The following is a 71,796-nucleotide window of genomic DNA, read 5'->3' on the forward strand; positions in this document are numbered from 1 at the left end:
AAAAAATAGTGCGACATGAGATGTTTCAGAAGTGTAATAAAGAGAGACAAATGTCTCCTTTTATTCGAGTTAAGAACAACGGTGGCCTGTAAGCGCCAGAATTAATCTCCCTTTCTACTGCTGGTTGTAAACAAAAGTTAGTCACAATGGGCCATCGTATTTGAAAAATGATCACATTTTACTTATCAATTTTTGCTGTTAAAATAAATTCCACTGGATCGATTTTCGATTTTTTTATATTTTTTTATTCTATTTTTTTCTTCTTTATGGAGTGATATTTTTTTTAATCTAAAAAAAAAAAAAAAAATGAATTGTGGTGTTTTATCGTAGAACGGAAGACAGACCAAAACCTCTTTACTATGTATTAAAATGTATTTTATTTATAAGTCCAGTCACTGGACTAGTTTACGGATTCAACTAGACCAGCGTGGAAGCAGTTCAATATTCAAAGGACTGGCCGGTCTCTGCGAATTCTCTATATTTTCTGCATTAGGTGTATTGTCAACTGGATTTGTTTCAATCAAATGGGGCGGGTCTGCATTTGCAAGGTCGGGTCAAGTATTCTCAGCAGGAACCATCAGAGCGCGGAAAACGAGCCAAATGTCTTAGCGCCACTGAATCCTCCCAGCCATCATTATGCCATATTCTCGCATACGTAGGGTTGGTCTCGAGGAGTTCCACTACCTCGACGATCGGGTTGTACTTGCTCCTGTTGCCAAATCATTTCAATAGTACCTCCCTAGGTTCGCAAAGCCAAACAGGTAAGACAGTACCAGTAGAAGAGCGCCTTTCAAATTTGAACAATCGTTCATGGGGAGTTGCATTCGTACTAGTGCATAGTAAGGAGAGAATAGAATTTAAAACATCAGGCAGAACGTCCTGCCAAGCACTAAGGAGTAGCTGTTTAGATTCCAGGGCCAATAATATTGAGTGCCAAATAACGCCATTATAGCGCTCGCACTGATGGTTTCCTCTTGGGTTGTATACAGTAATGTTACTGCACCCAACCCCAAGTTGCGTCAGGAAATTTCTGAACTCCTCCGACACGAATGATGCTTCTCTACCAGAATGGATGAAAGCGGGGAGTCCAAAAATAGAAAAATTATATGTCAGGCATTTGATTGTGGTCTGCGAAGAACAATCACGACAAGGGAACGCAAAGGGAAATCGACTGTACTCATCCACAATAGTAATAGGTAACGACATCCTTTTGAAGATGCCGAGACAGGCCCCTTGAAGTCTATAGAGAGGCACTGGAAGGGAGCAGTAGCGCGGATCAGTGTATTGTTAGTAGGGCTGAAGAACTGAGGCTTTATTTTTGCGCACGTTGTACACTCGGATGTCACGCGCCGAACTTCATCAATTGAGTATGGCATATTTTGTGATCATATAAAGTGCCAAAAATGCTGTACACGAGGGTGTATTAATGAACTGTGTATGGCCCTTAGCTCCTCCAAGGAGGAAGTAGCAGAACCACACACTCTCGATAAAGCATCGGCAACGAAGTTTTCACTTCCGGGACGGTGTTTTATATCGTACGAGAATGGGAGAAGCTCCATTTTCCACCGAATGATTTTATTGTTTTTAATTTTTCCTCGGTTAGCTAAAAAGATACAGCTTTTTTCTTTTTTTTTTTACATGGAGTTCACCACTTATCAAGTACCAATGTCCACTCAGGGATAAGGGTTATTGTGTGTACAGTAATCAAAGGGATAGTGTAGCAATAGTATTGGAGAATTGGTAAGGTGTCATTACTTAGGGGGGGTCGGTTCAGCAGGAATTTGTTTGTGTTGGACTTGAAGACATCCAGGTTGAAGTCGTGAGGGAAACAGGCAAGTGGAATAGAGTTCCACAGGTGTGCAGTTCTAAAAAAGAAGCTTTGTTCATGGAATCTACGTTTTGATTTAGGCACAGATAGGGAGTGGGGAAAATTGTTGACGGTGGTTTCAGCTAGTCGGGTGTTTTTTGAAAAAGATTGGCGAGGGGGGACCAGAGAATGGAGCTCAGACGAGCACTTGCCATGGAAATAATGATAGAACAACGACAGGCTCGCTACGTCTCTTCTGTGGGAAAGAGGTTGCAGGGTAGAGAAAAGGGCATCCCCCACCAAGCCACAAAGTCTATTTTGTACTCTGTCAAGGCAGGATAGGCTGTTTTTAGCAGCTCCAGTCCAGATGTGGCAGCAGTACTCCATCTTTGGACGTACTTGGCTCTTATATAGATAGAGAATTGCATCATTAGTGAGATATCATCTGCAGCGGTAGAAGGATCCTACCATTTTTCCACAGACTTGATGTATGTGTTCCATTTAAGATCAGGAGTAAAGGTCAAACCCAGGAGCTTATCAAAACCTGAGGCCTCCCCTAGATGAGAGCCATCCATTTCAATTGATGCTAGATGGGGATCAGAGCGTTTAATTGTAGAGATAGGAGCTTGGTCTTAGATGTATTAAAGGTAACCAGCCACCTCTTTCCCCACTGTACCACGTGCTCAAGATCAGAGGAGAGAGAATCAGAGAGAACATCATCATTTACGGCCTTTGATGTGTTGCCATAGATGGTCGGGTCATCAGCATAGATGTCAACGAAAGATTTTAGTATGTGTTTTGGGAGATCATTGATGTAGATCAGGTAGAGAGTTGGGCCCAGTACGGACCCCTGAGGGACTCCAGCATTAATACTGTGGGCCTCTGATTTCTGCCCATCAACCACTACTCTTATGAGCCTATCTGAGAGAAATGATTTAATGATCGAGAAAACATTTCCAATTATACCGTAGCTGGTCTGTTACGATAGTGAAGTGCTTCCCAGAAAGGAGGTCCCTCCATTTTCGGACACATTCAACTATCGCGTAAGCCTCTTTTTCAACTATGCATAGTGGTATTTCCGATGGGTTTAGTGAGTGGGAAAAGAACGCTATCAGCCTGTAAAAGGGTGCCTCCGATAGCCTTTTCTGAGGCATCGGTTTCGATAGTAATTGGTAGTTCGTCGTCGATAACCTTTACAGATGATTCGGCAACGTCCTTCTTAAGTTTCTCGAAAGAATTCACAACTATAGGCGGCATGGGAAATTGTTTATTTTTAACCGGGGGACGAATTTTGTGTGAATACTTAGGTATCCATTTCGCGTAGTAAGAAAACATACCAAGGCACTTTTTTAATGAATTTGAATCTGAAGGAGGGGGCATTTGCAAAGGGGTTTCAAGATCAGGTTGAATAGTTCCATCACAGATTTGGAATCCATGCAAATTGATAGAGCGAAGCGAAAACTTTGATTTTACTTGGTTTATTTCGAGGTTGTATGTTGAGGCAGCTTTTAAGAAACGTTCCAAGTTAGCGTCATGCTCCTCTTGAGTTTTACCGCAAATGGTAATATCATCAATGTAAGAAAAAGTTCTGAATAACTTATTTTCAGAAATAAAGGAATTCATAAATCGTTGAAAGGCAGAAACCCCATTAGTGAAACCCATGGGTATTCGTTTGAATTGATACAAATGATTTCCAGCTTGAAAAGCCATGTAGGGCCGATCTTCGGGACAAATTTCAATTTGGTAGTAAGCCTTAGACAAATCAATCCTACTAAAAATATGATACTGGGCAATTTGGTTTACGAGATCCTCAATCCGAGGCAATGGGTACGCGTCAAGTAGGGTGAAATGATTAATAGTTTGGGAAAAATCAACCACTAATCGTTTCTTTCTATTAGGCGACGAAGTTACAACAATTTGAGCACACCACGGTGAATAGCTGGTTTCAATGATGTCGTCCTTAAGCAGTTGAAGAATTTCCTTTTCAATAAATCAGGCATCCTCCGCACGGTAGTTTCGGGATTTTGTAGCAATAGGTCTGCAATCAGGAGTCAGGTTTCGGAACAATTTTACAGGGGCACAACTGATCTTGGTTAGCGCGCAGATTTTTAAGGCATTCTGAGATCCACCAAAAGAAATAGTAATGCCCCGGTGTAGTTTCAAAAACGGCACCCCGAGTATAATGTCCATACAGGAGTCAGAAAGTACAGTAAGGTTAATCTCTACATATTCGCAACCATTCAAGAAAATGTTCTCGGTGTAATATTCAGACAGTTTAAGGGAAACGGCAGATGATGCCATAGAAATTACGGAGTTCCGTTTTAAAGTGGGCAGTCTCATTGTTTTGACAATGCGGGCACTGATAAAATTATCAGAACTGCCAGTGTCTATAAGGGCAGTTAACCTTTTTCCTTTTAACTCCACAGTTTCGGTGATAGGAGGGCAACTATCACCACCTTTAGCGCGGGCCCCTATGATAGCAGAAGAAGAATGTGAAGGTGTCATTAGAGTAGAACGGCAAACATTAGAAAAATGCCCGAGTTTACTACAGCTTCGACATACCTTATCGCGGGCAGGGCAAAGGCGGCGATCATCCTTAAGGCGACGTCGTCCTCCACAGTTGCAGCACTTGCCACGAACAGGAAGGGCAGCAGAGAACTGTACAGAGCCAAACTCCATTCGAGAATCAGTTGGAACAGAATTTTTAGAAATACAAGTGGCCTCCTCAGCAAAATCGGCCAGCGTATTTTTAGTTCCCTAGTAGAAGTAATAGCGACTGCCCCAATCTGAGAGGCATACGATTCCACGCGAAAGTGAGCTTGTTCTAAAGCCCTAGCACATTGAGTAGCTTCTGTGAGGGTTAGAGTGTCTGTTTCAAGGAGCCTAGCACGTATCACTGAGGACCGGAGACCACGAATGAATGCATCACGGACAGATTCATCCCTGTAAATGGTGGGCGTTACATCTTTAAAACAACAGTCAGCGGCAAGTCGATTCAAGGCCTGAAGGTATTGGTCGACAGACTCGCTTTCTTGTTGCAAACGCGTGGAAAGCAGATGCCTAGCGTGAATAACGCTCGAAGACTTGTCGTAAACGCCTTTCAATAATTCCACGGCATGTTCAAAACCAGAGCAACCTTCGATAACGTCAGCAACAGAGGGATCGATGTTTAAATAGAGAACTTCTAGCTTATCAGGGTTTAACGAAGCGATAGTTGATAAGTAGTAATTAAAGTTGCGGAACCATAATTTCCAAAGCTTGTTGGCCTGAGGGTCTGCCGAGGAAACATCAAATTTATCCAGGAGAATTATCTTCTCCATGAGGAAAATAAAAAAATTAGTTCGATAAATTGTGGTGTTTTATCGTAGAATGGAAGACAGAGCAAAACCTCTTTACTAGGCTTTACCGAACTAATTTCACAGCCAATAATAAACGTAAGAGCAAATAGCAGGTAGCAGCAATAAACGCAAGAACAGTTAGTAACGAAATGTTGAAGAAGGAAAAAAACTCAGCCCTTTTAAAAAGGAAAAGGAACGTGTGCAAAATCACGTGCCATAGAAACTTTTACTTTAACGGAAATATAACATGAATGAAGCAGAAAAAATTGTTGTTGGTATTCAATCTTTTCAGGACAAAATTTTAAAAATGTGAGGTTTCACTTAAAAAAAAATCAATGTGTTTTTGTTTTTTTTTAAAGGTTTTAAACTTTTGACTTTACAGGTAAATTTGCACAAAACTATTCTCTTTTTGTTGTTTTAAATTAGATTATTTTATTTATTGATCTTTTATCTTCAATTTGTGATATATAAATCTGAGGTGAGAAAATTAATTGTTTTCATTTTAATAGACATTTCAAAATGAGGGGGCTAATTTAAGAAAAACGCTTATCTAGAATATTATTTTCGGTTTATTGGAAATAGCATAAAATTTCGCATTAAACTTGCAAATATTGTAAAAATTGAACCAATAGAAAAATTTGGATAGATTTTTAAATTGAAAAAAAATTTAACTCGTAAAATTCAATTCATTTTATTACGTAAAAAAAATGGCTGCGTGGAGCGCGCGTAAGCACTTTGTAAACACTGTGTTTTTTTTGTTTTTTTTAATAAAAAAAATAATATTTCTATTATTTTTCAAAAATCTTTAATAGTTTATTATTGAAGTATATCCATAAAGAAATTAAACAAACCACTTTATAAAGAGAAATTACGAGTTTTATATATTTTATTCGCAGTTTTGCGTAAAGAAGGGTGTCAAAAATTCCCAAAAAATTCCGACACACCTAAAAGAAGCGCCTTTTTTTCTTTTTTTTTACCAGACCCTAAATCTAACCAACTTTTACTGGTAGCAGTTATTTGTTGAACTTTTTTTTTTTAAATCATTTCCAAGCTTTTTTTTTTTTTTTTTTTTTTCCTCAACTGGAAATTCTTGGCAATCGCTAATTTACGACCAAAGCAATTTTCAATTAAACTTGTCGTATGTTTTTCTCGGCATCTTCCGACTGTTTACGTAAAAAGCCGAACGAAAATTCGGTTTTGCTTGGTTCTTAACAAATCTCGGCCACCGGCGGTGCAGTTTCTCTAATACGGACCAGCAACAAATATTGAAATATTTTTTAAAACTATCACGAGACAGGATTTAAAATTAAAATGCATTTTTTCTTTTCTGTATAATTTTTCTTTTCTATTGTCAACGATGAATTACCTTTGAAATAATATTTGATTTATGAAATTTTAAATCTGGACGTTTTATGAAAGAGAGACATTTTTGTCTTACACCGTTTAATTAAGGCGTTTTTCAATATTTAACTTCATCTGATGACAAACAAAGCGGAATCGTAACTTTCATGTTTTTAATTTCTTTTTATACACGAGTTTTATGTGGATATAATCTTTCGTTTAGGTACGTATGTTTTTAAAATTCAAATGAAGCTTTTATTAAGTTTTATTTTTAAAAACTGTAGAAGTTTTTTCCCAATAATAGACACCCTAGTTATAATGCGCTAATGTTACCGTGCTTTTTTTTTTAATAATATTTTTAAGTTAAATTCTAGTTTTATGGTATCTTTTGTTTACTAAATTGTTAGGTGAAAGTACAGAATAATTACGAAACAATCTCCCCATGTTAAGAATAGCTTTCTAAATAATAACGTTATTTCAGCATGGTAACATAAGTGCAGGGCAGGAGAACCGAACCAACGCCCTTATTAATGTTACTTTTTTTTTTTTAAAGATTTTTTTTAAAGATTCACAGGTTATATTGAAGTGGTTTGCTTCCAAAAATACTTGCCAATTTTTATCAATTACTTGTCTGAATTTGTAAACAGCTGAGAGGGCAAATTAATTCATCATTTTAATTTGTTGTGGATTATTTTTAAACGCTTATTCCGCAAATGTTTGTTTTCTTAATTTTGCGAATTATGTTGTTCTGGATTATGTAAATAATTTATTTTCCGATTTTTTTTATGTAGGTTTTTTAAATTATCAAATATAAACAAATAAAATAAAACTGTGGGTTTGTATTACTGTACACATAGATTCGAAAAAGTTGTCAAAAAACGAATATATAACCAATAAATGTTATCAAAGGCAAGATAAGTTACTTTTCTGCCAAACTGGATATATTTTTCGTGTTTTTATTCAATGTAACATGTTTATTCAGCTCGAAAACCATACAGTGTTTACCGATGTATTGGAACATTCAAGATGGCGTCTGATTCTCTCTTTAACACGGTAAGTGTGGGAAAAGATGTTATAAATAAAAAACCGGATAAAATACTGTTAAAAACTCGCTCAATATATGTTACCGTGACATAGGTTGACATATATTCGGCGGGTTTTTAATAGTATTTTGTATAGTTTTTTCATTTATAACACCTTTTTCCAAACTTACGGTGTTAAAGAGGGTGTGAGACGCCATCTTGAATTTTCGAATACATCGGTAAACACTGTATGTTTTTCGAGCTGAATAAATATGTTACATTGAATGAAAACACAAAAAATATATCCAGTTTGGCAGAAAAGTAACTTATCTTGCCTTTGATAACATTTATTTGTTATATATTTGTTTTTTTGACAACTTTTTCGAATCTATGTGTACAGTAATACAAACCCAAAGTCGTGTTTACATTATCGACGTTTTAAAAACAACATTCCTATGTAGTGACGTTTTTGAAGCCGTAGAATACTCATGTTTTAAAACTAGCAAAAATCAAATAATAGTCATATTTTCCTGAAATTTTCGATATTTATTTATTATTAAATAAACTTACATAATAAAAGTAGGTTTTGTTAAATGTATTAGAGGAAATATTTTTTTAGTTGTTCTATATCATATTTCATGTTACGAAAACTAAACAAAATAAATGTAGGTTGATAAAAATTTCAACATTTTTTAAAGCTGAAAAGATCAAATGATTATATATATAACATCCCGTTATTTATATCACTTATCTCAAAGTTGTAAATAAAATTAGGCATAAACTCAATATTATGTTGAAAAAAAAAAAAAAAAAAAAAAACACTTTCTTGATAATTTTTTTCTCAGTAATATGATTATTTTAATTACAACAATAAAACAGAATTCTAAAAAATAATTCTTTTTAAAAAGCTTTGAATGATATTAAATTTAAATATTACACAATATGAAATTTAAACAAAGATTTTTTTATAACAGGTTTCCAATAATAAAAAAAATATATTTATATATTTTAATATATAACTCTTGAGATAATAAAAATGGCAACCCCAAATCGACCTAAAAAAAATTCGTTTTGATTTTATTATTTCAATTGATAGATCTTTATTTTTTTTGCGCCTTTTTGCAAAAACAGTATGATGGTCTGTAAGCAACATTATCTTTAGATACATAAATGTCAACAGAAGACGTTGAAATTAACTTTATTTTCTTATCTCTCGTGTGTGTAGTTCGTTTATAAAAATTTATTTGTTTTACAAAAGGTAAGTCTTATATTGTTTTTTATCCATAGCAAAAAAAAAAAGTTACTTCCATTAACCAAACACACAAAATGATGACGTTGCTGTTAATGTGTATAATGCTGGCATTTTACACAACGCTGTGGAGATGCCTAGTGTTTTATTATTATTATTATTATTAAGAAACCAATAAAATCAGTGTTTATTTAAAATGTAATTACAAATTAAACATAAGGACTATCCTAAGTACAAAATAAAAGAAATAATTGCATGAAATCCGGGGTTTTTTTTTTGGGGGGGGGGTATACAATGTAAAGAAAAGGAGAAATCTGCAAAAAAATTTCCCCATCGACAAGTGGTAAAGCAGACAAAACTAATCGATATGATTTTTTGGGTACTAGTGTACTGATTGATCTGTGCTGAAATAATGTTATTTAGAAAGTTATTCTTAACATGGAGAGGGGAGGGTGTTTTGTACCTATTCTGTATTTTAATCTTACAATTTAATAAAAACAGATATCGTAAAACTTTAATTAAAATTGAAAATACTATTAAAAAAATAGTGTGGATCAATAAGTGCATTAGCGCCATTTTGGGGATATTTTAGAGGAAGTCAATCGCTTCAAGATAATCAATTTGGTCTTTGCATCTTAATTTAATATACTGATGTTAGATCCATCGTGTTTGGGCTATAAAAGTCAACAAAAGGTGCCCCTCAAATGGTATCTACCTCTCACCCATCATAAGAAAATATGGCACAAGGTCAGAAGGTGGGGATAGTAAGTTAACACATAAGAAGTAGCATACATTCATCCCGCAAAAATACCTGAGTGGCCCCATCAGGTGTTTATGATGAATCGCTTGTGGTGCCCTTATCAGAGAGTAAGGGCACCACAAGTGATTCGTCAAACTAACCCCTTGTTAAAGGGGAGGTAACGCTTGAGAGAATGGGCTTCTGAGGACTACCCAGAATGAATACATTGGCTCAACCACTACCACCAGTTGTGGTGACTCAACAGACCAGGGTAGCTGATGCCACAAGTGGTCACCTGTCAGTATACTTCTTTCTCACTGTTGGGAGGTGTGAAAAAACAAGCCAACACCCCTAAAGAAGGGGCACTCTGGCCTATTAAAAATTACCTGGGATGCTCTGCCAGCTGCAGTTAAATGGGCTGGTAAACAGCAAAACAAAATAAAATAAATACAATCAGCAAAAGTTCAGCTAGAATTCGTCACTGTCAACTTCCAGCGCGTCTTCTTCCCACTACCTCTACCAACGGCATTTTATTAGAAAACTGACCCCATTCCATTTGCATACGTGTGCAGTCGAAGATGAGATCTCGTGAGATCTACATCAGCATTCATTGTTGGTATGCCTCAGGTAGTTAGCAATAAGCTAATTCTACCCCAAAAAGGTGAAGAAAGGCCTGAGAGGGTAGACCTCCTAGGATTAGCTAAGATTAATACCCAACAGATAAAAGGTCTCCGAAATAGCCTAGTCTGTACTGGACTGATTGTCCATAATGGATCATTGACGCCTATGTACACTTAGAAAGATGAGAATGAATCCTGTCAAACTGTTTGTTAATTTCCCCCTAAATATTGCTTACTTTAGACCAGTGGTTGGTTGTGACACCAGTGCCATGGGGTCACCAATTGGAGCCGAATATGAAAAACATATTGATAATAAACTGCAACTATAAGAATTCTGTGCAAAATGTTTTTAAAATTTTCCAGTAATGTCAGGAATTGCAATAATGAATTTATTGCCGTTTTTAACAACTTATGTGAAGCAGCATTCTCACAACTTTTCATCTTTAAAAGCAAGTATCGAAATCAATTAAATGTGAAAGACGACTTGAGGTGTGTCATATCAACAGCAGAGCCCAGGATAGAATTTCTAGCTAAAAAACTGCAAGATCAATCGTTTCATTAAGGTCAGTTTATAAACATACTTTTCATAACGGTGGAAATCTGTGGATTTAAATAATTTTGAATTGATTTGTAATTAATTAATTTTGTAGCAGTTTTGGAATTTTTATGAATAAATTTAAAATTAATCATGAATTTATGGAATGTATAGTTCACAAATAAATAACTTTTTTTGGTGTCCAAAGTTTCTAAGCTGATTTAGATTAATATGAGGGTGTTGATTCTGAAAATCATATTAATTTTTTCTTATCAGGTCAAGATGTTGAGATATTTGCCTTTTTTACCTTAAAATTAGGTGTTCTGCCTCCCTATTTTGAACCCATTGTCTCTCTTTAAATTACTCTTAACTAAAAAATTACTTTCTTCCTAATTTCCTCTTCTGGTTGGACATCAACAATATGTTTTACTCATTTCTTCTTCTAGACAAGGCTCATTCCATGGAAAGTGGTCCAAAATCAGAGAATTTTAAAGCCAATATTTTCTAGCATTGTTATGTTTTTTCTGAAAGACAACACCCTAAATTACAAAAGGATGTAAAATTTCAATTCTGATCTTTTCCATGTTGTCTGTGCTGAGGCTATAAATATCGGCTATTTATTGGAGTCAGAAAATGAAAGAATTGCCTATTTTTCAGGCATTCATTTTTACTAATAACATAGAATTATGTTTAATTATATTTTTCATGATTGAGATTTAATAATAATAGATTTCAAAATAATTGAGGCCCGGAGTTTCTGTTAATCATTTTTACATTAAATTTTCATAAAATTAGCCTGGTGACACTTAATTAACATTTTTTTTCTTATTCTTCAATAAAACGCCCGAGGAAAAAATCTGGTTATAAGCTAGTATATTACTGCAAACAAAATAATAGCAAAAAAAAAATCTAGCTCTTTTTTCTTCTTGAAAGAACACTTTGAATTTGTGTAACACACATGACGTCACATGCTAAAATATCACTTCAAAAATCTTCAATAATCAATGGATTTAAACATAATAAATAACATATTAATACAATGTTATAAAATAGATTTATTTATTGAGAAATTTCAGATTGAAAATAATAAAGCACATCCTGATTTCTTCCAATATCTACTATTCCTACTGGAACTGGTGGACTCGGTTTTCTAATCACATTCTCAGGCCGGTATGCAATTATATCAGCTTTATCTGGCCAGTACCATCAGCCTTTTCTGGAATACTTCATGGCTGATACTTCTATATCAGTCTCTATAATTGATAAAACTTCACCTAGAAAATTTTCCCCTTCATAGGAAACTAAGGTCCAATCACCTACATTGATTTTCTTACTGTTATCCACATCTTCATATTCAATAGTTGATGATGGATCCTTACTTAAATTTGTCTTAAACATTTCTATAGTCAAACCATCACATTTTCAAGCATGTATCATGATAGCAAGCGTGACATTTGATTTTCTTTGAGTGCACGAGATATGCTACTGTCATGTAAATTCATAACAAAATGTCTGTTTACAAACTGGTTTACAGCAATGAATTATACATTTTCTATTTCTTTTTATAATCACACACTTGTAATGTTTTCTAAATAATTAAAAATAAAAGTTAAAAAATGTATAATTCATTGCTGTAGACCACTTTGTAAACAGAAATATTGTTATGAATTTACATGATGGTAGTGCATGTCATACTAAAAAAAAGTCAAATGTTGCACTAGCTATCATGATACATGCATGAAATGTACTTAACCAATTCATTTCAAATTTTATAACAAAAGAAATAAATTGTTTTATTTGCTGATAATTTCAAACAGTAAACAGCAGCATTTGGCAATCGGTTGTTTGCAGCTTTGTTGATATGAAATGTTTTTATTTTAAATAGTTTTCCTGCTTTCCAGCTGACTACATTATGGTTGTCTTCAAGTCCAATGTAAACAAGTTCTTGATAAGCCGTTCCCCTTAAGTTAACAAATTTACTGAATTTCCATTACTGACAATTACTATATTGTCCAATTGACTACTGTACACATTTTAACCCTTATCCCCGAGGGTTGAGAAAATAAATTTCTTTATCAACCGTATGGAAACCTAAGTTGGCCTTGCCAATTTTTTACACTAAGTCATTACCGTGGCTTATTGCTGCTAGCTGCTGCTTGAAAAATGAACACTGTCCAAAAAATTCCTGCCTTAAAATTCTTATATATATGTGTGTGTGTGTGTTCAAAAAAACTATTTTTTTTTTTTTTTTTTTTTTACAAGGTGGTCACCACTTATCAAGGCCCGGAAGCCACTCAGGGATAAGGGTTATTGTAAGTACAGTACGTTAGTGTGGATATTTAAAGTGTCTACTTAAGGGGGTGGTTAATCAGGAATTTGTTTACGTTGGACTTGAAGAAATCCAAGTTGTAGTCAGGAGGGAAGCAGGCAAATGGAACAGAGTTCCACAGGCGTGCAGTTCTAAGAAAGAAGCTTTGTTCATGGAATCTACATTTTGATTTAGGTATAGATAAAGAGTGGGGAAAGTTTTTGACAGTGGATTCAGTTAAAAAAGATTTTTTAAAAGATTGGCAGAGATTGGAGTTCAGACAAGCACCTGTCATGGAAATAACGATAAAACACAGATAGGCTTGCAACGCCTCTTCTGTGGGAGAGAGGTTGCAGGGAAGAGAAAAGGGCATCCCCCACTAAGCCACAAAGTCTATTTTGTACTCTGTCAAGGCAGGATTGGCTGTTTTTAGCAGCTCCTGACCAGATATGGCAGCAGTATTCCATCCTTGGACGTACTTGGCTTTTATATAGATAGAGAATTGCATCAGTAGTGCGATATCTTCTGGAGTGGTAGAAGGATCCCAACATCTTTCCAGCGACCTTGGCAACAGACTTGATGTACGTGTTCCATTTCAGATCAGGAGTGAAGGTCAAGTCCAGAAGCTTGTCAAAACATGGGGCTTCTCCTAGACGAGAGCCATCCATTTCAATTGATGCCAGATAGGGATTAGAGTGTTGATGATGTAAAGATAGGAGTTTGGTTTTAGATGCATTAAAGGTAACCAGCCATGTCTTCCCCCCACTGAACCACTTGTTCGAGATCAGAGGAGAGAGAATCAGAGAGAACTCTGTCATTTACAACCTTTGATGTGTTGCTGTAGATAGTCGTGTCATCACCATAGATGTCAACGAATGATATATTTTTATGATATATACATGAAAAAATAGGTAACGGTTTTTACACTAACCTGTGTAGGTTTGGAATCTTTTCAATGAAAATTGTTTATGCTATAGAGCCTTTAAAGGACGATGCAGTCCAAATCAAATGATCAATTCACTTAGGACAAAGACTTAGATTAATAAAATCCTTTATTCTGGTTGGTTGCTAAATTTGAGTATTTTCCCATTTCACAGAGCTTTGGAAATCGATGAGATTTCGCATAAGTAATACACGTAACAACAAATACCTTAATTCTCGGGTTCAATAAATAAAAATTTACTAAAACACTATTGTAATAATTAGAAGACTCCATAAAAACTTAGAAAAATACATTTTTATAAAAATAAAAAAATAAAGGCAGAATTTGCAGAGTTTATACATTGTTTAACAATGTTTAAAATATCTTTCCCGTCTGAATGTGATGCCCGTGATGCTAGAAACAAGACTATTATAAAAAAACTGGTCATAGATATGTTTTTTTTTTTATATGTATTACATGAAAGCGTAATAATGCCTTAAGACTAAACAAGCCAAAAAGAAAAGAGGTTAAAGTATTATAAGGACGATTTTAAATAAATGTTATCGCTGAAAACCCTTCTGAACTATAACACACGTGACATGGAATGACCCACAATGTGTTTGTTTACTTTGTCATGCAACGTGACATTTTATGTTCGATTTCTTTGTATTTTCTTAGCCTCGTTTATTATTATTGTTTTTACTTTCTCATGCCTGTCATTTTTTTCTCTTTCAGTTTTTACTTCTCTTTAAATAAATATACCTGTGGATTATGTACTAGTTTTCAGAGTCGTTATTTTTTAGAATAGTTTATTTGACTGTGAAGCATAGGTGCATGTGACGACAGTATATTAGGTGCATTTTAGCTTCATAATTACAATTTTAGGTTGTTATTGTGATGTATGTTAATTGATTATGACATCACAAACCTTAAAATAAAAGTCAAATTTGCTATACAATAAGGTATGTAGTTGGTAAAAAGTGGACAATGAGTAGTAAATAGGCCTACTGATTGTGTTTTTTTGTTGATTTCTGAGTCAAAGTAAGTTTTATTCAAAATGTGTTTTGCTATATTTGCGTTGCAATTTAACAGGAAATGGATCAGTGAATTAGTGAAGTGTGCTTATCTTGCTTACTTGAAAGTAATGTTGGTTGATCAAGATAATGCATGGGCACCCTATATTGTATGCAAGCAATATGTTGAGCATCTTCGACAGTAGACAAAAAAGGATAGAAAGTCAATTCGCTGTGGTATTCCGATGGTTTGGTGTGAACCGAAAAACCATTTTGATGGTTGCTATTTCTGTGCAGTCAAAACGAAAGGAATCAACAGAAATTCACTAGTTTATCCAAACTTCAAGTCTGCAATTAGGTCAATTCCACACTGCAATGAAATTCCTGTTGCAATGTTTAAAGGCCTGCCCGAATTGAAATTGTCTGGTCCTGGAGAAGACCAAGCCACTGTTTCACATGTCAGTTTCCTTCCTCCTTTACTTTTTTTTTTTTTTTTTTTTTTTTTTTACAAAGGCATCACCACATTATCAAGGCCCAGAGGCCACTCAAGGATAAGGGTTAAAGAGTGTACAGTAGAAGTTGGTCAATATAGTAATCATTAGTAATGAAAATTTGGTAAATTTAATAACTTATATGGAACGGCTCATCAAGAACTTATTTACTTTAGACTTGAACAAAACCATATTGTAGTCAGCCGGAAAGCAGGAAAACGGAAGACAATTCCACAGGCGTGCAGTTCTAAGAAAGAAGCTTTGTTCATGGAATCTACGTTTAGGTTTAGGCACAGATAAAGAGTGGGGGAAATTATTGATAGTGTTTACAGCTAGACGAGTGTTTCTTGTGAAAGTTTGGCGAGGGGGGACCATAGATTGAAGCTCAGTTGAACACTTTCCATGAAAATAACGATACATCAGAGACAAACTCGCAACATCTCTTCTGTGAGATAGAGGTTGCAAGGAGGAGAAAAGGACATCTCCTACGAGGCTACGAAGTCTATTTTGAACTCTATCAAGGCAGGACAAGTTCTTTCTAGCAGCTCCTGCCCAGATGTGGCAACAGTATTCCATCCTTGGACGTACCTGGCTCTTATATAGATAGAGAATAGCATCAGCAGTGAGATATCTACTGGATCGATAGAAAGATCCCACCATTTTTCCAGCGGCCTTGGCAACAGATTTGATATACGTGTTCCATTTAAGATCAGGAGTAATGGTCAAGCCCAGAAGCTTGTCAAAACTTGAGGCCTCCTGAAGACGACAGCCATTCATTTCAATTGATGACAAATGTGGATTAGAATGTTGATGATGTAAAGAGAGAAGCTTGGTTTTAGATGCATTAAAAGTAACCAGCCACTCCTTTCCCCATTGTACTACGTGCTCAAGACTACTGCAGCTTCTTTCTCAAAGAGATCTTAATGATCTAACTAGAGAACTCAATCTTTCCAAAGAATCTTCTGAACTTTTAGCTTCAAGACTAAAAGAAAAAATCTACTTCAGTCTAGAATTCTGATAACCTTCTACAGAAAACGCCATATTGAATTCTTGCCATATGTCATTCAAGAAAACGATATAGTATATTGCAACATTGCCTGCCTGCTGCGGCAGCTTGGTGTTGAACAGTATTATTCTCAACATTGACACCTTTTTATAGACAGTTTCAAAAGAAGTTTAAAATGTGTCTTTCACAATTGCAACTTATATGGATCAGCTCCTCTAGGCCATTCAACAAGAAAAATATGATGAAATCAAATTTGTTCTGGAGAAGAGCATCATCATACATCGATGATGTCTTTGTAAATGAGAGCCTCATGTCTGCCTAATTGGTCAAAGAGCACTTTGAGAACTTTGGACTGACATGCTAGGAACCAAAGTGTCTGCAAGATGGAGCAAATGTGATTGGCCTGCGTGTGAGCAAGGAGGGACTCTGCTGAAGGAGAGGTGGTGATGTCTGGCGGTCCCGTTCAACATTTCTCTTTGGAGCGGTTTTTCTGTTTGTGGAAAGCTGGTGCGCCACTTCTTGGTGTGTCATTGGCTCAGGATGGCAGTAGCAGCCATAAATCAACGTGCAACATCCGTATCATTGAGATGGGACAATAGTGCACAATGCCACCCTACGGAGCATACTGATGGAGACTGTGGCTAGGATGACTCGTAACAACCCTGTGTAAGGGAACTGGTGCATCAACAGAAACGAGTTCATGGTCTGGGTCGACGCCAATTCACTAGCCCTTGAAGTTGCTCTTGCAGTTAATGATTTCATTATCGAAGACACCTACTGGCTTTGGCCAAAGAATGATTCTAGACACATAAATCTGGCTGAACTTGATGCCATGTAGAAAGGAGTTAACCTGGCACTTCAGTGGCAACCCAGGGTACTACATATTATCATGAACTCTGCATGCACTCATCGGTGGATAACCAATGCATTGACTGGAAGAGATGGTTGACCACATGGGCAGCGAGTGAGATGTTACAAAGAGTATGACCTGACCGTAGATGTAATGTTGATCAGGTCTGCGATCAACAGAACAGATGTGCTGACACAAGTACCTCAACTGTGGCTGTTGGCTGATACCTGTAGAGGTTCTGAAACTCTGCAACAATCGTGTGCAGCTATCGCGTGTAATGTGGATCGTATCATGGAGATTCATCAGCAGTGCGGGCACCCTGGGATCAAGCAGACCCTATATTTTGCCAAGATGATTGACCCAGAAGTAGGAAAGACAGATGTTAGGAGAGCAGTGAAAAGTTGTGAGGCATGCCGGTCAATCGACCCAGCTCCACTATAGTGGAGGAGGGGGCAGTTGGGAGTGAATAGCACGTGGCAAAGGGTGGGCATGGATATCACACCTTATAGTGCCAATCACTTCCTCACTCCATCGATTGTGGACCTACGTGTTTCGCAGCCTGGAGACCACTTGGACGCCAAGACTCCTTCTACATTACTCGCCAGCTGTCATCTGTGTTCTTTGAAAGAGGCGCGTGTCTCTCCAGGAACAGTGCCTGCAAACGAGATCTACCAATACTGGGTCCAGGAAAAGGGAATCTATCCTGACAGAGCAATTGTCAAATGCCAAAGGGGATCCTGTCTGGGTGAAACTGCCGGGAAGCCGGTGCACCAACAGGTGTAAGTGGGACCAAGTGACTGACATGGTGAATCAGCAGTCCGTCCTGGTTGACAGTGTACCCCGTAATGTTAGGGACTTGCGACCAGCGACACAGTTGCAACCGACAGTGGACAACGGGAGTAACCCTGGATCATCGCTCTGGTTCGCACCGGCCCCATCAAGCAGTGACTCAAATGTCAGTAGCCTCCCAGGAGATGGAGTGTTCCTCGACCGTCAAACTGTGGATGAGAGCGTATGCAAAGACAAGGCTTGCACCGTCCCCTTTCGATGAAGCACCCAGCAGAGGCAATCACTATTTCCATCTCTGCCATCATGAGATCAGGGAGGAGTGTGGGTAAAATAGGAACGGCCTACCTTTCAAACGCCTTTGTATCTGTCTTTCCTGTGGGTTGGGACGAAAAGAGATCCAAGGTGGCGTCCGCAAGGTTTTAACACACACGGTTTTGAACAATCTCGCAAAGTTGCGTTACACACATGCAAATAAGGTGTACCGAACTCCATAAAGCAGGTCACTTGGAGGAGTTCGGGAGAATTTTGTTTGACACATTACTCTGCGTTGTAGCAGTGCGTTGCTTATTGACATTTTGAAACACATTGGCACATTAAGACGTGCAGAAGAAAGAGAAAGAAACTTATCACTTGAGATGCATCCATTATAACAGTTGGTCTATCAGGTGCGATGATGCCGGAGTCCCTCATTCTAGAAAATCAGTAAAACGTCAATTTATGCATGATAATGTCTGTGCTTAGCATTTTTTTACAACTTTGAGCTTTGTGAATATTTTGGTGTGACTCCATGAATATGTTTTAAAGTTACATAAAAATATTGTTTCTTTGATTTGCCTATTTTTATTGTAGCTATCAGCTTCCTACAGAGGGGGGTATACTATAGCAGAAAGCTAGACCTGATAGGAAAAAAGTGACAGCATTTCTGGAATCAGCACCCTCAAAATAGTTGAAACATCTTAGGCACCGTTGCAATTCTTTTTTTTTTTTTTTTTTTTTTTTTTTTTTTTTTTTGTGGTTCAGTGTAATCTATAATTCAATAATCACAGTACATGGTAAATTGTTGTACAAAAAATTAATGAATATATAAGATAATTTAAGGATAGGGGTCGCTTTCTCATTGCTTGTTTTAAAATAGGTCACCATATTTGGAAGGTTGGGAACCACTGTTTAGACAGCAAATGTGAAATGAGTTTAGCTATTCCTCCCAAGCAAACTATTTTTTACTCAAATCATGTTTTAGTAAAATCTGTAGCAGCGAATTCATATCGACTTGAATGTTTCAGACCATGGTTTAAAGAACAGACTGGAAATTATTACCGACATGAAACAGTTCTGAAAACTCATCAGAATATACTGCACCAGAGGAATTTATCCAGAAGAAATTCACTGAACTCTAGATTAACGAGATATTATACAGCCAGTGACATTATGATCACACCCATCTGATGTGAACTGATTTCATTGAGCTGATGGAGTACTGTGTTGACAACCTCATCACAGATTCCTTTGTGGGAAAGAATCAAGCACACCATCTAAAACAGAGGAAAGCAGATACAACAAAGACTGAATGCATTATTCACCTGGACTTAACTGAAAATTATGGTGCAGGATGAAATCCAAGTAGTTCATTGAAACAGGAACCAGTGCACCATACCTTGTGTGGTGATCAAGAAGGATGGTGTACTACATTATCTCTCACTATGCATCATTTCTGATGATCTGGAGCATGACACCTGTTTTTTTTTTTATGAGCTGCAGAGAATAGACATGCTTTACATCTAGTATAACATTTCATTTACAAACATTTAAACAAACAATCGTTAAATGAAGGGATGCACGTGGGAAGGATATTGTCTTTTCGCACTCATACTTGTGCACTTGTGGGTTGTTGAGCGATCAAAATACAATTCAATTAAATAATTTTTTTTTTTTTACGTACATCTTTATCTTAATTCTTTTCATCACCGTTTTCCATGTGCGTGGCCGTTAATTTTTATTGTTGCATTGTCTAGTGACTATTTAACTTGGACAAATAACGTGTATAGAAACACAAGGAGACTTATTAGCAGTTTTAAAGGTTTTATTGGAGAGGGAAGTATGTTCACCAGGAAAAAGACCAAAATTAACTCCTTATAAAAGAAAGGCTAAAATTAAATCCATTCTTATTCAATTTTCTTAGTCTTAAAGAAATGGTTGATGAAGGGATAGGTATCGATGAAATTTCTCTTACATTTCTACATCATTGGCACGTCTCGTCCAGACACTTGTCGCAAACTACTTGAAACTCTATTCCAGTCCATTAATGTGATCATTTTTAATGTAACTAAGGACACCTGCTTCTAGCGCATTTTATCTAGTGAACACTGACCTCTGAACCCCTACATCGATCACGTCAGGTGCACTGTGTTCATCTCTGTTTACCACCAGGCTGTCTTAACATGTACATAATGTAACACTTCCGAGATTCATACTAGCCAACATAATCGCTACCTAAACAATCAGATTTTAATTTTCTGTGCTGTTGAAGAATATTGCAAATCCTCCATACTAGAAATTACTTTCCTAACCATTGATAAGGAAGAAATAGTTGCAGTAAAAGAAACGCTTGGAATGAATCAAATGATACTGTTCCTGGTACTAGGAGTTCTCACCATTTTTTCCCAATAGACCATTGAGGGGAAACCATCTTCATCACCTATTCCTTCTTGGACATGCTAGAACCACAAAAATGAGGTGCTCGAGTTGCTGAAATGCAATAACTACAGCACTTGCTGCTTTGATGAGTTTTGGTGACTGGCATTGCTTGAGATAATGAGCAAGGGAAAAAAATCCCATATGCAAGTTTTTTTTCATCCACGCAGACCATCAGGTACATTTCACTGGATTTATGGTAAATTTATCTTAGTTTTAAGCCAAATTTTAAGGGGTGTCCATGAGAAAAAGTTTGGAGAGTGGTGGTGTCATGGCTGAATGATATGAATGGAATGGACTCAAACTCTTTTCAGAAAGATGAACCACACAATATCATAACAGCCCACTTTCTATTATTTTTTGTAATTTTGGAATCCTTTGAGATGAGGCTTCACAATTTGTGCATTCATTTTCTTTTTTGCAAACTGTTATCCTCATCTTCATAGTTGTTGTTGTTTCACCACGTTTTGACCAACTTATCCTCTGGCCTTCTTCAGCTGAAGGCAGTAATTACTGGAGATAACTTACAAGATTCAGCATTCCTATTTCATCGCGGTTAATCACCTAAAGTTAATCACCAGAGGATGAGTTGGGTGAAATGTGTTGAAACAACAAAGAAGGAAGGCTCACCTTCTGTTGGACTTATCAGCGACATATCCTCAACTAGTATGGAATTGGAATACCAAAAAGAATTCAGTGATACAATATTGTGTATGAAGATGAGATTTTTGTTCAAGCTTTTCTTTATTGTCACATCGTTCATCTGTTAAGTTAGTTAAAAGCTTCAGAGTCCACATGTTCAACATAACATATTTGATCTGGGATCTTTTCTGTCTGTTGCAATTTTTTTTATTTTATTTATTTTTTTTTTTTACAAGGTGGTCACCACTTCTCAAGGCCCGGAAGCCACTCAGGGATAACGGTTATTGCATGTACAGTACGTTAGTGTGGGGGTTTAATAAAAATGTCTACTTAAGGGGGCGGTTCATCAGGAATTTGTTTACGTTAGACTTGAAGATATCCAGGTTGTAGTCAGGTGGGAAGCAAGCAGACGGAAGAGAGTTCCACAGGCATGCAGTTCTAAGAAAGAAGCTTTGTTCATAGAATCTACATTTTGATTTAGGCCCAGATAAAGAGTGGGGAAAAGTTTTGACAGTGGTTTCAGCTAGACGGGTGTTTTTCGTGAAAGATTTGCGAGGGGGGACCAGAGATTGAAGCTCAGACAAGCACCTGCCATGGAAATAACGATAAAACAAAGATAGGCTCGCAACGTCTTTTCTATGGGAGAGAGGTTGCAGGGAAGAGAAAAGGGCATCCCCCACTAAGCCACGAAGTCTATTTTGTACTCTGTCAAGGCAGGATAGGCTGTTTTTAGCAGCTCCTGCCCAGATATGGCAGCAGTATTCCATCCTTGGACGTACTTGGCTTTTAAATAGAAATTGGACTCTGACAGATGATAGTGAAAAACAGCTTGTGTGTGTGTGAGTTACTAACAATTTAGAGAGACATCACATAGTTGAGATGCATGAAAATATTTTATAGATATGAGACTTTCATGTTTCTCAGATTATTTGGATTTTCCAATATTGAATGTGTGAATGTGTTTTGGTAAATGTTTACTATGATTGCGTTTAGCTCTGTGAGATAGTGAGTCTCACGTTCTTCCCCATTTAGCTTTGTGTCACATTTTATATGAATTTTTAATATATATATATATATATATATATATATATATATATATATATATATATATATACTAGCATGGGCGCCCGGCATTGCCCGGGTGTTTGGGTGTGTATGTTGAGCAAAAAAAAAAAAAATTGTAGTAGGAAGGCAGGCTCGAACCTGTACCGCAAAGGAGGAAAAGAACGGGGTAAAACTTAACGTTTATGCTGTTACGACCACCACCAAACCGGAAGCAACAGTTTTTAAAATTAAGGCTAGACAATCTAAAGGAGAGGATAACTTTAAAAAATATTGGCGAAAAAAGTGACCCTCCCCCCCCCCCGCCTGTAGAAAAGTACCTAGTTGAAGGGGAAGATATTAATGTTTTTAGCCAATTTTTCCATATTTGTTGTATGAAAGGTCGAACTTTAAAATGATACTGATATTGGTAAAATGCGTCGCCTCTATTGAAAGTTTAAGGCAGACATGAAAACAGACATACATACATACATTTATATATTGGTAACTAAAAATTTTCAACCCAAACTGATGAAAAAGCTTGCCCTATCTCTGAATACCCTTTATGTAAAATTTCAAATATTTAGACCAAAAAATGTCTGAGTAATTTGGAAGAGACCGCAGAGGTCAATTTTTTAAAACTTTGACCCCTATTATGACCCCTTAAAATTTATTGTTATGGGCTCAAATCAAGTTATTAAGTTAGATCCATGTCCAAGGAACCTATATCTAAAATTTCAAGTGCATAGATTCAAAATTGTCGGAGGAGTTTGGTAGAGTTCTCAAAGGTCAAATTGTTGAACTTTGACTCCTTAATCGCCAAATGTCTGGCTAAAAACCGATCACATCGATTTTCCCAAATCTCAGTAACCTGTATATCAAATTTCGAGTCTGTAGACTAAAAATTGACAGAGTTATTGCATAGGGAAATGTGCACACACACTTTCACTTTTATCTATATATAGATATATAAGCATATATTTACTAGTAGGCTGCCTGGTGTTGCCCAGTAATAAAATATGCTTAAATATGATATTTTAATTCATGCAGATTTCGTATTTATTATAGAACCAATTCTTTATTGATTATTATATTGTACCCTATATATAATAATGATTTCAAAAATTATATATATATATATATATATATATAAAATTATAAAACTCAAATGACCTTGTAACGGGTGTTGTAACCCAACATCTGATTTACAACTTCCGGTTGCGCATGCATACACAAATAATAAATGTGGCAATAAAATGTATTGTTTTACTGTGTACATTTTCAGCGTCCCAATTGTTTTTTTTTTTTTTTTTTTTTTTTTTCAAGTTTAAATTATTCAAATAAACAATTGTTAATACTTCTGCATTTTTTTTTACATTATTCATTTCCGTATTACGTTTAAGTTATTTTAACGCAATTTTCTTACAAATAAATCTACTTTAACCCGTTCACAACCATAAGATTATTTTACAATGGCGATTTACCCACTGCTTTCATATTTTTTTAATTTATTCTCCATTTTTTAATACACCTTTCTTAAAAAACATTCATACATTTTCTTCTACACTACCAATATAAATAAATAACCCCGAAAATGTTTTTTTTCATTTGCATCACAAATAAATAATCAACTTGACAATAAAACATATTGTTTTACTGTGTACGTTTTTCAGCGTCCCAATTGTTTTTTTTGGGGGGGGGGGTTCACGTTTAAATTAAACAATGTATCAAAATTTGAATTTAACTTTAAGTATTATGGTATCTGTGCAAATTTACCTATAAGTATGGCAAACCACTTATAATTCAATGACTGTAAGTTTTTTTTTCAAAAATAAGCAATTATAAACAGAACTACTCATAGAAATCTATCTATATTCTATTTTCATTTGAATATACTTTCATAGAAATGTTTCTGTTATGTAAAAAAAAAACTATTTTCTTTACGTCACATGTGTCACGCTCATATATAGCTAATATAACATACTGACCCAACGGGTCACAGGTAGTCTAATATATTATAAAAGTTAGTCTTGTTTGGGCGTTGAAACCGTCCATCCAATCTACAGTTTCAGTTTTGAAAAATTCTGTGTATGTGTAATTAAATAAAGACAAAGCCATGAAAGCTTTATTTATCGACAATTTATCCGTATTTAAAATATGCAAATAAAAACTAAACTAAATTCCTTTCTGCTTTTTTTTTTTTCATTAGCATTTTACGAATTTTATTTTGTATTTTTCATTGCAAATTGGAATCGTTTTCAAACAATGTATTTTTATTTAGAAGAAACAATAATTCGAATTCAATCCAAGATTCTTCAGGAAATGCCACAAAAGTTTTTAATACAATTCTTTAATTAAAAAAAAAACTTTTCTTTTTTTTTTTTTTTTTTTTTTTTTTTTTTTTTTTATAACTTTTTTCATTCATTTTTTCATACGACAATTTTGGACATTAATAACAAAAAGAAGCTGATATTTGGGCTTGACAATGAATTCTCTGGAAAAATATGCAACATTAATCGCAGAGTGAAATGTAATATTTATTAAACAAGTTCGACGACTTTTTAAGGACCAACTAAAGACTTTTTAAAAGTCGATTTTCAGAGGCATTTTACTTTTTGTAATGTTAATGTTAAGTGTTGGTTTTAGCGTCTCATATTCTTTTATGAAAAAATAAATGTAAAATGTTTTAAACTAAAATATATGCCTACAGAATCTAAAATTTAAATATTTTAAAACAAAGTAAAAATAAAAACAGATAAATTAAAGTGTTTGTATGGAAAAAAGTTTTAAACTATTAAAAAAATGAAAGAAAAACTAAATAATTAAAGGAAAAAAAGATAAGTAAAAAAAAATATTTTTTTTTATTTTAATCATAGAATCGTAGTAAAACTTTTGTCAAACTTGTTTGATGAATATTACATTTTCACTCTGCAATTAGCGTCGCATACTTTTCCAGAGAATTCCTTATCAAGCCCAAATAGTTTTTTTTTTTTTTAATAAAAATCAAAATAATTTTTTTCTTTCACGGGAACTAATAAGAAAAAACAAACATACGAAATAGGTAGCTAAAGTGGCTAAAAAGTAGGTGCTCATTGTCTTAGTAAATCATAATATCTTAGCAAAATAGAGTTATCTGCCTCATATCAGTGACAACATATCCAACAGCACCGATAAAAGTTATAGACGTTGACTTCTGATAAGTACCTTCGTTAAAAGTTGCACTTCTTTGCTTATAATGACCAACATTGTATATAATGTAGCCTTTTTTTTTTTTTTTTTTAGAAGTTTTGGTAAATTTTTACTTTGTTTCCACCTTAATATTTTCCTTTAAAATGACAACTTTTATAGGTTTTCATGTATGCTGAAAATGAATATCGCATTTACATTTTCCACAAATAAGTAGTTTTCCAGATATTAGACAATGTAATTCCTTACGTTAAAAGTGGTGGGTATTGTTGTATGCGCAAGCACGCATATTTTTGCCATAATTAATATACTCACTATTTCATAGCTAACCATAACATATACTGACCCAATGGGTTACGAATAGTCTAATATATAATAACTTGAGTACCATCACCTAGAATCGAAACCAAAATATGTAGCTCTCTAATCTTATCTGTTACCGTCTGATCTAAATCTATATACATATAAAAATTAAAAAAAATAGTTATTAAAGATATAAATGCATATTTGCACATACGTAAAAATAACACGGTTAGTCAACTAATGCCTACTAAGTTCCAATTTTTAAAAATTTTGACCTCTTAACGGCTATTTTTGCCAGCTAAAAAACAAATCAAATTTGCTCCACAGGTCTAAATCTCCTATATATCAATTTTCAAGTCTATAAACCAAAAATTGACAAAGAGTAGTTTGGTAGAGACCGTTCCTTACACAGACAGACAAGATGTTGTGATGAAATTTGCAATGAATGTAATTTAATTTAAACTAGAAATTGTTGACTTTTACCAGCGTCCCCCTTTCTTTGAGCCTTGTGCCATATTTTCTTGCAACTACTTGAGTAGTATCTTCTGTGTATTTGTGTCAATTCATGTTGCCCATCAATGTTAAGCACTCATGCATGATCACAAAAATTACCATGTTTAATTCATTTGCTTTAATTTGCACAAAGAAATGCATATAGTTTTTGGGATACTCATGCGGAGATGGTACCGTGCTGAAATAAAAACATTATTATTTAGAAACCCATTCTTAACATGGGGGGGGGGCTGTCTTGTAACTATTCTGTATTTTCAGCTAACAATTTGATAAACAGAAGATCCTATAAAACAAATTTAACTTGAAAATATTATTAAAAAAAGAATAACATGATATCTTCTCTGCATAAATACCGTTTTTGGATATACACAATGTTTATATACATTTTTCTGTACAATTAATTATATATAAGTAAATATTTGAATGTCTTCTTCTCTTCTTTATATTAATAAAGCTGCAGGAATTCCCCTCTGGAAGAAAGTATCGTAGTTTTGCAACAACAGATGCCACATACAAATTCAGTATAGTTAGGCTAATAGACACTATCTTATGTAGCTTAAAAACACCTTTACAGACACAGTCAATCGTGATAATAAAATACATTACATCCTAGGAGCAACACTATCATAATCGCAATATCATTAGAGGAAGGTGTACCTATTTTTCCCTCTAAATATTTAAACCTACCATTAACACCGGGATGAAGTCTACATGTTCCACGGATTCTACGCTTACCCTAACTGTAAATGGTTCATATACGTACAGATATACCATTATCTTTCCTGTAGTAGAATCAAAAAAATAATTAAGTCTCCCTCGGGGAAAGTCCTTTGCCTCTGATTGATTGCCCGCTAATTCTCTTATGCCAGAATTAGATCATTCTAAATGAACACTTCAGAACATTACAATATGCTGTCGCTAGGACAAATACTTCTCTGCACTGTGTCAATTTCAGTTAATAAACACTTAATTTTTAACGTATAGCAACATCGAATGAATCATCCACCGCTTTTACGTAACTAATGACTAGGGCTAGGACAACAGCATATTCTTTTCATTGTTTTTACTCTCGACTATATATATGACACAGTTAGAAACAATTAATCACCTGAGAACCACATCACTCTACATAAAAGCATATAAAATATCAATGGATATATGCCTGAGAATCAAAACAAGGAAAAGAATATGCTGTTGTCATAGCCCTACTAATGACTGTCTAGCTTTTCTGCTAAGACTATTTCACAAACATACATTTACTACTAGATACAATACATACCTTTTTCATTGTTCTTTCTTTGTATTCATTGTCGTCAAACATAAACAACAAACGAGTAGTTGTTGACTGATATTATATCAGTTGCAGTTTAATTTTTAATGTGTGCTTATTTTTTCCCTGTCCGCATCTAATTTTACACATTAACTAATTTGTTAGTATAACACTTTCTGCTATCATTCTGATCGTCAACAAGTGGAAAACAATGTTTGCACAAAACATATATGCCGCGGTTTTATGATTAATGTTTACTTATTTTTTTTAAACTTTGGGGGAGGGGGGCATTTACTGAAGTGCACTGAAATAATCATGTGATTATTTAGAAACCCGTTATTAACGTGAGGAGGGGATACTGTTTTGCAACTATTGCATACTTTCACCTAACAACTTAATAGCAGATGCTGTAAAAATAGAAAATTAATTACTGTTAACCTTAAAATTATACTAAAGTTAAATAAATACTGGCAACTTATTTTTAACAATTCACCATGTTAACGTATAGGCATAAGTAGAAATAAAATATACATAACACCTTTTAAAACTCGATAATTGCATAAACATATAAAATTAAATCAACTTCTAAGCATGATGCCATCCTGCTAAAAAACATATATAGCATCTTTAAAGTATTCATAATTAAAAAAATTAAAATTTATTAAAATTAAAGACTGAAACTCTTAAAATTTTACGGTTAGCTATAACAAAAGGTTTGGCATTTTAACACGCATTGTTAACTCTTTCTTTGCGTACAAGGAACTGCCATAAAATGTAAACAAACAAATATTGCTATTTCCTTGTTTAGACGGAACACTCTCATAATGTACACACACCGTAGGTTTGGGAATGTAAATATGTACAAAATACCGACACGCCACTACGCCCCCCCCCATGGCTATAAAATAAAATAAAAACTTCTTTTGCAGGTACCAATATTATATTTAATGTTTTTATTTTTTCATTTTTTTATTTCTGTTCACGATTTGATTTGATTTTTTTTATTCTTGATCGATTACTTAGGCTTTAAAGCTGTGACTTATCATGCCGATACTTTCTTTGTAGAACTGAATAAACGCTTTCAAATAAGTTAAAACACAAAAATATTATGCAGGTAGATTTTAAAGTAAATTTTATTGGCTACGGAAACATTTATTTGTTATATATATATTTTAGCTATGTCTAAAAAAAAAAAAATGCTTGCAGTATACCGAGAAGAAAAACGATGGATGACTTGAAAGATACTGCCTTCAGTAGAAGGCAGTTATCTACCACTGATTTCGCTCAATCTAATGCAGTGAGAATCCCTAACTTTGAAAAATTCTGTTTCGACTTATTATTTTTCTAATGCAGCATTTTTCGTAATTGTTTTGATTTTTTACTTATTTAGGCATGACAAATAAGTACGTAATAATGTTTTTCCCTTAAATGCTTTTTTTAGAACCAGCCAGTACCTGCGGTTATCGCCCCAACTGACAGTTACAGACAGTGGCTTCCACTAGCTGCCACTGGAAAACAACACTGGAAACCAGATTATTTCATTTGGGCCATGGCCGCCTGTGTCTGCTATTTCACAGGGACGGTAGTGGCCACCAACAACAACCGTAGTTTAATTTGTTTTCAACGGAGGGGGGGGGGGGGGTCCTTTAACGATTCTGTTCTGGATCTGTCATACTTCCATCGGGCAACGCCGGTTGATGGGTCCCGCTAGTTATTGATAAAGATATCAAAAAAAAAAATCCGGGTGTTAATTTTTGCAAGGGACATTTTTCCCCTGACACCGCCAACGCCTAACTAAAGAATACGCTTTCTCTAGTTTAACAAATTCCTGTTTATCTATTTACTCGTTGTTAATGTTAACCGATTGCCATTTTCGTTATTTATTAATTAATTTAATGGAATTACTAAATGTATTTTCAACACAATATTTAAATGGTTCTAAAACGTTTTACTAACCCAGATATTGGAAGTGTAAAAAAAAAAAAAAGGTAACGTACCTGACTTCACTTTATTTTTTAAAGTTTTATAAATAGATTTTTTTATATGTATAATAAATAAGCGATAATATATAATCATAGGTTAATAAAAAAATAATGAGAAAGAAAGCTTTATAAATTTGAGCTGTTGCTTATACAGGGTGACCAAAAAAAATGGGCCCCAACTCTAATTAGGCCCCATTTCTTAGTGTTTTGTCCGAATGAAATGAAACTTTGGTCATAACTAGTTTATTATATTCAAAACATCACATCAAAACACTTTGGCCTTTTTTTTCTCCGTTCTACAGCATATGTTCTAGATAGCCTCCATTTAGCTTTTGTTTTGTTTTTTGTTTTTTTTGGTCACCCTGTATATATAAAGGTACTTGTGCATCTATGTTACCGTGCTGAAATAATAATTTAGAAACCCATTCTTAACATGGAGAGGAGAGGGTGCTTTGTAATTATTCTGTACTTTCACCTAACAATTTAATAAAAAAAATATATCGTAAACTTTAAATTTAACTTAAAAATAATATTTAAAAAAATTATCGCAGAATACGGACCGTGCTATTTAAAATTAAGCTCAATTTTTGCGGTATCTTTTGTTATCAGTGCATTAAAATAAGTTTTAGTTATTTATGCACTGCATAAATAACTAAAACTTATTTTAAAATAATAATTTTCCGTTATGCAGTAAATAATAATTAAAATAAGTTGGTAGCAAATTTCTGAGATTTTCTTTTTAGTGTTTTCTTTCTTGAAAAGACAAAAACGGAAAGACTTGAAACATATCACATGATTCATGAAATTTTTATTTAGAACTTCGGAAAAAATAATTTAAAAAATAGTGATAACTGAAATATATTTTTTGTATGATGTACATACTCGTTACAGAATGTCATATTCCAAAAATTAGGTAAAAATTTGATTTTTTTTTTTAATTAAAAAAAAAATACTTCCAAAAATTATGTGATTTTTGGAATATGACATCTTCGTTCGGTAACGAGTGCGTACATCATACAGACTTTTCTGTATTTTCTTTACTTTTAATTGCCGCTATAAGTGCCAATTTGAATAAGCAGTAAGCACCTATTTTCATTAAATTAAAGACCCACACAACACGATTAAACAACCCGTTTATAATAAGTTTAGAGAAGTAAAATCGGTGCTTGTTAAGATAGTCAACAGATCGATTTTTTTAAGCAAAAACAATAGTAGGTACTTAATTCTAATGTCGACAATAGTAATATATCCAAAAATTGCGAAAATTCATCGAGTAGAAAGTTATTTATAGTTAAAAGTGATTTTTACGGAAAATTGGGTAAAATTATATTTTTCTTGATTGTTATAAAGTAGTTGATGAAGAGTTCATACACAGGGGACATAACTCTGAACACAAATTTTAGATTCCATTTTAATGGCGACCAACATTTTAGCCTTATTGCGATAGACTTTTTCTTTTTTTTTTTTTACTAAAAAACAATAGCAGTTGTTCTACTAGATGAATTTTCGTAATTTTTGGATATATTACTATTTTCGACATGTCAATTCAGTACGTAATATTGTTTTTGCTTAAAACGATATATTAAAACAAAAATCGATCTATCGACTATCTTAACATGCACGGTAAAATCAAACGACGGAGGAAGGGGCTGATCTGGTTTGATATTTATTTTTTGAATAAAAATGGATTGTAATTTAAAAATAACTTTTATTTTTGTGCCATTTTTATTTTATTTTTGTGCCATTTTTATTTTATTTTCTTGGTAAATGTTACCTTACACTACAACAGAACAAACCGACCACTCTAATTTGTTTTATTTTAGAGACCCTTATCCCTGAGTGGCTTCCGGGCCTTGATAAGTGGTGACCACCGTGTAAAAAAAAAAAAAAAAAAAAAAAAAATATTCGAGGCCGCTGACAACAAATCTGATAATCAAACCTGTGGCAAATTTACCGTTTGCATGGTATGAACCCCTGGACCCTGGGACTATTTTTTGCACCATTTCACCATCTTCAGTAGTGTTTTCTTATAGTGAAGTGACTTATCACATTGCGGAAGAATCTTTAGCAGACATTTGAGATAGCAAGAAAGTTTTTTAAAGTGGTTCATTTGTGTGTGTGTGTGATTTAGTTTTTAATTGATCTAAAAAATTAAGTTTTCACGAGCGGTTTACAAAAACATTTTGATGTTTTTCGTTTTATTTTTATTTTTATTTATTTTCTTTTCAATAATAGAAATTCTTTTTTGTGAAATTTTAAACGGTATTTTACTCGGTAAATATTAGTGCCATACTTACGGAAAAACGGTTAATTAAACTGCAGAAGCGTCTGTTAAACTACACCAGTTCTATAATTGAACCCCCCCCCAAAAAAAAAGAACGAAAAACATCACCTGTTAAACTACATAAGTTCTATAATTGAATATCCCCCTCCCCAAAAATAAGAACAGAAAACATAAATATGTTTTTGTAAATTCATAAAAACTTTTTAGATCAATTAAAAAAACATTAAAAACTATGTAACAAAAAAAATGAACCAAATTTTTTTTTTTTTAATTTTATTTCAAATGTCCGTTAAAAAGATTCCTCCACAATGTGATAATTCACTTCACTACATGTGTGTGCACGCGAACGCATCATATAAGAAAACACTACTGAAGGCAGTGAAATGGCGTAAAATAGTTAAAGGGTCCAGGGGTTCATACCATGCAAACGGTAAATTTTCGACAGGTTTGATTATCAGATTCGTTGTCAACGATCTCAAATACCCCTAAAAAAACAAATTAAAGTGGTCGTTATTCTGTTGTAATGTAAGGTAACATTTACCATTTTATTTTATTTTTTATTTTTTATTTTCTGTAAAAGAAAAAAATTATTCAGTTGATTATTGTAAGTTTTTCAACCTTTCTAAAAGAGAAAAAAAAAAAATAGTAAAAAACAGAAAATTTTAAATGAATTATTCAAGGGTGATGATACAGTTCGGGGGCCCCCATAGTTGTCAATATTGGTTCGGTAAAATCGTAACACGTTGATTACAGTAACTTTACAACAGCCACGGTTTCTGTTTGCACGTACTTGCTACAATCCAGAATGCCCCTTTTGAGGAGATGTATTCTTCCTCACATTGAAAACCTAACTTTTCTTTAACTCTGTTTCTGTGGGAGTGCAAGTCAATAGGGATACTTGACTAAAAGATGTTTAAAAAAAAAAAAAAAAATGCAACAATTCTCTAGAAGCACTATATTGGTATTTTTTCTGTAGTTAGCAGTAATTTTCTTTTTTGGGGTAGGGTATGAGTCGTGCGGATACTTTGCTTTTGTAAATTTTATTTATCTAGTAATTAATAGATATTAAACTTACTTATTGTTGTTCTCTGTTTTGCTGTGGCTTGTAATTTTAGAAATGTGAAAAGAAGAAAAACAAGAGTATAAAAAGAGTTGCTTCTGCAGGTTACAGACCGTGCTAGAAAGCCATTCTTAACATGGGGAGAGGGATATGTTAACTATTTTCTACTTTCACCTAACAATTTTAATAAACAAAAATGTCATGTGACTTGTATTTAAGTAAAATGCGACCCAAAGATAATGATTGTTAGTGTTGCATGATAGACTAATAAGGTTTTACATGACCTAAAGTGGTGTCACTGTAGTTTACCCCTGAATAAAGAAACCATGCAATTGAACTTGTTGCTTCTCATATGTTTTCTCTTATCTCTTGCCATCCACATATAAACGATAATGAAACATGGTGGCAGTGGTGGGATCAAAGGATTTTCAAGCATGAAGGAGGAAATGGGAATGTATTTTAGGAAAACAAATGCAGATAAATAACGTTTTATTGTTTTAACTTGTGTGCATATGAGTTAAAAAAAAAAAAAAAACAACTGGCGGAACGAGGCATGAAAGAAACAAACAGGCATGTGGCTGGCACAAGATCTCCACTACCCCCTTGTGTATGGAAAATTCAGCAAATTGGAAACATTTTAAGCTGAAACGACATAATTATGCTATTATTACGTATCTGGCAAGACAGCCAGTACAATACCAAAAGAGCACTTTTGTTTCGTATGCTAGTAGACAAGGCTTTAAATGTCTATTATGGGTTTCAATTTTTATCTCCTGAAAATGAAAGGACACCCACATGAAATAATTAAGGTGTGCGATAAATATGCTATAAGAAAAACAAACAAAACATACGAACATTACATCCTTCATACACGGAAACAGGGTGGATCAGAAACATTTATTACCTCGCTTCATATGTTGATAAAAACTTTCAATTTTTGTGACAGTTGTGTCTCATGAATATTGCGAGATCAGATAATTCTTGGAATACATAACTCTCATACACATGCAGAATTGCTATAAATGAGACGCTTAGATTTATAATGATGCATAGACATATGTAAGCTGTCAGAAAATACTACAGTCCAAGGTCCTGAGACTCAAGGAAGTGAACACAGTTGATTTTAAACTAAAGAGAAAACCATCGGCACAAAGTGACGGAGTGTAGGGCATGTGCGCTGCAAAATGAACCGAATAAAGAGTTATGTCCTGCATTTATGAAGGCACGTTTCAAATGTAATGGGAAGAATCACTTTCTTATTAAATGCAAATCCGTGAGGAGAAAGAATAACTGTTCAGTCGAAACGCAGCAAGATGACAGTGGTAGTGGTTCAGACTATGGACATGTAGACATGATCACAACAAAAGAAAAAATAAATTCTGTAAGACAAGAGGTAATAAAGACGGGATGATGGTGAAAGGAAAACCAATTGCTTTTCAGCTTGATAGTGGAACATCAGTCAATATATTGAATGAGAAGCATGTGATGGGAAAAACACTTGAACACTAAAACAAGATTCTTGTCATGTGGAATGAGGCAGAAACAAAGCGATTAGGGGAGTGTCAGATGCAAATGATAAACCCTACAATTGAACAGAAATATCCAGTAAAGTTTGTTACTGTAAAAGAGGTTTTAAACCTCCTACTTCGGATTAATGCAATTCAGCAGATGGCACTCATCACAATCAATAATGACAAGTTCAAGATGGTTACCAAAGTATCTCAACTGGATGAAGTCGGCAGCCAGAACCTGAGAAGCATCATAACAGGATTTAAAGATAAGATATATTCAAGGAGGAATTAGATGAATTTAAAGGTGGATCCAACTGTGACACCTAATGTTGCAGCAACACAAAAAATATGAGTAGCATTTAAAGACTAACTGATTTTGAGAAATCAAAAAAAAAAATGTAATTGAACTGGTAAATGAGCCAACACAATGGGTAAGCGCATTAGCGCTAATATGAAAAATGAACAATTGCGTATACATATAAACCCAAGACCACTAAATAAAGCTCTTAAACAAGAACAGTTCCATTAACTGTACTGGATGATTTATTCCCAGAACTTGCTGACAATAAAGTCTTCTCGACCCTGAATCTGCAAGATGAATTTGGGAATCTAAAATTAGATGAAGCCAGTAGTAGCTTGGCAACATTTGCTATTCCGTATGATCAGTTTCATTGGAAGATATTAGCATTTGGTATTGCTCTGAATCTGGAGATACTTCAGAGGATTCTATATAACAATATGGTTGACTTGGAAAGGGTTGTCAATAAAGCAGATGATCTTCTGGTAATGTGAAACCATGGGAGAATCACTGGTAGATTATGACGTAATGTTCAGGAAGCTATTGTAGAGATGTTGCAAATGTGGGATGCAACTGAACGCAGAAAAAAATGAATCTGCAACATCTACACAGACATGACATAAAAGAATAGACACCACGATAAATACTTTCCTTGAGATTAATGTATGCTTATTTATATTTACAGATAAGAATAGTGCTGAAATAACTTCGATGCAATTTTAATGAGATACTCTAACAACATTGAAGCATGCCAAGAACCAAAGGAGCATCAGAAATATCAGAATTTCTGCGAGGACGAATCATGGGTCAACATGAAGGTGATCTTAGTTAACGCAAAATTTTTCAATATCTTTTTCTACTGTTAATAGAGTGATCATACAATTCATAAGAAAAGACAAAGAGTGCACAACATCTCATCTAGGTTGCCATGGGCCTTCTGAAAGAATCATGCATCTTGTGAAAAGAAATGTTGAAGAGGATCCTCGGTGCAAAGTTTCTGACTTTGCAATCCAAGTTGGTGTCAGTTCCAGAACAGCTGTCAGGTACTGCTGGGCTACTATGGTAGAGGTGTGAGAAAGAAATCACTTCTTCATCCTGCCAATATCAAGCGCAGAAAAGATCGAGCTCGTGAGATGGTGTACAGACCTTTTAGACCAATGTCATTTTCTTTGATGAGTTATGATTTGCATTATTTCCCGACAGTGGAAGGGTATGGGTATGGAGACTAACTCAGCAAGAGTTTGACTTAAAAAGATTGCAGCTAATGTTGTGATGGTCACTCAGACCTGGTGGAGTACGAAAGAAACATCAGTTCTGTTAAATATGTTTCAATATGACATGAAAGACTCTTACCAATATTCCTAAATTGCTAAATGAACCAAATGAACTTCCTATTTATGGAAAACGGAGCTTCTTGTCACTCTGCAAGGGTGACATAACATTGGTAGAGCTAAAATGGGATTAATAAACTTCCATTGCCAAGTTGATCCCCGAATATGAACCCAATTGAAAACCTTTGGGACATATTAGACTGGAACCTTTGCAAAAAGAAAAGGAAGACATCTTCTAAGCCTGAACTTTTAGCATTATTGCATCAGACATGACCAGAAATTCTTCAGGATGATATTTGTCAACTGATCAATGCCATGCCATTAAAAACAGCAGCGGGAATATTAACCAAGTATTAGTTATTAAATGATCATTTATTTTTGATTTTGTTCTATACGTATTCAGCATAGTCGAAAACCTTCAAAAGTCGTCATTTAAAAGAAAATTGTGGAGGTGGACCTAATCTAAAAATTTACCTTTTTTTTTTTATTCAATTGTAAGGTTAAAGTACAGAATAGGTGCAAAACACCCTCTTCTCCCCATGTTAAGAATGGCTTTTTAAATAATAACGTTATTATTTCAGCATGGATCAATAAGTGCACGAGTACCTAATTTCTTTAAAAGCATTCATATTTTCTTATATAAAAACAACTTCTGTAAAAAAAAAAAAAAGAAAAAAGTGCACTTTCAATTTTTGTTAAAAAAGTTTTCTTAAAAAACCCCCCAAAAATATGGTAAAAAAAGCAAAGAACAAAACGTTAATCAGTATTCATGCAGAGAGTGATCCGTGCTGAAATAATAACGTTATTATTTAAAAGGTCATTCTTAACTTGGGGAGGGGGGTTGTACCTAATCTATACTTTAACCTTACAATTGAATAAAAAACATATCATAAAACTTTAATTAAACGTGGAAATATGATTTAAAAAATAGCGCGGATCACTCTCTACATTAGCACCGAAAGTACAGAATAGTTAGAAAACATCCTCCCTCCCCATGTTAAGAATGGCTTTCTAAATAATGTTAATGCTTCAGTACTGTTCCTTGTCTGCTTAAGTTTAACTTTTGTTTATTAAATTGTTAGGTGAAAGTCCAGAATAGTTACAAAACACCCCTATTCCCATGTTAAGAATGGCTTTCTAAATAATGTCATTATTTCAGCAGGGTAGCTTCTCTGCATAAGTACCATGTTTTGTTTTTAAATTGTTAGGTGAAAGGACAGAATAGTTACAAAATACCATCCCCATGTTAAGAATGTCTTTCTAAATAACATTATTTCAGCACGGTATTTTCTATGCATACGTACTATCTATTTTTGTTTATTAAACTGTTAGGTGAAAGTATAGAATAGATGCAAAACTCCCTCCCCATGTTAAGAATAGCTTTCTAAATAACGGTAGTACGATCTTTTGTTTATTAAATTGTTAGGTGAAACTATAAAATAGTTACAGAACACCCTCCCTTTCCCATGTTAAGAATGGCTTTCTTAATAGTATTATTTCAGCACGGTACCATCTTTTGTTTATTAAATTGTTAGGTGAAAGTATAGAATAGTTACATAACGCCCTCCCCATGTTAAGAATGGCTTTCTAAATAACGTTATTATTTTAGCACGGTACTTTCTCTGCATAAGTACCATGTTTTGTTTGTTAAATTGTTAGGTGACAGTATGGTACTCATGCAGAGAGTGATCCGTGCTGAAATAATAACGTTATTATTTAAAAAGTCATTCTTAACATGGGGAGGGGAGGATGTTTTGTATCTAATCTAAAAAAAACATAACAAAACTTTAATTAAACCTGGAAATACGATTTAAAAAATAGCGCGGACCACTCTCTGCATTAGCACCAAATATTTAAGCAAGTTACCAATCCGTAAAATTTATTCAAAAAAAAAACTGTACTTTTACCAAACATAATAATAAAAAAAAAGTTCATATTTCTTATATCGAAAAATAACAAAAAAAAAACATAAAAAACGACTTCGACTCAAAAAGCAAGCGACAAACTTTTTTTTTTCCTGATATAATAAAGAAAAAATGTTAAATTAAAAAATTTGGAAGATAAACAAATGAATTATGGTTTTGTTTTTTTGTTTTTTTACTTATCGAGTAAACAGAAAATGAAATCTCGTTCATTTTGTCAATTCGTGGGTGTGAAATGAATCGAACCCGAAGTTCAGTTCTATTAACAAAACAGGTTCGCAGCAACGGCTTACGAAAATATATTTATTTTATTTAATATTTTAATAATTGGCGATGTAAATTTATTTTAATAGCATAACATCCCTCGACTCTAAAGATGGGTTGTCTGAAAATTTCAAACAAATTTAGAAATATGGTTGCATAAACTTTGAACGGACCAAGAATTATATATATGAGAGAGAGAGAGAGAAAATAAAAAGGAACAAACCGTATTATGTGTTCATCAACGTTTCGTCTTTATTTCGAGACTTCCTATATATATATATACATATATATATATTTTATTTCGAGACTTCCTATATATATATATATATATATATATTTTTTTTTTTTTTTTTTTTTTTTACACGGTGGTCACCACTTATCAAGGCCCGGAAGCCACTCAGGGATGAGGGTTATTGCAAGTACAGTACGTTAGTGTGGAGATTTGATGAAGTGTTTACTTAAGGGGGCGGTTCATTAGGAATTTGTTAATGTTGGACTTGAAGACATCCAAGAAATCTGGAAAGCAGGCAGACGGAACAGAGTTCCACAGGCGTGCAGTTCTAAGAAAGAAGCTTTGTTCATGGAATCCACGTTTTGATTTAGGCACAGATAAAGAGTGGGGGAAATTTTTCACAGTGGATTCAGCTAGACGGGTGTTTTTCGTGAAAGATTGGCGAGGGGGGACCAGAGATTGGAGTTCAGATGAGCACTTACCATGGGAATAACGATAAAACAAGGAAAGGCTTGCAACGTCTCTTCTGTCTGTGTGTGTGTGTGTGTGTGTGTGTGTGTATATATATATATGTATATATATATATATATATATATATATATATATAGCCGCACTGATGAGCTGTGAAACAGTACTGTATGTGGATGACTATATATATATATATATATATATATAAGCTCCCTTTGTGCAAAAGAAGACCACAACCACAATTGAGATATCATACATTTTTTTTCTTTTTTATGAAGATGAGGTCGACCTCAAATTCAAAAGGAGTAAAAATTAAAAACGATTAAACATTAATATGAATTTATAAAAGATAGTTTATTGAGAGGTAGCCCTTATTCTGTTCTCTTCCCTAACCCCTTGATCTACTTCTTCTATCTTATCTTTATATAATTTCGATTGCCTGTTCCTCTTCAAATAGCAGAATATTGTATTAAACAAATTACTGTTTGAAATCTGGTTTCATTGTAAGATCTGACCTGACAATTTTTCTTTAGAAAAAGAAATCCCTACTGAAACATGTATGCACATGTGTAGCCAATAATTGTTTGTATAAATAAATAAAAATTATACTATATATATCTTTGAATAGAAATACATTTCCAAAAGCTGAAATAAAACCCAATATGTAATTTTCTAAATTTCAGTCAACCTATTCATAAATGTATCAAATCGGTTATATCTATAATTTAATGACATTTTTGGAACAAAATAACTTTTACACATGTTTCTGGAGAAGTCTGAAGCAATTATAAGTAGAACGCTTGTTATCAATGACTCCTCCTTCATCAGAAAGACTGGGCCAATAAATCTGGGCTGAGAAAGTCCAAATGAAAAAAAAAACCCTGAAAAATGGGTGCATGAACAAAAAAAAATCATCAAAAACAAATGAAAAGAAAAGTTCAACCAGAAAATATGCCATATCTGATTATTAAAGCAAAAAATGTTGATGAATGTTGTCCAAAGTTAATGTATAAACCAGTTTGAAAATCAGATAAAAGCAATGTGAACCTTATTTTTATGTCTATAAACGATCACAGCTATAAGGATCAGTAAATTCATCTAGGTTTCATGGCGTAACGGTTAAGGCGCCGGACTGTGGAAACATAGTCTGAAGCTCGATCCCTAGAAACAGTTGAGCTACGCTGATGAGAGTTAATGAAACTCGAAACACGCGTGTACGTAGATTACTGTTTTAAAAATAATAAAAAAAGTAAATTAAAAAAAATGTTATATATATGCCCAAACTAATTAGGGCGACTTTCTAAAATGTAGGTTCGAGGCGAAGCCATTATTAACCGAATCTATCGTTTGAAAAAATAACAACAAATATATATGTGTGTGTGTGTGTGTGTGTGTGTGTGTGTGTTTTATTTACTATAGGAAAGTAAAGTAGAAATTTAAAACATTTAATGCCCTTTCATGAATAGGACACTAAGGAAAGAAACTGTGTTTACTATTAATTTTCCTAGGCAATACCAAAGTTTGACACTAATCACATCATTCCATTGAAATGGATGTTGCCGTAGTGCCACAAAGCTGCAGGATAGTCAAACAGGTAGTTCTTCCTGTGAATACATCTGATCTTGAAAATACCTGAAACTTATGATCTCAGGAAAACATGGCTGCTAGTGCATCATTTAAATGTATGATGATAAAAAAAAATGTTCATTTCACAATGTATTTTTATTTTTTTTAACGTATGATTTTATTTTTTTTAACTTCAGATTTGATTCTGGGCGCTGACTAATGTGTTTGAAAGGAAGATGATTTGGAGTTTTTCAAGATCTAAATGGTAGGATGATGGCTTTGTTGCAGCCACATATTTTTATGTACCATTTTCTTTGTTGTAACTAGAGAAGTCTACCAGTGGAGAGATTGGCCGAACAGTCAATCAGACGTTGGTGTATAAACACAAGCACTCATGCAATATCATTTCCCTACTTACCATCCACTGTCCAAACAAGATGTACTTCATTGGTTTCTCGAAATCACCAACGATATAGTACATCTAGCAACTTTCATGGCACCCTTCATAAAAATTCACTCTATTTTTATTAATTTTCAGTACAACCTAAATAAAAAATATCTTTAAGTATAATTTCAATGTTGTCTGTTAATTCATCTTTCAAGTTAGATAAAACTTCTATTACAGATACTAAAACCTCACAAAATATAAAAACAGATTTATTATAATGTGCATTATGTTTATATTTTACTTAATAGACCATCCATAACCCAAAAAATATTTTTTTTTAATATATATATATATATACATACAAATTATTTATTTTTAAAAACTGTACATTACAAATTTCAGAGGCATACCATGGTTTTATTGCAGTGGATCTGACTATTAAACGCTTTTAAAAATCCAAAGAAATCATCAATGATTCACATAATGAAAAACAAATTGAAGACATGCACTATGTATATAATTTGTATAAAGTACTTCTCATAGAATCAAAACATTTCCTGTTCTTGAAGGATTTCAAGTTATCTTTGACAGTAAGGTTAACAAGAATCAGTTGTCTTGGTAGGTTGTCATCTGCAGGCATTGAATGACAGATTCAAATGTGCTAACACATCTTTGTTACTCTCCTTCTGTATTGCAGTAGATGACAAGACAGCATTTACAGGTACATTTGCAAACACAACCAAAGAGGGTCAGATCCCAATGCAGATAATTTTAGATTTCACCTTTAGCCAGATCCTACTAAAGTTCTTGATAATGTAGCTTTGCCATATTGAGCCTGTTGTTATCAAGAGAATTAGTTGCATACATTGTTTTTATCTTTCTCCCATCGCAGAATGATGTGACAAAAGTCAGAAAGTAGGATTTGAAGAGCCAGCACTCTAGAGAAAGAGCACTCTGGCCTCCAAAAAATGCCTGAGTAACCCTATCGGCATTCACCAGTAAGGGTTTCTCAAGCATTTAGTAATGAACTAACCCCCTTCTCAAAAGGAGGACAAGACCTGGAAAGGTGAACCTCTTGAACTGCACAGAACAAGAAGCATATCTTTGTCAACAGGGAATAAGCCATCTCAACAATGGCTTAGACTCTGTTTTGGTGCCACATACATGTCTACAGTTTTTATTCATCTTGAATGACATCACGCTAATTTTGCCAACTACTTTATAACCTCATCCATTTTCAGGTAAATGTAGATACTTTTTTCTTGGTAATTGCATGCTAACAAGTACCAGCCTTTTTGGCATAGTATCTATTCTGATGCTGTTAATTCTGTCCACAGTCAATAAGGAAGAAATCCTTTTCGACTAAAACAATTTTGGATTTTTGTTCTAGCCCAGAGTGCCCCTATTTTGGGAGAGCTGGATGTTCCCCACATTAAAAATGATCTTGTCTCATATTGCCCTTCTAGGGAGGCAAATAAATAGGAGCAAGTAAACATGACAACAACATCCACAAATCTTTTTATTCTATAATATAGCACGTAGATATTTTGTCTGTAACATTCAATCAAGAAAGTTTATTTTTCAATTTCCAATGAATGATTTTTATCTCGTGCACTAATAACTTGGCTATCACAAATAAACAAATGTGGTTATAATTCTTTTGCACAAGACAAAAACGAACCAGAATTCTATGTACAAAATATTTATCACCAGTAATTCTTCAGGTGTAACAGGTTGAATTTGAAGAATTCTGTTAGCCATGACTTGATAGAAGTCTTAAGTAATTCACAATTGTATTTTGAGATTGACTCACACTGAGGATTGAACCTTCAACCTCCAGAAGAATGTCATTTAGAACTGATTATCACTTTGCACTTTATCCATTACCCTTAAGAAATGTAAAAATCTCATCCAAGACCAGAATAATAATACAAATTCTCATTTCAAAAATTCCGAATCATAAAAAATATGTGTTGAACTCAAGAATCTATACAGAATTTTAAACTGAACCCTTTATTTAATCTGCATGGGTAGAATGTTCTCATTCTGTCAACCATGATTGAGTAGAAATGTTAATTAGATTATTCTTAATCATTATCACTTGCAGTAAGGTTTAAACCTTCATTTAGAATTGATTGTTAATAATAGCTTTATCTGTTGCAAGGGTTTTATTAATTTCGATTTACAGAAGGATACTTCTGAATTAATAAATTTGCAGATCAGTTCTTGAAAACTGATACCACAAAGGCATTTTTGCCAGCTAGCAGGGAAGCAAAATTCTGCAAAGCATTCCTTTGAAGAGGGTAGGGATCAGCTCAACAGAACATTTCTTTATTACTATAGCAGGGTCCACAGGATCTTGTGGTTTTCTATGATAGGACATGGGAAGGGGTGATGATGGGATCATCTAGTGAGATTTCCATCCATAGTAAAAATTAGGGAGGAAGTTGTTTTGGTCAACTAGTATACACAGCGGTTGTTCCTTTTCTTCAAAAGTTGTTGCTCCAATTCAAATTTCTACACTCAGTACAGTTCCTATTTTTTTTTTGTGCAAAAACTTTCTTTCTGTGATAGAACTCCCCACAAATGAAACAGTTTTATAATTATCTGCAGGTCTGTGAACAGAAAATTCACAACTGTAGATGTTCCCCACATTTAGGCAAAGGTTTGAATCCTATTAAGATATCCTTTTTTTATGTGGATTTTCTATATTACAAAACCCTCATGGATAATTATTAAACTTTCATTTAATAATAGTATTAATTACAAAATACTCACCACGAAACATTGTACATATAATTTTTTTTTTTTTTTTTTTTTTTTTTTCAGTGTCAACTGAAAATTTCTTTAAATAAAGAAATGGAAGTGTCACAGTCGAATATCAGATCTGAAGATTGTACGTGCACAACCAATTCTTCAGAATGGTAAGTGTCTTTTAATATCATTGGGTATTTATAAAAGAGTCTGTCTGGCACAGTGGACTTGGATTGGCAAATAATGGTAATTTGAGTTAACCTTAGAAAAAGGATCTGGTTTTCATAGTTTGCGACTTGTTGGAAAGTTCTTTGTGACAGGAATACATTTATCTAAAGAACATGAAAAAAATTTTATTTTGGGAGTACCTGGGATCAAATTTCCATATTTGGACACAGATGTTTGAAGATACTAAAAAAGATATCTGTTTTGTACTAAGATAAAGAGGTTAATGTGCATTTGTTGGAAAGCTCTTGATAGCAATCATTTTTTTATTTTTTATTTTATTTATTTATTTTTTTTTTTTGGATTTTCACCCCAAACAAGACACAGTGCTACTTTGATGTAGGGGGCTACTATCTGGGGCATAATTTGTAGGGGTACTATGTAGGACGCTGAGCAGTAAGATGTCTGTTTACATTATACTTGAACTTCTGCATGTTGGTACAGTCATGGAGGGGAAACAGGAATTCGGAAGGGAATTCCAAAGTCTAGTAGTCCTAGGGAAGAAACTATTAGAGCAGAAGGCTTCCTTACATCTAGGGATTTCTACTGTGTAGGGTGGGATTTTGCTGCTTGTCAGGTTTGTCAGGGGTATTTACGTCAAGAGTATATGAGGGCTTGTAGTTCATCGGAGCATCTACTATTAAAATACTTGTAGAACAAGCAGAGGAATACAACATTTTGTTGATGGGACAGCGGTTGAAGCTTAGCTGATAGTGCGGGACCCATTAGGTTGGCGAATGTCTTTTGAACTCTACAAGGAAGAGACTAGTAGCAGATGCACCAGCCCAAATCTGGCAACAATACTCTATACATAGGCGAAGGGTGGCCTTGTAAAGGGACAGGATACTTTCTGGCATAAGTAATTTTCTAGCATAGTAGAGAGAGCCCACCTTTTTCGCAGCAACCTTAGCAATGCACTCAATGTATCTGTTCCAACTCATGTTCCCCATGAACGTTAAGCCGAGGAGTTTGAACAAAGTAGTTTCAGGTAATATATCATTAGCCATGTCCATTAGTGGTCGAGAAGGTTTCTTGTAGTTATTAAAGGAAAGAAGCATAGTCTTGGTAGCATTAAATGTGACCATCCATTTTTGTTCCCATTCCACCACCAGAGGTCTTCCTCTAGGGTTTCTGTGATTGTTCATTCGTTTTTCCCATCATGTCTGTTATAGAGTGTGGTGACGTCATCAAATATACCCATCTCAATTTTATCAGTGAGGTCATTTATGAAAATCAGGAATAATAAAGGGTCATGGATTGGCCTCTGAGGTACACTCACAATTATATCATATTGTTTTGATGTCGACTATTGAGGACAACCTGAATTCTGCTCTTACTTATAGATTTAATTATGTTAAATAATACCATAGGATCTGATTTTCATAAGAAGACCATTGTGCCATACCCTGGCAAAATATTTAAGGCTACTGCCCTACCCTTCCCTGCTTTATCCAGTGCATTGTATATATGTTCACAGATTACAGTTAGAATATCTGCAGGAGAATGAGCTTGTTGGTCAGACAGAAGTTTAGCAGCTGTAAGGTGGACTAGAGCTTAATTAATTATGGACCCAAATATTTTGGCGAAAAGAGGGAGAAGGCTAATGGGACAATAATTTAATAGGTCAGTTCTTTCGCCAGAGTTCTTGTAAACTGGTACCACAGAAGCAGTTTTGCAGCAGTCAGGAAAATAAAATTCATTAAGGCATTTGTTGAAAAGTTTGGAGAGAACTGAAACAATCTCAGCTGAACATTATTTTAATAGTACAGCCACGATGAGATCAGGTCCACATGTTTTTGAGGTGTCTAGGTTTTTTATGATATCATGTACTTGAGAAGGGGTGATTTTTTAGATCATCTAGTGTGGTTTCTATCCGCAGAGGAAAATTTGAGAGGGAGTGGTTTGCTGGGTCCAAAGTAGAGAGTTGCAGGCAAACTGTCAGACAAGCAGATTAGCCTTTTTGGCTACCGTGTAAACAAATTTAAGAGTGTACAGTAGTCAATTGGACAATATAGTAATTGTCAGTAATGGAAATTCAGTAAATTTGTAACTTAAGTGGAATTGCTCATCAAGAACTTGTTTACATTGGACTTGAAGACAACCATATTGTAGTCAGCTGGAGAGCAGGCAAACGGAAGACAGTTCCACAGGCAAGCAGTTCTAAGAAAGAAACTTTGTTCATGGAATCTATCTTTAGGTTTAGGCACAGATAAAGAGTGGGGAAAATTATTGATAGTGTTTTCAGCTAGACGAGTGTTTCTTGTGAAAGTGTGGCGAGGGGAGACCATAGATTGGAGCTCAGTCGAGTCCTTACCATGAAAATAACGATAAAGCAGACTCGCAACATCTCTTCTGTGAGAAAGAGGTTGCAGGGAAGAGAAAAGGGCATACCCCTACTAGGCTACGAAGTCTATTTTGAAGTCTATCAAGGCAGGATAAGTCCTTTCTAGCAGCTCCTACCCAGATGTGGCAACAGTACTCCATCCTTGGACGTACCTGGCTCTTATATAGGTAGAGAATTGCATCAGCAGTCAGATATCTACTGGATCGATAGAAGGATCCCACTATTTTTCCAGCGACTTTGGCAATGGATTTGATGTAAGTGTTCCATTTCAGATCAGGTGTAAAGGTCAAGCCCAGAAGCCTCCCCAAGATGAGAGCCATTCATTTCAATTGATGCCAGGTAAGGATCAGAGCGTTGATGATGTAAAGATAGAAGGTTGTTTATGATCGATGAATAATTTTTAGTTTGCTTCATCAACCATGTTCTCTAGCCAATAAATTGGCAAGGAGGAAATTCATTCACTTGATTTGTCATAACTCAGTTCTGTGGAAAGTAGGTGAAAATCTATCAAGTCTATGTACGCAGTGTGAGAATATATGGAAATGAAACTTCACCAGTAACGGTTGATGACCTGCATTACATGGAGAGAAATAATATGAGAATATCGTGGATATGTAATGTGACTGAGTTCTGATGACCTCAAAAGAAGATTTAATTTGGACATAATAGAGAGACATGTGCAGAACAGGAGACTTTGATGGTATGGTCACATTGAAAGAATGAGTGACAGTTCTTGGGTGAGTAGATGTAAAACAGTTAAACTAAAATATCCAGCTCACAGGGTAAGGCCAAGGAAAAGATGGGAGAATGATAAAAATGGAATTGAGAATGAGAGAAAAGAGGGATAAATAAAGACTTGACCAGAGATAGTGTAGTTTCTTAAAGCCATCCAACACATGCCAGCATGCATAACAGACAGTAAATCAAATATGATAATGATAAATTTAGCAATGTTTAAATAAATTTTCTTAATCCAACAGATATTCATATTTAAATTATTTAGAAAATGCACAAATACATTTTGTTTTGTAATAAAATTATGATGCCTAAAACTTGATATAGAGAATACAGAATGTTTCGTATGAATGGGTTTTATGTATATAAAAAAAATCTGCCTCAAACATCCTGAAATCCTATCTTCCACAGCCTTTTCTTTCTTTTTCCTGACATCCGGTGGTGAGCCGACCATTAGGAAGTATGAAATCACCTCTTCATTGCTATTACTCTCTGGTCTGTCACTCTGACTGGTAGTACTTGCCAAGGTTTCATATATCATATATCATTACAGACTATTTGCTTAGACGATACAAAAAAATAATATATAACCAATTAATATGCAAAAGCACGTTTAAAGCTTGAATAAATACATGGATCATCATAATACAAATTATCTTCACTTTTATTTTATTATAGACTAGCAGTACCCATTAACTAGTGTTGCCTGATGAAAGCGTGATAGATCTAGAACAGAATCGGTAAAGGACCTCCCTCGAAAAAAATTTAACTATGGTTGTTGTTGGTAGCCACTGCCGTCACTGGAAAATAGTGGACACTGGCGGCCATAGCCCAAATGAACTAATCTGGCTTTCACTGTCGGACATTGTTTTCCAGTGGTAACTCTTGAAAGCCACTGTCCGTGATTATCTACACCGTTTGTTACTGGTGATTAATGTTGGTTTGGAGTGATAACCTGCAGGTACTGGCTGATTCTAAAGAAAGTATTTAATAACTCTTTAGATTGAGCGAAAACAGAGGTAGATAATTGCCTTCTACTGATGACAGTATATTTCAAGTCAGCCATTGTTTTTCTTCTCGATATTTTTTCTAGAAGTAGATGTAGCACATCTTTTAAATAATAAAATACTCCATAGAAAGTAAATGTGTTTAAAAAAAACTAATATATTACAAATAAGTGTTTCCGTAGCCAATAAAATGTACGTTGACGCCTACTTGCATAATATTTTTTGTGTTTTAACTTATTTGAAAGTGTTTAATCAGTTCTAAAAACATAGTATCGACATAAGTCACAACTATGATGCCTAGGTAATCGGTCAAGAATATAAAAATAAATTTGATCATCACCAGGAATAAAAAATGCAAAAAAAAAAAAAAAAAAAAAATTTAATTTGCTCAAAAATCGAAAATTTATATTGGTACACATAAAAGAATTTTTTTAGGGGTGTTTATGGGGTAGGGGGGTAAGGGCGTGTAGGTATTTTGTGCATATTTGCATTCCAATGCTTGCTGTGTTTACATTTTGAGAGTGTACCGTCCGAGTAAGGAAAGAGCAGTATGTGTTTGATTACAATTTATGTTAGTTCCATGTGCGAAAGGAAAGATTTAGCAGTACATGATAAAATGCCAATAATTCTCAAAACCTTTCATTAGAGCTTTAAAATTTTAAGGGTTCCAGTATTTAATTTTAATGATATTGAACGATTATCAAGACTTCAAAGAGGCTGTATATGATTTTTTAGCAAAATTGCATCATGTGTGGAGGTTACGTATAGGTTATTATTACTGATGTATGTATAGTAACATGCTGAACTGTTCTAAATAAGTTGTCTTTATTTATTTAACATTTTGGACAATTTTAAGGTTACCAGTAGTTAAATTTTGAGACCTTCAAAAATTGGAAGAAGGAAAACAGAACTAAAGAGGGTATTTTTTTACGACCTAACCCAGCATAATATAAACACCCCCAACCTCCCATATTAAGAACGGCTTTCAGAATAAAGACCCCCTAACCTCAGAAGACATTCTTAACATGTGGAGGTTGGGGGTGTTTATTCCAAAAGCCATTCTTATCACAGGGAGGTTGGGGTGTTTATACTAAGCTGGGTTTAGTCATTAGAAAATACCTTATTAGGTAGTAGGTCATATAAACATAATAGGCCTAAAAAAAAGTAGATTATCTTTATTTGTTTGATGTTAAATGACGCTGGATTACGTCGTACATAAATATCAAAAGAACTTTCCATACATAAAAAAAAAATATATATATATATTTTGTAAATTAATGAAAGAAACAAAACCTAAAAAAATGAGACAGTAAAGTTTTACATTGGGTCCACCTCCACAGTTTTCTTCTAAATGACAACTTTTATGCTGAATAAGAAAATATCATTTAAATTTTGTAGCGACAAGTAGCTTTCGAGATATAAAGACCTGTATTATGCACTGTAATTCACTGACGACCATGTTTGTACACACGTCATAAACAAATTCACTTTTTTGTAACTAACACAACGCCACCCCCCCATTTGTTTTTTTTTTTTATAGTATTTGCAGGTGGGTATGCTGACAGCAAACAGTTAAATTTAGGGCAAATATTTTTTCACGCCACCCTCTCCAAATAGTGTTTATTCCAAAAGCTGTTCTTAACATGGGGAGGTTAGGGGTGTTTATTCCGAAAGCCGTTCTTAACATGGGTAGGTTGGGGGTGTCTATTCTTAAAGCCGTTCTTAACATGGGGAGGTTGGGGGTGTTTATTCTGAAAGCCGTTCTTAACATGGGTAGGTTGGGGGTGTCTATTCTTAAAGCCATTCTTAACATGGGGAGGTTGGGGGGTGTTTATTCTGAAAGCCGTTCTTAACATGAAATTACTCAAGGAAGTGAAAAGTCATAATTTATTTTATATGTATGCACAGTACTAATTTCTTGGATGTGTAAAAAAAGTGGATTTGTTTCTGCTAGGTGGCAGTGTTGGTTGCATAGGAGGAGCTTTGTTTATCATGCACACACACAAACATGGTCGCTAGTGAATTACAGTGCATAATACAGGTCTTTATATCTCGAAAACTACTTGTCTTTGCAAAATTTAATTGAGATTTTCTTAGTCAGCATAGTCTTAGTCAGCATTATCTTATAGAAGTCGTCATTCTTAGTCAGCATTATCTTATAGAAGTCGTCATTTTAAAGAAAATTGTGGAGGTGAACTTAATGTAAAAAAATATACAAAAAAAAAACAGTTGGAAAAGAAAATAATTAAAAATAGTAAAAGTTATGAATTTATTAGGGTAGGTTGTTTTTTAGTCATTTTTTTTTTTTTTAATGACTTCCGTTCGCTCGGTGTAGGCCGATGGTTGTCATCGATAAATAAAAATAGTAAAAGTTATGAAATTATTAGGGTAGGTTGTTTTCATGGTCATTTTTGTTAATGACTTCTGTTCGCTCGATATAATCCAAAGGCTTTTGTCATCCGCTGGGCATTGCTCGCTGTCGCCGAGCGAAACCCTGAAAAGCGGGATTTAAACTGCAGGAGTACCAGGTAATGTGTATAATTAGATGTATAAAAAGAATAAGGAAATATCATTAAACTGACTGATATAATATTGGTCAACAGCTAAAGAAAGGAAGACTATACATCTGTTTGTGTATGGTTTAGTCTTAGCAGAGAGGCTAAACACTTACATACACAGTGTGGGAGATTCATTTGCTGTTATATGTTGGAAATTAAATGTCTAATAACAGAAATTGATATGGTGCAAAAAATGTATGTCCTAGCGACGCCATATTCTAATGCTCTGTAGTGTTTGTTTGAATGATTTAATTCCAGAATAAGAAAATTAGCAGACAACCAATCAGAGACAACAGATTTTCCCAAGGGAGACTTTATTATTTTTTGATTTTACTACAGGAAAGTTAATGATGTATCTGTGTATCTATTAACCAGTTACGGGCAGTTTAAGAGTAGAATCTGCGGAACATATAGATTTCCTTCCAGTGTCAATTGATGGCGGTAGTAGGACTAAATATTTAGAGGGAAAAATAGGTACTTCTCTCTCTCTCTCTCTAAAGATGTTGTGATTGTGATGATGTTGCTCTTAGGATGTAATGTAGTATTTTATTATAACAATTGAATTGTATAACAATTGAATTGAATGTGTCTAAAATGGTGTTCGAAAGTTACATAAGATAGTGGCTAATAGTGGAGATGTATTGAATTTATATGTTGCAAGCCAGAGGGGAATTTCTGCAGTTATTTTATTATATGTGAAGATGTACTGATTTTTAAAAAATATAAATTTGTTTCTAAAAAATTTGTTTTTTCAATTAAAATTTGTCAAATTTGAAACTCGGATATCACTAGAATCCATGATTTCTATTTTATCAATTTTTTCGGGTAGAGTGATGACCCCCCTTCTCAAAACTCTCTAAGAAAGCTTCATGTAATAAGCATTTTCATGTCAATAACCGAAGGACTTCATGACCCTACTTTAAAGTTTAGGAAAAAATTGGAATCAATTAGGTTTTAAAGATCCCCACAAAATAAGCAAAACAAAACGGATACCTTCAGGTTGACATCAGTTGACTTTCAAATTGTTTGGTTTCTCATAACGATTTTTAATATAGTGACAGATTTATTGTAAAAGAAAATTTTTTTATATTTATTAGAATTATAATAATCTATAATATAAATCAAATAATTGTAAAGAATGAACTCATTTTAAAATGAGAATTTAGAATGATAGGGAAAAAATCTCTGCATTTGTTTATCAAAAAGTTTTGTAAATAAAAAAATTTAAAAAAACCTGCATCCTACATTAAAAAAAATAAATAAATAATCGTCCCTCACCACACTATTTTTAAAATAAATCTTTCCCTGTATAAAAAATTGACTTTCTAACGAAAAACTGAAAAATTGTTTTTCTTATCTGTTTTCAAATGCCACGTCTGTCAAAAGTCAACCGGTGTCAACCTGAAGATATCATTTTTGTTTTGCTTGTTTTGTGGGCTCCATGAAACCCAATTGATACAAAATTTGATTGGAATTTATTTGGATTGGATTTTTCAATTTTTATTTTTTCTTATTTTTTTTTCTATTTTTTTTATTTTATTTTTTTTTTCAGGTTACCAGATGCCAAAAAACAGTTTTCACCTTACATGTATAGTAACCCTTTCGCTGAAGTGCTGAAAAATGAGCAAACCGAAGATATTCAACATTGCGGAGTTTGTATGAAGGGTTTTTACAACTCACATGAATTGCAGGAACATGAACGGACTCACATGGGGGGCACCCTTGGCACAAACAGCGACAGGGTTACAGGTGGAAGTGTTGGGCATCATACCTCGGCGTCTTCAGACTGCGACATGTTAAGAGGAGTCAGCGCGTGCCCCCACACCACAGACTGCGAAAGCAATAGTGCCGATGGACACATGCCTCACAGTAACTTATGTCATCATAGCAATGTGAGCGATAAAGGCGGGGGGTTAACAAGCAGCAGCTCATCTCTTCGCGTGGGTCGTGTGAACATCAAAAGAGTATCTGAGGCTTCCTCCACAACGGCAATGTACCCCTGCGAATTATGTGGTGAAAAGTTTACACTGCGTGGCAATATGATGAAACATAAAAAGATGCACGAGGGTCAGAGACCATTCACGTGTCCCATTTGCGGGAAGGAGTTTAGCCTGCGGGGTAACATGAAGAAACATCAGGTCATCCATGAGGGTGCAAAGCCATTTAAGTGTGCCATTTGCGGCCGGCAGTTTAGCCTTAGGGGCAACCTGCAACAACACCAGGCTGTCCACACTGGAGCCAAACCCTTTGTCTGCTCCGTTTGTGGTCGGCAGTTTTCGTTACGTGGTAATATGGAAAAGCACAAACGGATTCACAATTACTGAGTAAAAAAACAAAACAAAAAAAAAAAACAGACAAAAAAAAATATAAACTGGAAAAAAATAATATTACAAGGTTGTTTGCTTTGAATCACTGGCACCTTGGCAAACTGTTTCTTAGCACATGTGTGTGTTTAATCAACTAAATTATGTGTTTTTTAACCAGTCAAGATAATGGTTTCACACCTAAAGCAATCGTTAGACAACCTAAAATATAATCTTGTATTGTAGTTGCTTTGGATAAACCGAAAAGCTATAAGATTGTTTTTAGGTTCTGTGGAAAGCAACTATAGGATCATGCTTTAATTGGCTTGACGGTCACTCATGGTATGAAACTACTGATCATGAATTAAAAAAAAAGAAAGCATGTAATTTATTCAATTACCATAATGTTCTGTCTTAGAAGGCATCTATCTATCAGTATGTGTGTGTGTGTATATAATATATATAAAACCAAATTTAAATTCAGCACCCCACGTTTGCCAACTTTTGAAAATGGATTTTGCATGATATCACATCTGATGTCACTGAAAGCCCATGTCTTCCCAATTTTAAAACCAACATATTTTCAAACTGATTTTGTTTCAGAATAACCTTTTTCTCGTTAAAAACTCAAAATGATATAAAATTGAAATTTGTAAGCTCTTTGAAGCATCTTTAAGTTAAAACTTAAAACTTTGAATACATAGACAAACTGTTTTAGAAACACATTAAGATGCCTAAGTTTTTTTGGGGGTTTTTTTTTACAATTAGAAAAAAAAAAGGAAGAGAGAACAAATTTTTGCATCTCAATATGTTTTTAAAACAATTTGCCAAAATAAATACTGAAAATCTGGCAATATAATTATAATATTATGTGAATATACATGAAATATTAATATATATTTGTACAAAGTAAATATGCAGTTTCTATTAGATAAAATCTAAGTACAAATAACAATTTTTATGCAACATTATTAAAAAAATGAAATACAGAAAAACGTCTGTGAATAATAATAATTAGATGAGTAGCCATTGTTTGGTACCACCTGAGCTAAATTTATCAACCAAAAGTACAGACAACGTTAGCCATAGTTTTTATATTTCTTTATCATTGGTAAATTAATCTCATATTTGTTTCAGATGCAACATTTTTAGGTAAAAGTAATAAACTTTGATGTACATTCCTACAAAAAAAAAAAAAAATGGGATACATTTTTTTTTTTTTAATTTGATTTACATATCGGTACTTGGTATTCAAAAACAACAGATAGATATAGGATATACTAAAAAAAAAAGTGGGTTCCCTTTAACAAGCTAGAAAACTTCTTGCACCTGCCATTATCAGTACACAACCACTATTTACTTGTGCTTGGAGCATTGTTGCTACATCTAGGCTGGTGCATCAACCAAAAGCCTTTTCTTCTCGAACAGGGTCCAAAAACAAGAGTCTCTAACCTATTAGCATTCACACTGTCCATCCAGTTCCAGCCTCTGACCCATCACCGCAATGTTGCATCCCTGTGCAAGTTTTATAAGTATGTCAACAGAATGTGCTCCAAATAACTTGTTACACTTGTCCCCAGTCAACATAAATATCTCCAACAAACACTACAAGCAACAAAACCAAACTGCTTCTCTGTTATTAATATTATCTTATTGTTATTTTTTTTTCCTCAAACTACTCATCTTTGGAATTCCTTCTCCGCTCTCCGTTCCCGGATTGTACCAATATGAAGAAATTTAAATGTAATGTAAACAAACATCTTACTGCACAACTCCCCACTTAGGATGCTCCTATGAATTTGGCCACCTAATTCACAGTAGCCCTTTACAACTCTGTGACAGCATACCTTGTTGAGGGTGAATCGAAGGTTTAAAAAAAAATTATTTTTAGTTTTTAAAATTATAAAAGTAGTTACGTTTTTATGGAAAGTAAATTTTGTTTTAAATTCAAATTTGTTTCAGAAAGCATGATGCAGTTGAGATAACACGAGTGTCATGTTAAATTTGTTCCTGTCAGAAGTCGATCTGTTTTCTATTTAATCCAGAAATGCAATACCAATTGTAAACAATTTGTTGAACTTGTCTTGCTATTTTACTCAAAGCTGGATTTAACATGTAGGAGGTTCCTACTAGCGATGGGACAATTCAAAAATTTTTCCCAATTCCGATACAATTACTAATTCTGATTTAAATTCCTGATTCCAATACAATTATAGATACCAATTCCTTTAAAATCATTATCTGTGCCTAAACCTAAACGTAGATTCCATGAACAAAGCTTCTTTCTTAGAACTGCACGCCTGTGGAATTGTCTTCCGTTTTCCTGCTTTCCGGCTGACTACAATATGGTTGTCTTCAAGTCTAAAGTAAATAAGTTCTTGATGAGCCGTTCCATATAAGTTATCAAATTTACCAAATTTTCATTACTAATGATTACTATATTGTCCAATTTCTACTGTACACTCTTTAACCCTTATCCTTGAGTGGCCTCTGGGCCTTGATAATGTGGTGATGCCTATGTAAAAAAAAAAAAAAAAAAATCACTTAATATTTAGCTATAGAGTTTTTTTTTATATTATCATATTCATACAAACCTATGTGATATAAGATATATATTTTCGCAGACGTAAAAAATATACACTTGTGCATAGATTTCAATTTTATTTGTAGCTTAAAATCAATAAACATCTACCACTTTATATTTTGTAGCAGTAATGGAAAATTAAGTTTCAAACAAAAACAAACTAAATAAAAAAATTACAAGAATCTTTTTCGACATCAAAAAGTAGGCACAATTTTTCCCGATTCCTATATCTAAAAACAGTTTTGTATTTTCTTGATTCCCGATTCCGATTAATCGTTCCAAAGTTTCCAATTATAATGTAATATCTTTTCCAACGCTATTACATTATAATTGAAAGTACAATGGCCCCGACTGGATTTGAGCTTAACTTACCCAGATTCAGTAATCCACGTTCGTATCAATTACACTATTTATGTTGATTTCCCCTCTCCCAAATGGAGTGCTGAATTCACAATTGGTTTTGTATGAGATTAACATATACACACACAAGCACATCACACGCACATGCATGTATATATGAGGAAAAACTTTGGATAAAATTCTACATTATGTAAGAGATAAAGTAAAAATGTGGATTCAGCAAAAATTTGAAATCAAATAAACGTCGTGATTTTATTATTTCGTCTTCATTTTTAAAAGACTTTCTTGGAAATGAGTGAGGGTGTTATTTTTTTGTGGATTAGCATGCAAAAACATCGACATGGGAGAGGATTAAGGTGTAATATCTGTTCTGTTTTTAGTTGAGGTAGGCGAGATTCTTCCTGACAGTGGCAACTTTTATTTTGTCCTATTGAGTGTGTTAGATGTATCCCTCATATAGAAGAAAAATGATCCAGTGTCTAAGTTGCCCTTCGTAGGGAGGCAATTGAAGAACACAGAAAATGAAGCCAGCAAAGAAGCAGAAGGGAAATTTTCCTTAAGGAACTCTTTTAACAATAAAGACGAAATATTAAATCTCCTCTTGACTTATATATATATATATATATATTACCATTTTATCTGTTTAGTTACACGTTTCTGTTACCAAATCGTATCAGCGTTCAAGTCTGACTAAGTGCTGGATCGCTGATACGATTCGATAACAAAAATATGTGTAACTAAACAGATAAAACAGTAATAAAATAAAAAATATATATTTGCTCTGCAATAGTATCGAACACTTTCTTCAGGTTTTTACTAATTACCAGTTTTGCCATAAAAAACATAAACCTGTAAGGAAGATATACAAAATTTTAATTAATATTTTTTTTATATATATATATATATTATGCACACACACAAACATGACTTTCAGAAACGGATGTCTTTTTTCTGAAGATCATTAAGGATAGGAATAAATCTATTGTTTTGTAACTTTATGCATTAAAATATCATTCATCCTCATTAATGGCTTTTATGAACAATATGAATTTTTCCTAAAAGCAATGATCTGGTGGTGCGTGTTCATGGTGGACATTACTCTGTGGGGATTTTTACGGATTATTTGGTAAATATTAGATGTTCCGGAACAATAAAATTAATTCTCCAAACAGAGCAGATTTGTCCTCTTACAAAAATTTAAGTTTTGCATCACTTTTCTGGCCACCCCCACCCCAAGATTAAAAGCAAGATTTAATGATACTAAACCTCATGGGTAGATGTTGAGAATGATTGCCTAAACAAAATGCGATAAAAAAAAAAAATTGAGACGATAAAAGTGACTTTGTTTTCTTTTGTTTTAACTATTATATGAGGAACCATTTCATGTTAAAATTAGAAAAACAAGTTTGAAATTTGGAAACATGCTAAAATAATTTAAATTTTTACAAATTGGAATCTTACTGGAACCAAAAGTAGTGTATTAATGCTCATAGAGGCGTTTTTATATCTATATATATAAAAATGTAATTCTTGGTTCGTTCGTTATCAATAAAACCATATTTCTACATTACCAATTTATTTGAAATTTTCAGACAGACTATCTTCAGAGTCAAGGAATGTTTTTATGTTATTAAAATAAATTAACATCGCAAATTATAAAAATATTAAATAAAATAAAAATATTTTTCGTAAGCTGATTCTGTGGAACTGTTTTCTGGTAGAACTGAACTTCCGTTTCAATTCATTTCATACACCAACACCACGATTTGACAAGACGAATTACAAGATTTCATTTTCTGTTTACTCGATAAGTAAAAAAAAAAAAAAAAAAAATCCCCGATTTTTTTATTTTTTAAATTCATTTGTTTATCTTCCAAATTTTTTAATTAAAAAATTTTTTTTCTTTCTTATATCGGGCAAAAAAAAGTTGCTCGGCAGAAGGTGTGTTTTGAGTTGAAACATAAAAGTCGAAGTTGTAAAAATCATTTTTTAACAAAATTGGCAGTACACGTTTTTTTTTTTTTAACAGTTGTTTTGATATAAGAAAATATGAACTTTTTATTATTATTAAAACTATTAATTGTTAGGTGAAAGTACAGGATTTTTTCAAAGAAAATTTACGGTTTGGTAATGTACTTAAATAATATTTTTATTTTATTTATTTATTTATTTTTTTTTTTCAGCCATTCTTACCATAGAGTGGGGAGCATGTTTTGTAGGCGAATTTGCATAGATGGCCAGCAGTACAGGCCGACCCAGTACTTTTAAGAGATGGAGACACGCCAAACCAAATATCTACACCGGTGAAAATGTGAATTCAATTTTTACACGCTTTCCAAGTAACTTGTGTTATTTTCATTGCCCAAGATAAAGTTTTAGTTTTTGTTGTATAGTTTTTTATGGTAAAGTTTTACGTTTTTACGATAAAGTTTTACGTTTTTGTTCTGTTACGTTTAATTACGTTTTCACATTTCTTTTGTAAAATTTGTTTCATTATCAAATTTATTTCACTTTTATTTTGTTCATTTTTCTGTTAAATAAAAAGTTATAAATATAATTCATTCATTTTTCTGATAAATAGTTATAAATATATATAATTCATTGAATAAATACTTATAAATATATATAATTTGTTGAATAAATACTTATAAAATACATGTAATTCGTTCTGTATAGTTTCTGATAAATAAAAAGGTTTAATTATATGTAATTGTTCGTTTTACAAATCAAATTCATGTTTTCACGGGTGTAGATATTTGGCCTCTCTTAAAAGTACCGGATCAGCCTGTAGTGCCGGCCATCTGTGCAAATTCGCCGTTTTGTAACTATTCTGTGCTTTCAACTAACAATTTATTATTAAAAAAAAGATATTGTGAAATTATAAAAAAAATAAAGATATTGTGAAAGATGAATTTAACTTAAAAAAAAAAAAAAAAACCCAACGTGAACGGCATGTTCAACATTGTTTTGTTTTTGCTTTTTTTACCGTAAATTGTTTGGCTCAAGTTTTTTGTTTTTTGTAAGAAAACCTTTTTTAACAAAATTGAAAGTACACTTTTTTCTTTTTAACGAAAGTTGTTTTTATATAAGAAAATATGAATGCTTTTTCTTTATTAAAGAAATTGTTAGGTGAAATACAGAAAATTTTCTATCAAGAAAACCGTTAGTTTTTCAGCTATTCTTACCATGGGGAGGGGATGGTGTTTTGTCACTATTCTGTGCTTTCAACTAACAATTTATTAAAAAAAACAAAATATACATATATATATATAGCAAGAATACATATATATACTCAGCAAAATATGATGAAAGTAAAGATAATTTTCGCGAAAATATATTTTTTATATCAACATTGTTTCCATTCGTAGCCAAGAGTGGCCAACAAAATTATGTTTCCTTACAAAGAGAAAATGTTATATATATAATAATATAAATATACAAGAAATAAATGTTACCAAAGTTAAAAGTTACTTTTATTGTAGAAAAGTTCATTGGTTTGTATTTTTAAGTGGTTTGTAAATTTTTTTTTTTTTTTTTTTAATTCACGAACCGGTTTGAAAAAAAAATCAAAATGGCAGCGACTTTGAAATGGAGAGCCCTGTTTTCAATTTGAAGGAGGAGCACCTGACCATTCTGTGTTAACAATTTAAGAGAGTTCCGTCAACGTAAGGAATATTTATAAACATATTTTAATGTTTTCTGTTATTTTGTGCTTGAGGAATATTCGATTATGGCATGTGTAGTTTATATAAAAATTAATTTAATTAGTTATCGCCTCAAATTTCGTTTTAATTTTGGTTCGCTGAAATTATTTCAAGTAAAGAGCATTAAAAACTATTTCAAAACAAAAAAAAACATTAACTGAACTTTTATTGACTATGGTAACATTTATTTTTTCGGGTAGTCGTTTGTTGGCTTTTCTGCTAAACACTCTTACTAAATAATATCGACGAAATATCGAAAAACAAAGAAGCAAAAACAGTTTTGAAAAATAATAAAGCTTTACTTACTTTAGTAAAATAATCCAAAACAGCAAAATAGGATATTAAAAAAGTAAACACATAATTACTTTAGTTTTTTAAAGCAAAGAATCGATATGAATAAGAAAATGGTGCCCTTTTCAAGCAGAACAGCTTCATTTCAGTTTTACAGTATTGAACGGTGTAGTATTGCGCCGTCGGATTCAGAGTTGTACTATTGTAATGTAAAGAACACACCAAAGGGTTGCAATCAACTGAATTCCTTCTAGTACACTGACAAAAAAAAAGCTTAAACAGATATATAAATAAAAATAAAATGGTTATGTAAATGCTTTTAAAAAGACACGTAATCACGTGAGCAGGATTTTTTCCTTCTTTTGACATAACAAGTAATGTTCTTATTGTTTATTATTTATCTATTTTTGAAAGAGTGCCACGTGCAAGTGGAGAAGGAAAAAACAGTTATGCAAAATTTGTGTCTAGAATTGTCTAAAGTTCCGACTTTTTTTTGGCTTTCACTTTAATAAGAACGTGAATTTATTCGACACAATATGATTCAACTCAAAAAAAATAAATAAAAGCTAATGTGAATTAAGATTAAAGTTAAGGTGTTGTTGTGGACCCTAACCCATTTTAAAAAACCTTGTTAAACTTTGTGACATATTTACATTCTACGGAGGTCAGGCGCGAACGAACATCCAATAATTTTATTATACCATATTTCTTCAAACTGAAACATAATTATCAAAGTATACTTGCGCAGATAGATATGAAAAGTCTTTGTTAAAGTTTGTGCCATATTTTCATGGAGTATAGGCGCGAGCGCAGACCCCACAATTTTATTATACCATTCCTATTCATATTTAAGTTGAAACATACTTATCAAAGTATCCTTATGTACATCTATATCAAAAACCCTTGTAAACGTTTTTTTTTTTTTTTTTTTTTTCCATAATTTGGGGGCCAGGCACGAACGCAGACCCCACAATTTTTATGAACCACCGTTCTGCCACCAGATCAAACGTACCCATTCCTGATCCTCAATATATCTTCTATCATTATATGTAATCAGTTTTTTAAAATAGTCAACCATATAGGAGCCTATTCGTGACCAGACACAGACACACAGATATTCAGCTTTTTATATATATATATATATATATATATATATATATATATATATATATATGCATATATACACATGAGAGAAAAGAATAGACACTCATAGAAACAGTTTATTTCAATAAACATAATTGAAAGAACAAAATCAAAAATCAATTTACAAATTTAATAACTAATACTTGGTCGACATTCCCTTTGCTATTTTTAATGCTAGGACCCTTCTAGGCATGGCACTGATCAGTTGGCGAATATCATCTTGAGGAATTTCTTGCTATGTCTGATGCAATAATGCTAAAAGTTCAGCCTTAGAAGATGGTTTCCTATTCTTTTTGTGAAAGTTCCGGTCTAATATGCCCCAAAAGTTTTCGATTGGGTTCATATTCGGGGACTTTCTTGGTGATGGAAGTTTAGTAATCCTATTTTAGCTCAACCATCATTGTGTTGCCCTAGCTCCATAAATAGGGAGTTAATTTGGTTCATTTTACCACTTGAGAATATTGGTAGGAATCATTCATGTAATATTGAAACATATTTAGCAGAATTGATCTTTCTTCACACTCCACCAGATCTTAGCGACCATCACTCCAAATTGCACCCCATACCATAACCAATAAACCCCCATGTTTCAGTGTTGGCTGCAGTCTTTTTAAGTTTAACTCTTACTCCGGGAGTCTCCATACTCATACCCTTCCACTGTCAGGAAATAATGCAAATCGTAACTCACCAGAGAAAATGCCATCGGTCCAAAAAGGTCATAGGTCTCTTCACCATCTCACAAGCCCAATCTTTTCTGCACTTGATATTGGCAGAACAAAGAAGAGTTTTCCTTGTCGCAACTCTACCATAGTAGCCCATAAGCTTGTGAAGATACCTGACAGGTGTTCTGGGACTGACACATGCTTGTATTGCAATGTCAGAGGCCTTGCACCAAGGATCCTCTTCAATATTTCTTTTCATAAGACACTGGGCAACCTAGATGAGATTTTGTGCACTCTTTGTCCTCTCTTGTGAATTGTACGATCACTCTATTAACAGTAGAAAAAGATATTGAAAATTTTCTTGCTATTTTGCGTTGACTAAGACCACCTTCATGTTGGCAGAAATTCCGATATGCCTGATGCTCCTTTGGTTCTTGGCATGCTTCAATGTTGTTAGATGCAATTTTAATGAGATACTCTAAGTTATTTCAGCACTATTCTTATCTGTAAATATAAATAAGCATATATTAATCTTAGGAAGAATATTTATCTTAGGGGGTCTTAAGAAGTAATTGAAATTCAAGGAAACTGGCTTGTTTTATACGTACAAGTATGTAAACATGCCTAACTTTAATAATTATTTAAAATAACTTATTTTTTTCTTTTTTTTTTTTTTTAAATGCAGGTAACTCTTAGGTTTTGTGATTTTCAAATTTAGTAGAAATAGACATCTTAAAAATAATGCATACAAGCATCATGTTGACCAGTGAGTGGATATTTGGACTAATGACAACAGATTATCGAGTACAAAATTGCAGATGTAACAAATAACCACCAACATAGAACAAACCGCAACTGATGTAGCCTGACCTCCTTGTACACCTGGAAGACAATAAATACACATACTTATGTAGACTTGCATAAGGTAGCATGTTTAGTGTGTTGTTTAACATTTTTTTTTTTTTTTTTTATGGAAATCGCTCCAGACAAGGTATGAAGCCACCTGATGTAAGAGGCTAAATAAAAAATGCTACTACAAAGTCAAAAACTAGCCAACAATAAGTGTTAGATGGATAGATTCTTATTCAGAAAACAGCAATCCTTCCTCCTCTGTCAGAAACATCATTCATGGAATGTGAGGACTAAATGACAAGATAAGGGAAGTAAAAGTTACAAGGCTGCTGAAAGCAAACCAAAGGTCTACTTTCTACTATGCTAATGGAATCGAGCCACAACCTTGGATCAGTACAAGCGAATGATCACGGCATGTGCAGTGAATGTACACAAATCACATTCATACTTATTAAGAAGAGTATGGTTACTATGTGTATGTAGTTTTATGAATGTTTTTAAATTCCCATTTAAATATTAAGATATTTTAAGAGGTAAAATCAATGCTTAGCTCTTCATAAAAGAATAGAACACTTTAGGCAGCTTGTAATGTACATCTTTTTATGGCTGGTGCTGTTGAGATAGTGGGTTAGAAATTGAACTGTTGATGAAACGGTTGCATAAATAAAACTTTTATTCCAAACATACAAAGGACATTCCAAAAAGATTGCCTCCTATTTTTTTTATTCCGTTTGAATTATGATGACTGAACTGATACATTCATAACCTGAAAGTAACCTATGTCATAGACATGCACCAGAAGCAGAGATGCATCATTGAATTCCTCCATGCAAAATAAGTTAAACCAATCAACATTCACCGGCGCCTGTTGAATGTTTATGAAACTGATGCAGTTGATGTCAGTACAGTTAGGAGATGGGTTCATCAATTTCAGAGTGATGACCAGAGATGTGAGTGACAAAGCGCGCTCCAGATATCCATGCACAAACACTATCCCATCGCTGCCAAAAGGGCATTGAGAATGTTAATGACTCTAGAAAAATAAATTCTGGGGCACAACAGGCCACTCGTTTTAATGATACTGCTCCTGTCTTCGTAGCTCTTCAACTTTTTTTAGTTTAAAATAGAATGCATTGTTTTTGGAATGACCCTCATGGATATTGTGTGTCGGGAGTATGCTGAAGTGAAATCAATAAAGTGATATCAATATCGGACAAATGTGAGAGCTAGAACACAAATTATTTATTTGAAAACTGTTAGACATTTCAGAGATGTTCTATGGTTGCATTGACATGGATTAAACACCATTCTTCAATTTCTATTAATTTTATGAGTTACTGATGATTTGAATGAACTTTAATAGCCTTTTTTAAACTGTAAAAGGTCAATGAAACCATGGTACATCTCTGTAATATGTTGCATATATTTTTCAAATAATAATCAATGTATATATATATATATATATATATATATATATATATATATATATAAGAAGTTCAATTATATTGAGCTTCTTAAATAAGGATTGGTATATATTATAAGAAAATATATTTCTATAGATATATATATATATATATAGATTTTTTTTTTTTTATTAGCGATTGTGTGGTATTTTTCTTCCTTTTTGCTCCCTGAGCAATTTTATGGGAGACCCCCCCCCCATTTGTAATTACTAATTTATTATTTAAATATTTTTGCATGCATAAAAGTAAGTCATCCATAGACATGCATATTTCGAAATATCACTTCTCTTCAGTATGGCTAAACTTGTTGATAAGGATTAAACTTGTCATCGTTCGATAAGTAGCCTGGGGTTTTAGTGCAAGACCACGGAACCTTATCAGTCTTTATCGCTTTTAAATGCAAGATTATTTATTTATTTATTTTTTTATTAGCGCTTCTGTGGTATTATTTTCTATTTTCTTTTCACTCCTTCAGCACTTTTTAAGGGAGAGGTTATCTGCCCTTTGTTTACATTCTAGCACAAAGTAAAAAGGAAAAAATACCACAAAATCGCTTATAAAAAAAATAAATAAATAAATAATCTTGCATTTAAAAGCGATAAAAATTGATAAATCAACAGGCTACTTATCGAGTGGTGACGAGTTTGATCTTTATCCTGATCTGCACACATGCATAATTTACGAGATCCTTTTAATAGAACATACCGTCACTACAGGATTGTATTGATTGAGCAGATCATCATATTTTTGTATATTTTTATGTACACTTTGCGAACGCCTCATAATGAGCTATTTAAAAAAAAAAAAAAAATTGGGTGTGGCCAACAAAATAACAGGAGGCATTTAAAAAAAATAAAAAATATCCTCACAGTAAAATTAGTTTTTGATGCACTATAATCCAGATTTCAAAATCATTGTAGCTATTGATACTAGTTCATATGGCATTGGAGCCTGTATATTACACAAAATGGCAGTGTTTCTATAATTAAAATGAAGCGACCTTGTTGAATATGAAGGAGAACCCAGAAAGCAACAAATATGGTCACTATTGAATTCTACACGGAGGAGTGTGGATGTGCTTCAGATTGACATATCATCCATGTGACGTTGCTGCAGTTAACTTTTCTCACTTTGGTGTGACTGAAGTGGCTAGGTGTTAAGGTTGTATAACAGAGGAAAAAGTCTTAGAACTCCTGGAGCCTGAATAGGTCTCCTGAAATCGATGGTTTTGTCTACTGGGTGTATTTGATACTTGCATATTTTCGTTTCCTTGCTGATTTATTTATTTATTTATTTAACTTGTGGTTTAGAAACTGGTCCTTTACTAGAGGAATGGCTAAATTGTTATGCAGGAGTACAAAATTGTGGGAATGAGGTAGGTATTCTTTGACCTTTAATCATGTTAAAGAGATTCAGGCCAAGATTTTAGCCAATTGTCTGCAGGTTGTTTTACCTGGTCTGCTTCACTTCATACAGACTTGTGTTGTGAAGGTTAGAACTATTCAGGATAATTTGCATTCAACACAGTTAATCATTGAGAAAGTCGACTCAGAAGTCGTGCTGATCAATTTAAATCAGTCCAAAGCATTCAATATGGTGGACCATCATAACTTAGAACCTGTTTTATCTTCGGACAGTCTTCGTCTCCAATTTTGCTTTTAGATTTGTCTCTTCAATGTAAATCCTGGTGCATTGGTGGAGGTGAATGGTTTGGGGCTGAAGCCCTCCAAATTGTTTCAAATCTAGTTTTTAAAGGTACTTGTTTTAAATGTACTTGTATTGGAACCATTCTTTCACAGGCTAAGAGTGATCTTGGTTCTATGTGGGATTATTTTTACAGGTGTTTACACCATGTTACTCTGTCTATACCGATAACGTAACAGTGTTTGTAACAAGCAGTACAAGATTAGTGTCATTCTCAGAGTAATCAGTGCATATGAAATGGTCACAATGGCCAAAATTAGCTGTGAGAAGTCTGTGGGCTTGATTATCGGTGCCTGGAAGAGTGTATCCCTACAGGGAGATTTCATGTTTTGACAAGTTCTGGGTTTGACTTTTACTCCTGATCTAAAGTGGAACATGTACATCAAATCTGTTGCAAAGGTCGCTGGAAAAATAGTAGGATCCTTCTAGATATCTAACTGCTGATGCAATTCTCTACCTATATAAGAGCCAGGTATGTCCAATGATGGAGTATTGCTATCACATCTGGGCAGGAGCTTCTAGGAAGATCTTATCCTGCCTTGACAGAGTTCAAAATAGCCTAGTGGAGATACCCTTTTCTCTTCCTTGCAACCTCTTTCTCACAGAAGAGACGTTGCGAGCCTGTCTCTGTTTTATCATTATTTTCATGGCAAGTGCTCGTCTGCACCCCAATCTATGGTTCCCCCTCACCAAACATTCATGAGAAACACTCATCTAGCTGAAAACATTATCAATAATTTCTCCCACTCTTTATCTGTGCCTAAACCTAAACGTAGATTCCATGAACAAATGATCTTTTTTAGAAATACACACCTGTGGAACTCTTTTCTGTTTACCTGCTTTCCAGCTGACTACAATATGGCCATGTTCAAGTCCAACATAAACAAGTTCTTGATGAGCTGTTCCCCTTAAGTTATCCAATTCACCAAATTTACACTTTTAACGATTACTATGTTGTCCTTTTGACCACTGTACACTCTTTAACCCTTATCCTCGAGTGGCATCTGGGCCTTGTAAAAAAAAAAGGGACCCTTTAACTAAACTAGTGGGTCTTGCAAACAATTTGTATTTGGTTTGAACCTTATTTTCAGCTGGAGAAACTTTAGTTGGAAGTATTGAAAATGATTCAGGCTGCAACTGTTCTGTCAACTCAGAAAACTTTTATTCAAGTAAACTTAAAATGTGATTTAAACATCTATCCAATCATCTTATATTGTCTATCAGTATTCGACTCCCATCAAGTGTGCATGCTTGAATTGTAGCAAGGCCTTTTCAAGTTTTTATGGCTTGGTAAAAACCTTAAGGTTCTTCACAAGATATTTTATCTCCATCCTTCTGGAAGTAGTCTGGCTATGCCATGCATTGAGATTTATCAACGGCTATACTATATGCAGTGACATGAGTGGTTAATGGCAAAAAAATCTTTTTTCTTTTTTTTTTTTTTTTTTTACGTAGGCATCACCACATTATCAAGACCAAGAGGCCACTCAAGGATAAGGGTTAAAGAGTGTACAGTAGTCAATTAGTAATCATTAGTAATAAAAATTTGGTAAATTTGATAACTTATATGGAACGGCTCATCAAGAACTTATTTACGTTAGATTTGAACACAACCATATTGTAGTCAGCCGGAAAGCAGGAAAACGGAAGACAATTCCACAGGCGTGCAGTTCTAAGAAAGAAGCTTTGTTCATGGAATCTATGTTTAGGTTTAGGCACAGATAAAGAGTGGGTGGAATTATTGTAAGTGTTTACAGCTAGACGAGTGTTTCTTGTGAAAGTTAGGCGAGGGGGGACCATAGACTGAAGCTCAGTCGAACACTTTCCATGAAAATAACAATACATCAGAGACAAACTCACAACATCTCTTCTGTGAGATAGAGGTTGCAGGGAAGAGAAAAGGACATCTCCTACGAGGCTACAAAGTCTATTTTGAACTCTATCAAGGCAGGACACATCCTTTCTAGCAGCTCCTGCCCAGATGTGGCAATAGTATTCCATCCTTGGACGTACCTGGCTCTTATATAGATAGAAAATTGCATCAGCAGTGAGATATCTACCAGATCGATAGAAAGATCCCACCATTTTTCCAGCGGCCTTGGCAACAGATTTGATGTACATGTTCCATTTAAGATCAGGAGTAATGGTCAAGCCCAGAAGTTTGTCAAAACTTGAGGCCTCCTGAAGACGAGAGCCATTCATTTCAATTGATGCCAGATGTGGATCAGAACGTTAATGATGTAAAGAGAGAAGCTTGGTTTTAGATGCATTAAAAGTAACCAGCCACTCCTTTCCCCATTGTACTACATGCTCAAGATCAGAGGAGAGAGAATTGGAGAGAACTTGGACGTTTACTGTCTTAGATGTGCTACCATAGATGGTAGTGTCGTCAGCATAAATGTCTACAAATGATGTAATGATGTGATTTGGAAGATCATTAATGTAGATCAGGAAAAGAGTTGGGCCCAGGATGGACCCCTGAGGGACACCGGCATTAATACTGTGAGCTTCTGATTTTTGCCACTTAACTACTACTCTTATGAACCTATCAGAAAGAAATGATTTAATAATTGAGAAGACATTTCCAGCTATACCATAGCTACAGATCTTATGAAGTAAACCTGTATACCATACCCTATCAAAGGCCTTAGATATGTCAAGAGCAATTGCCCTAGAAAGGTTGCCTCCGTCGAGAGATTTGCTAATCCTATGAGATATAACTGTAAGCACATCTGCTGTAGATCTAGCAGAACGGAAACCATATTGAGTGTCACTAAGAAGGTTATTTTTGCTGAGATGGTTGATTACTTCTCTATTTAACACAGATTCCAGCAACTTATTCATGATGCACAGGAGACTTATTGGCCTGTACTGAGAGGGGGATGAACTATCACCTGAATTCTTAAATATAGGGCATACTGATGAGATTTTCCAGGGTGATGGGAAGCTATTCTCCTTAAGACAACGTTTAAACAGTTTTGTAAGTATGGGTGCTAGTTACTGGAATCAAGGTTTTTGGTTAGCTTGGAAAAATCACGTACAGATATTTGTATATCACATAGTGTGTTTTCTGATACAGGAGGAAATATTGGGGGTTGGCGGCCTTGGTTGCAAAGGGTAGAATTAGCTGCAAAGTTCTTGGCAAAGAGTTTGGCTTTGTCTGATGCTAACGAGATTACCTCAGGTCCATTGATGATAGTTGGGATAGAGCACACGCTTCTGTTCAGGATTCTGTTTGCTATTTGCCAAAACTGGTGGGAACCAAGCCGCTGCTCAGCTACTTTGGACTTGATGGACTGAGCATATAACTCTCTTGCATTCTTTATTACTTTCTTACAATGGTTGCTGGCAGTCCTGAAAGCGGCTTTAGTTTCCATACATCTATTATGTTGGAAGCAGTGGAAAAAGTGATTTCTGTGTGCAATAGCAGCAGCACATTCTGGAGAAAACCATGGCTGGCTGTTAGGTTTTTGCTGGAATTTTTTCGAGGGTATGAAATGGTCTATACCTACAATTAACCATTCCGTCAGGTCTGATACTATAGAGGACACATCCTTTTTAAACATGGAACGCAGAGGAAGATCCGATATAAATGTACGAAAGCTATCCCAGTCAGCCATAGTGTATCGATATACTGTAAGATGGAGAGGTACGTCTGAGGACTTATTACATTTCATTTTTATCTTAATTGATACAACTGAGTGGTCGGAAGATCCAAGAGAAGACAGAACGGAAACTGAACATAGTTCAGGGCAAGTTGTGAGAAAAAGATCTAGGAGACTCGCATACTAACCATCATTGTCGGGCACACGAGTGGGTTCGTGAACAATCTGAGTGAGGTCATAAGCAATGAAGAAATCATGACAGAACCTCCCCTCATCATCGGTCTTGTTTGAGGGGATCAACCATTCCACATTATGAACATTGAAGTCTCCACATACGTGAATGTTAGCTGGAGGATATGCTGATAGAACTTGGTCAATTATCTCAGATATGCTTTTAAAGATAGTAACTCCGCTGTTATGGGGCCAATAGAGAGTAAATATAAATGCAGTAGTGTGAGCTAGTGCAACCCGGAAGCACATATAGGGTAAGTTAGGATCTTCTCTGGAGATGTCCCTACCACATGGAAAGCCATCTTTAATATAGGCACATATTCCATGCCCATTACGATCTTGGGGGGTCAGATTTGGAAGTTAAGTTAGAGTATCTTTTAATTACAAACTCATTTAAGGAAATAGTCTGTCCATTTCCGGTTTCGCTTAAAAATAAAAGGTCTGGTTTAGTCTCCTGTAATTGGGCTTCAACCTCTGGAAGGTTAGAACATAGACCCCTGATGTTAGAGAAGAAGACCTGGTAGTGGGGGTCTACGTTGGAAGTTTTAGATCCAGGTTTAATTGTGTATTTTTTATTGAAACTTGTCATGATGGAATTTTGGAGTTTGTGGACTAGGTTGTCAGACTTGCTTAGAGCAGAACAGAGAGGGGAAACAAAGAAAGAAAAGTAACAAAGAAATTTTTTTTTTTTTTTTTTTGTAGAACATGATAAGGTAAAGCCGTAACAATCACCCACTAATATGGCATCGAGAGACCCCACCAGAAGCTACTGCATGGTCCAGAATCCATTCACCAAATGGCAATACAGCAGCCCCAGTATTTTGCACCTGCTGATAGGACAGCCTCCTTAGTGGTTATCCAAGGTTTGGGTCCTTGACTATTAGGCGGATAACGTCAGCCCAGATAAAACGTTTACCTCCAGCACCCTTACTAGTGACATGGCTACAAAGATAGACATAGAAACAGAAAATTTCTGCCATCTCTGTCGACTGTTCACGCAAAATACTGCCAACCTAGAATACAACTTATATTGTTTGTATTGTAAAAAGAATTGATTGTTCATTCTTTTATGAAAACTGAATTAAAAATGTCAGCTAAAAAGAATGAACAATACAAATTAAAAATACATTGTTAAAAAAATAGGTTAGGTTAAAAAATAAGTTAGGTGAGAATTCTTTGTTGTCAAAAGTGTGTTAGGAAAAACGTGTGCATAGCCACATGAATTGGTCATGTTTTGGAAACTCACTTCTGACGTCATAAGCAAAAGGGGGATTCTCAATATAGGAGTTAGAGTTAGTCAGATCAGGGTAGTTGAGGCAGAACAGTTGAGTCTGCTACTCAGTCAGAGAGAGAGAGTTGGAGTCAGAGTCCTTTGGAGGTGAAGGAAAGAACATTAAGATATGTACATCCCAAATGTGAAGTCCTGACGTCATCATCATTCGACCGGTCCAATAAAATAAAGAATTACGATCGATTTTTGTAACTGTTTGTCATGTGTCATCATTCCACAAATCAAAAGGTAATGTGTTAAGCATCTTATTATGAAGATTGCATAACCCTTCCAAGAATATGTATCTCTCCTCCTCTCTATATGTATCTCTCCTCCTCCTCCTCCTCCTCCTCTCTATATGTATCTCTCCTCCTCTCTATATGTGTTACAAGAAATATAAGAACTGTGCATCTATGGCCTCAATATTTATATAAAGACAGACGCATATTGAGGGTTGAGAACCGATTTTATTTAATACCAACAATTTGTATTAGGAGAGGCAAAGTGTTCGTAGGATGGAATGTGATTTAACAAAGGAGATGAATGTTCGTAAAATGTTTGTAGGTATGTATGAATTGACAAGGAATAAATGTTCGTAAAATGTAACTTATCTTTTAGACGATGGAGAGGCCGGTCATCCTGCTGTCGGTGATGCGTGTCCTGACTTGTAACTGGAAAGTGAGGGACTTCTTTCATCAGCTCTAGCAGCCCGGCGTCTTCGTCTTCTTTCTCCTCCTCTCTCTTCTTTGGTTTGTGTGAATTAGGCATCGTTTAGAATTGAAGGTTTTTGTGCCCATAATATGAGAGCATAGTCGGCTTCAGTTCACTGGTGCCTTATTCCTTTTTCTTCTTCATCTCTTTAGATCGGATGGGAGAATGTCCGTGCGTTCACTGACGCAGCTGGGCGAAAATCTCCTGTTCCCTCAAATACCTTGTTTTTATAGTGGTAAACTGGCTCCCAGCGACTGTGATATTTGAGGTGTTTATTTTAGGCGTGGAGCTCTGGCATTGGTCGATAA

The 71,796-nt window shown here is 34.2% G+C and overlaps 1 protein-coding gene across 4 annotated transcripts; it reads left to right on the top strand.

Moving 5' to 3' along the window:
- Positions 1-6,409: 6,409 nt before the first annotated feature.
- Positions 6,410-53,073, top strand: LOC145242073 (uncharacterized). 4 transcript variants are annotated; one of them, XM_080104982.1, is made up of 5 exons: positions 6,582-6,709; positions 35,497-35,629; positions 40,792-40,859; positions 43,812-43,906; positions 52,158-53,073. In XM_080104982.1, the coding sequence occupies exons 3-5, from the start codon at positions 40,857-40,859 to the stop codon at positions 52,927-52,929; spliced, it is 870 nt and encodes a 289-aa protein (XP_079961108.1). In that variant the 5' UTR covers positions 6,582-6,709; positions 35,497-35,629; positions 40,792-40,856; the 3' UTR covers positions 52,930-53,073. The 4 variants fall into 4 exon arrangements, with proteins under 4 accessions (XP_079961106.1, XP_079961108.1, XP_079961109.1 ...); XM_080104983.1 differs by lacking the exon at positions 6,582-6,709 and adding an exon at positions 29,437-29,664; XM_080104980.1 differs by lacking the exon at positions 35,497-35,629 and having other exon boundaries at positions 6,410-6,709.
- The last annotated feature ends 18,723 nt before the right edge of the window (positions 53,074-71,796 follow it).

Source organism: Euprymna scolopes, chromosome 21 (genome assembly GCF_053919585.1).
Source record: "Euprymna scolopes isolate OS-2025 chromosome 21, ASM5391958v1, whole genome shotgun sequence".
NCBI classification, from domain to species: Eukaryota; Metazoa; Mollusca; class Cephalopoda; order Sepiida; family Sepiolidae; genus Euprymna; species Euprymna scolopes.

Bases quoted from the DNA above. Each gene is read 5' to 3' on its own strand.
- LOC145242073 (XM_080104980.1), top strand. The intron at 43,907-52,157 runs GTAAGTGTCTTT...TTTTTTTTTCAG, and splicing joins ACAACCAATTCTTCAGAATG to GTTACCAGATGCCAAAAAAC.